Source organism: Eleutherodactylus coqui, chromosome 10, assembly GCF_035609145.1.
Source record: "Eleutherodactylus coqui strain aEleCoq1 chromosome 10, aEleCoq1.hap1, whole genome shotgun sequence".
Classification (NCBI taxonomy): domain Eukaryota; kingdom Metazoa; phylum Chordata; class Amphibia; order Anura; family Eleutherodactylidae; genus Eleutherodactylus; species Eleutherodactylus coqui.
Window position 1 is genome coordinate 47,157,689 of NC_089846.1, and position 72,089 is coordinate 47,229,777.

Below are 72,089 nucleotides of genomic sequence, written 5' to 3' on the forward strand. Positions count from 1 at the left end.
AGCGGGGAGGAACGGAGGGGAGATCTTTCTCTCCCTCTCTCCCGCCCGCTCTCCCCTGCTCCCCGCTGCGACTCACCTGTCAGCCGCAGCGGCACCCGAATCTTCAGGGACGAGCACAGCGATACTCGGATAAAGCAAATTACTCGAGTGAGTAGTGCTTTTCCGAGTATGCTCGCTCATCTCTAGCGAGCACCCAAATGCTCGGGTCCACGTTATTCGAGTCAAGCTTTTCGTAAAAATTCGAGAGCTCTCCATCTCTCTCTCTCTCCCCTGCCTGCCAGACAAAAAATTTGCCATTTACGCGCTCTGCGTCGCGGTGGGGAGGGGCCAAAACAGGCACGTCACAGTGGAGAGGAGCCAAAAACTGGGGCGGGGTCGAACACGGCTTGATGCTCGTTCGAGTAACGAGCACCATCGAGTATGCTAATACTCGAACGAGCATCAAACTCGGCAGAGTATGTTCGCTCAACTCTACTCAAAAGCCATCTTTTGAGCGATCATCTTTGCAGTGTAAATGCACTTTAAGTCATTACCACCTGGTAGTTGTCTCTGGTGAAGAGTGGGGGGCTTGTTAGACTCTGCACGTTGACACTGGCAGCAATAATGCTTATCTAGGGAAAATAATTGCTATATGTCAGGTCAGTTTTATGACACTAGACAACTGAAGGGCATGCAATGACGCCGGCTGAACACTAAAAAGCAGAACATGACTTCACTTTTAGCAGTTGCCTTTCCCGAGTACTAACCATGTCTACCAGTATGTTAGTGCAAGAACCGAACCGTTAGAAGAATAGATACAGTATGAAGCACATATTGACACAATACCACACACTGATACAGACTAGGAATGCACCATTAGATAACAAGGGCAGAACGTGATGATGAGGGTGAAGAAGATGGTAACAAAACTGATAGTGGAGACTGAAAAAGTTGGTAACAGAAATAATGACCACATAAATCCTATCCTTAATGCTAACTTTCCCTAATTTCTTTCTGACACTAACTCTAACACCAGACACCAATTTCCCTAAGTAACCCCTCACTTATCCCTACTGGTGACACCATTTGAAATACATCAACATGCCAATATCATGTAGGATCCCATCTGACCCGGCGATATGCAGCAACTCGACATGTTATTGATTCCACAAGTGGACAGAAGATGTCTGGAGAGATGTTGATCTATCTGGATAGCCACCCACAGCTGCATGGTAATTGTAGATTCAGAATCTCAGGTGCGAATGGACATCTCCACCACTTCCTATAAATGCTTGATAAGAGTTCCTGTTGAGTGAATAAACAAGCCATATCATTCATAGGAACTATCCAGAATGTTTTTGAATGAACAAGCCATACCATTCATAGGAACTATCCAGAATGCTTTTGAATGTGCAAGCTATACCATTCATAGGAACTATCCAGAATGTCTTTGATTCAGTTCTGGGAGACTTGGGCCCGATGACACAGTGTATTTTCCTGCTGAAATATTCCATAATTGTGGGGGTATATTAAGTCCATGAATGGCTGCAAATGGTCACCAAACTGTGAAACAGAGTGCGCACCAGTTAATGACATGTTTATGTGGACCACCCAAGCCCTGCCATGAAAGCACAGCCCACAACTGACAACACAGCTGACAACTGGGTCCATGGCATCATGGGGTCTGTGCCACACAGAAACCTGACCATCACCCTGAAACAATTGGTGCCATTACCCATTAGACCCCACTATTTGTTGTCAGTCCTCTGGAGTCTAGTTAGCAACCTTACGAGCCCAACTGAGGCTCTGCATCCGATCTTCTGTGTTAACATAGGTAACTTGAAGGGTCTTCTGCTGCTGTATCCCATGAAAGCTAAAGAATGCTTCACTGACCTGTGAGATATACATGTGGGGCATCCTGCATTTAATGTGGATGTGATTTCTGGCAGTTACTTGTCTATTTGCGACCAGTGGCATCTAGCTAGAATTATCCTTACAATCATTAAGCACCCGTGGGCGACCACTATGCTGCCCACTATGGGTGGTAATGCCTTACATTACTTATTTCCTTTACATAAATGAAACTATGAAATGAGGAATGTTAAATGCCCACACAACATTGAAAATGGAATGGCGCATCCATCTGGCACCCAATATTATGCCTGCTCGAACTGATCATTCACGTTGGCTTGTTATGAGATCACTGGCCAGTGTTCAACCTCATTCACAACATAACTCCTTACAACATACAGGTGTGGGTGTTCCCAAGTTGTCACCTAAGGTAACGTTACTTCATAATCAATTTACTTACAGCTATCCAATGACTTTCAAGCCCTACTCCCCCCTCCCCACCTCCACCCCACCCCCCCCCCCCCCCCGGCATTGGTCTAAGCTCTTACCTGAAAATCATCCCTTTTAGTGTTTAAATAAATAAATATATACTTACCTGTCCGCTGTTGCCGGGGATGAAGAACACATCTGCCACATTTAATGGCCGAGAGCTGCCTGTGATTGGCTGAGCGCCTCAGCCAATCAGAAGCAGCTCTTTCAGCAGGCAGAGATTCTAATTTCCTGCCTGCTGAAAGAACTTCAGTGCAGAGAAGGGGACAGCGAAGACTGAGCCTTGGCAGCTGAAGAAAGGTGAGTATGATTTACTTTTGTATTTTTTACACAAGTTTGAGTTGTTTTTTAGGGAATGGTTTATATTTGAAGCCCTTCCCTGAAAAAAAATTACCAGTGACAGCTGCGGTAGAGAATTCTTTATTTCCCGCAGGGATGAAGAACTCCTTTGCTGCATCTGTTACATCTGTGACAGGTGCAGTAGGGAATTCTTTATCCCCACGGGGAACACGGCAGCGAAGGACCTGTAATATAGATATTTTTTCTTTAACACTAAAAGGGATGTTTTTAAGGGAAGAGCTTATATGTAAAGGTCTTCCCTGAAAATCACTTCAGCCACGGCCCCATTGAAGGCAATGTACAGACCTTCACACATGCGTGTTTTTGCGCGTACATAGGTGCACCTATGTACGCACATGCTCGTGTGAAGCCACCCTTGAACGTATTTGTTTTTTGTTCTAAAATGCTCAAAGAAAGAAACATGTTGCACTACAAAAATTTGACAAGAAGACTTTATATTCAAAACCATTTTTTATGTAAAGACAAACACAAATGTATGGTAACATATAGCTATATGTTTAATGTACATGCTAAAAACAACCCATACAAGTTTGCTTAAAACTGCATGTTTGTATAAGTTGTTTCATATATGTTCTATGCATATACTAAACGTACATTAACAATGTGGTGAAAACAGCCCCTTAATTGAACCGTATGGCGAAGGGTGGAAAACAGATAACCTCCTGTTTTGTTTTGTTTTCTTGCGGGAAACCGAAAATAAACTTTCAATAATCCTTTAATAACTAATCGAAAAGAGGAGATTCAGTATATGACATATTTGAAACTGAGATCCAGCACAGTGACAATTCAACTTTTATTAAATTAAAGAACATATAAAACAAATATAACTAACATCTTATAATAATCATAAAAAATGACTACAGATAATTAAATAGAAAATAAAATCATCACAGATGAAACATTTTCTTGAATCCTAAAGGCCATGATGTTCATTTATAACACAACAAGCCGGTAGTCATGTGCCAAAAATCACCTTCTCACATTCTGGCAACCATTTCCACGGAGCTTTGTTATGATTCATTAGATGTCACATAGAGAATACAAATCCCTATTACTTGTTATTGCCCCCAATACTTTGATTCTGCCGGGGGCTCTGTGTTTGCTTGTAATCTGAAGTGGCAAATGATAGTGCATGTCTATAAGGGAATACAATATGTCCGCTTCCTGAATCAGATTTTGGGTTCCTTCACACGAGTGTATGCGCTTTTACGTTTTCTTGCCTGCGCCGTATGTTCACATGAATGGACTTTTTTCCGTGATTACGGCCAGCGTTTTCTTGCCCATTCATATGACCAGGAGTGTCGTTTTTAGCGAAAAAATACGCTGCACCCCGGAAAACTATCGCTCTGCAAAACTCCTCGGGATGACTTCCAATGCCTGGAGAGGCACCTGTAAGCTTTTTACAGCGTCGGACGCTGCTCAAATGACTCCCCCTCCCTTTCTTTTTCCAGCTCCCTTAGAAGTCTATGGGACCTGCCAGGATATATCGGTCAAAAGATAGAAGCAGAACTATCTTTTTACCCGTATTACGGTTGCGTATGTTCCATTTCTTACAGTGCGCCGTATATTCGAACAAATGCATTGAAAACCAATGCCTCGATGGTCGCGTATATTAGTCGTCCGTAAAAACGCGCATTATATGCGCTCGTGTGAATGAAGCCTTAACACGCCCATTTTTGATAGTTTTCTTACTTTGCAGCATTTTTCCCCACAAATGCCTAAAACTTTTGCACAGTGCTGTAAAAAAAAAATGGGGCAGAAACTAAGAAGTACAATATATCTTGTCAGATGCCTCCTACTCTCTGGCATCATGCAAGACAAATACAAAAAGAGGACTTCTAGAACTAGTAGAATGTGAATCAGTAAACATTGCAGAACACAATATAAATGTAGTGGTATCTGGACATGTAGCAAGGCTGAACTGGTCATCACAACCTGATTATTCACTGAGTTAAGACAGAATTTACCAATTCTATGGAAAACGTACTGACACAGTGATACAATGAAGAGATGCGACTCACCTATGCCACACAATACAATGTAAACTGATGTACAAAACGTTCTTGCGCTCGCTTTGGTCAACAACTGACTAATAGAAATAGAAAATTGACTGAATTAACATTTCGAGTGTCAATTTATTCAAATACCCAGAAATAATACTTGGCACAGTGCAATCCACTCGAAATCTAGAAAATGTCAAAAAAGGGATGAGCGCAATTTTTAGATCAATACTATAAAAAGGTTACAAAATGCCACATGCCATTTATGTAAAATAATTACAAACTGTGTTTAAAGTGGTGTAAAGGAGGATAGCAGTGACCGAAAGTACTTCAGCCGTAATAGCACACATTGTGCAGGGGTAGACTGCCATCTCCTGGCCAATGCCAGGCATTGCAAAATACTCATGTGAGAAGAACACTGTACTTTTTGGCATTTGGTTAAATGTTAGGGACCCAAAACAGCAATGAAGTCAACAGCTTCTTAGAGTTGTAAGAAAAAGTAAGTGAATCCTTTTAAAATTTATTGCATTTCTGCATTGATTACTAATTAATAATAAAGTGGTCTGATTGTTATCAAAGTCACAATGAGGCCTCGTTCAGACGAGCGCTATTTTCGCCATGTTAGCAGTGAACGTGCTTCTAATAGGAACCAATAGGTTACAAAAGAAGCGATCACATGAGCGCTTGTTAGACGCTCTGAATTAGCGTATCTAACAAAGGCATGCGAGTGCAAACTGACATGTCGGGTCCGAAGTGCGCGCAAAGATAGGACCTGCCCTATTGTTGCTGTGTGCTTTCCATAAACTCCTATGAAAGCACGCAGCACGCACTTCGGATCGTGTGAATAAGCTACTTCAAGTAGCGTGAAGTAGCCCATTCACACGATCTTTTCTCGCTGCTAACAGCGCTCGCCTGAACGAGGCCTTATAGACAGACCCATTCTAACTGATCTAATAATACACAGTCAGCGGTACCATTCATGTCTGTAAGGCTCGTTCACAGGGGTGTCAAAATCGTGCAGAAGTTAGCCGCACAAAAAAATTTAGGCGAACTCGCCAGAAAATCGCGTGAATTGACAATTTTCTGCGATCAAGTCCCAAGCCTCATTAGCGTTTAAATCGCCCATTAACATAATTGGGGGCTGCGTGTTAAGAAAAAAATGCGCTGCTGTTCGTAATTCCCTTGAACGGTAGCAATCCTCCTAATGACTTCTAATGTCTTAAATGCAGTGTTGGACGCAGCTTACCTCCCTCCTACTCCCTTTTTTCCATGCGCAAAATTGTCCATGCGAATGAGCACTTATGGAGCACATTGAGTAAGCATCCATAGTGCAGGAAAAAAGTGTGTTTGAAAGCGGCAGCCATTGGCTGTTGTGAGTGGGCAAAGTTTTGAATGCATATGGTTAATGCAGCGTGGAAGCTCAGCCTAACAGTATATGCACCATTAGAAAAACACCGAAGAAGAATAAATGGAAGGTCACCGCGAAGGAAGCTGCTGCCTAGAGAAGAACATGGCAGCCTAGTATAATGCATAACGCTATGTTTAGAGGAAAAAGAACACTGTATATCACCACAAAAACCTCATCCCAACTGTGAAGCATGGTGGAGGGAGCATCATGGTTTGGGGCTACTTGGCTGCCTCAGGGCCTGGCCGCCTTGTGATCATTGAGGGAATAAGGATTTCTAAGGTGCACAATAACATTTTAGAGGACAGCACTCCATGATCTTAAGCTGAAGTGCACAAGTAAATCAACTAAAGAATGGTTGAACAAGAAAATTTATTTATTGGAATGGCCAAGTCAGATACTGACTTTAGCCCTATCGAAATGCTGAGGGACAAGGCATCCCAGAAATACTGATGAACTGAAATACATTTGCAGGAAAAAATGATCCAAAATTCTACCTCGACATTCTGTAAATTGTATGTGCAGCTATAGGAAACTTTTGGTAGGAATGCTTGTTGTTAAGGGGAATCTAGAGGTTATTAAATTCAAGGTTTAACTTCTTTTCTTCCTTTTATAATGGATGCTTCCACTATGTGCTCAATAAAAGCCACAAACAAGACAGCTGTTTTTTGTATGTGTCAAAACATCGCGGCTGCGATAATAGGACATCGTGGCCACATACGCCAGACGATGTTTTGATACGGCCGGAAAAGAGAAGTCTTGCCCTATCTTTCAGCCGCGATCAGCTGGCGGCCCCCATAGGCTTCTATGGGAGCTGCCGGCAAAGGGAGGGAGTTTAGCAGCGGCTAGTGCTGCTACACTATCTCAGCTGTCTCTATTAAGTCATGCTGTGCATTCATGCCAGCGAAAGGAATTTCAGGCTGCGGCGTATACACTCCACTCCTGGCCGTGTGAATTGATGAGAAAATGTGAGATTTAGTCGCAACCTGGTCGCTGCTTTTTCTCATTCTTGCGTTTTTTGCCTGCGGTGCGGCCAGGCGAGTCGCATCGCCTGTGTGAATGAGGGCTAATTGTAACAGATAACAATTAGACAACATTTTATTAGTAATCAATGCAGTAATCCAGGTGATAACAAAGGGTTCACTTACTTTTACAATATACTGTACATTTGTGAGTGACGCTCTTACATGCCAGAATGTAATAATATCTGACAATGATCAGAACTCCCTTGTAGATGCAGCACCCAACAGAATAACATGAATTTGTATATTAACAGAAAAAACATTCAAAAACATTGACAGACAGCCTTTCGCTACAGAACTCAACTCCTGTTCTAGACTTGTTCCTTGTGGCTTTCTTACATACAGCAGTAGGCGCCAAACAATAAACTTCAGAAGTAATTACATACAAAGAGGTTCAGCATTGATCTAGACCAGCTCAGGACTAATACTCTCCGTCTTATTTACTGAGGAATGAAGGTCATCCAAGCAGTTGGCTGAAGTGTCAGCAGGTGCTCCTCAGCGGGACCTTATTGCTGCGTGGGCTTAGTTCCAGCACTAGATGGCCTCACGCAGAAGGAAGCAGCTAGTCTTATGGATATGCATCCAGAACAGCAGACCATTACTGGCTGAAATGGGAGCAAATTAAAGCCAAGGCATCACTACGCTGCAGTCTCTGAAGCGCCTGCACCAAGTGCAGGAGTGTACACGAAATGTTGGAGGACAGGTGATCATGCAAAGCCTTAAATCCTGCCATGTGATCTGCTAGAAGTGGCTGAACCCCCAGAGCAATTCCTATATCCCTGAAATCTTTTACTCCAGGGGCCGTTGTGTCCAGTTTTTGTGCAAGTAACACAAGCAAAGAATCTGGGATTTGAGAGATGGGAAGACCTGGTAGGAAAAAAAAACAAAGAAAAAGAAACATTTTTCACACAGGCAAACAAAAATGTTCTAAGCTGTTTTAAGCCTTGCAACGGCAACTTTGAACAAAAAAATTCAGTTTTTTACTGTACGTTTCCTATGAGGGCTCAGTCACACGGAGGCATCCAGGCGCCGATGCGCCTGTCTTCCTGCAGGATAAGATGGCCGCACTGCAGGTGCGGAGAAAGAACACATGACCGGCTCCATTACCAGTTATGCATTCTTTCTTCCGGCGCTGCAGAAAGTCGTCCGAACCTGCAGTGCGGCGTCTTCTTCATGCAGTAACATGAAGAACAGATGCTCCCGTGTGACTGAGCCCTGAGTAATATTCACGCGATTAAAAAAGGCAAGTGCACATCGTTTTAGCCATTCGTCAAGCGCATACATTTACAAAACGTTAATATTAACCCCTTTTTAGGTATTTAACCCATGTGGTGGTTTTAGGCCCTATTTTTTTTTTTCTTTAGATAGCAAAATTATTTTTGCAGTGTTTTTTCCCATAACATATAGGGCTATTTTTTTAATAGGTTTTTGCACCGATTTTTTGGGGGGGTTTCATTGGGGGGTAAAAAGTAAAAAAAATGATTCTTTAAAATTTATAGTTGTTTACTTTTAAAATTAGTTTATATTTATACTAAAATAAAGTTGGAATGGGTTCCTCATTTGTTTTGGACGTTTTGATATTTAATTTGTATAGTTCCGGACTACAGGGTGCATATGGCGACGGATTTGGTTAGCGTCGGTGGGGAGTCATTTTCTTTTTCATGTATATGTTTTTACTTTATTCTGTAATTTTTTTAAAGCTATTTTTGTAACTATTTTTTTTTAACATCTACATCCCCTATGATGTCATATAAGACCTCTGGAGGTCAGTCACATTATCTTTTTTTTCTTTTTATTTCATACTTTTCCATTGTAGCTGGGACATCCATAGAAGCCCAAGTTACAGAAGAAAACATTATTCTATAGTGACAATAGTCACTAAAGACCCATTTACATGCAACGATTATTGCTCAAAATTCGTTCAAACTATGGCTTTTGAGCGATAATTGTTTCGTGTCAATGCTTCCATCTTTTTCTCTTCGGCTGACTGATGATTTTTAGGTGAGCATAAAATCCATTGTTCAGACGGAGAGAAATAGCTGGGACTGCATGTTGTGTTCTTCACGGGAGCAGTTGATTACATTGTATTCAGCTGACAGCCCGTGCGAAGACAATGCAGCTGAATGCAAAGTACAGACCATGTGCTGGAATTTACAAACAGCTGCTGGAGGCTCATTTACATGCAAATGAAGTTGATAAAGTGCTAATGGGCATTAGTGCAAAATGATCGCTAGAACTGTCAATCTTTCAATCGTTTGAATGATTGTCTTTGTGGGTAAATGACCCTTAACAGAGCTGATCAGGGTCTGATAGGATCCTTCAGCTCTGCTGTGACAGAGGGCACCCAGCGGTCATATGATCATATAGTGGAAGTAATACTTTCACTTTCACTCTTCAGTACATAGCGCTCATTGAGCACTATCTTGTCTGGAAAGGAGAAGGCAAAAGCGATTAAAGGCTTTAATCCTGTGATGAACTTCTGCTATCGGCCCGGGACTTAAAAAGCCCAGGACCAAGCACCGTATGTTTACTGTCCTTGGTCTTTAAAGGGTTAAAAAGTATTGCTTGATGTACGTATACAATATAATGGGTCAAACGCAGTTCAAAACTGCATCATTTGGACTATGCTTCACCTTCCTTACTTTTGAATACATTTTTTGTAGGATAGACAAAAAACACATGCTAGACATATACAGTTTTATAATCAATAGTAATCCTATGGACATGTAAAGCTTTTAGTTTCTATATGTTTAATGTATGCATTTTTTGTTCTTAAATGCCTAAAAAAAGTTTTCAACTGCAAAACTTTATTTAAAAGGAAGTCTTTGCAATGAAAAACAAATACTTTTTAAAATGTAAAAATGGATACAAACATATGGAAAGATAAAACCATACATTTAATATATAGACTTAAAACCGCAGTGTAAACTTAAAATGACATATTTTTGTATACTTTATGTATGTTTAAAAATATATGATAAACGTACACTAAAATCATGATGTAAAAAGCCCTTAATATAGCTATAGCTTTGAGGTGCCCCAACACACTGCCAGCTACAGTGCCCCAGCACACTGCTAGGAAGAGGAGTGAGCCAAGCATGAACTAACACATAAATAGGGAATACATTTTTTGGGGATTGCCAAATTTTAATTAACAGTTTTAACACTTACCCAAAGTCTTACTATTCAAGCTGGACAAAAGATCATCACACGCCTAGAAGGAAGAAATGAGCTAGATGTTAATTTTTTGATGCTTGTATAAAAATGAAATTACTTTATGGTAACATTCTTGTGAAGCGAATATGAAAAAAGTTTCCACAAAGCCCCCGGCTTAAAACATTCTTCTAATTGTAAATACTTGTAATAAAAGTACTTGTAAGTTTACATTAATAACACATTTAGGCTTTATGTGAGGAAGTTTATCAAAACTGGATGCCACTTAGATGCCGTTATACAACGGTGCCATCTGCTGGCTAAAGCCAGTGTGTGTGTGCCAGAGAGGCCGGAGTGGCTGGCAATAGACGGTAAGAATACAGTGTCGGACAGTGGATTGGAAAGGGTTAACATATTTTGGGCTGTCTTCCCTACCCTTAAAATGTCCAATCCACATATCAGTTCTAATTCTCGTTAGTCTGACCTCTTAAAATGGTATTCTGGGACTCACTGGTCAACACTGAAATTGTTACTGACTTAAAAATGGTCCTAATCTGTAGTATCTTGGTGTGCTGAACACGAATATGACCATAAAAATGTTTTATTGGCTCTCGTTTTGAAGATATTTCATATAGTTCATTTTCTGTGTTTCACCATGTAAATTTATCCAGAACTGTTAACAACATCCTTACAGTTCGAGTTTGAGCCAGGCAGCAGCCGTGTGCCTACAGGACCTGTGATGTCACCATCATGTGATCAATCACTACATCTGAGCTCATTACCTCACACCTAACCCCAACATAACCAGTACACCATGTGAACTCCCACAGTACCAGTGTATCAACACCTAATCACTAGTATATTATATAAAGCCCAGTCGGAAAGGTTGAGCATATAAAATATTTCAGTCTTCGTGGGATACAGTTTAAGCTACTGTTACAAAAAATTGTTATTATTTTATCCATTTAGTTACAATACAGAACACTACTGCCTCAAAAGTGCGTTAATACTGAAGACAATTTTTGCTCTATTTGTGGGGAAGTGACATTTGCCAACCAGAAGAAAAGTACCACTTCTCAAGTGAAGAAGGCATATCATCTCAACTTCGGATGCAGGATTGGCGACGAAGACAAGCCTTGTGCCCCGCATATATGCTGTGCTACATGTACAACACAGCTTTCACAGTGGTTGAATGGCAAAGAGAGCCAAGCAACCACACAAATGACTGTTACTTCTGCTGGGTTCCTCCTCTTTCTGGCAGGATAATGAAGCAAAAGAAGTCAAGAATACTCTACCCCAACATTCCATCTGCATTGAGACCAGTTCCACATGCTGAGGGAATTCCTATTCCTGAACCTCCAACAGAATATTCTCTTGATTCAGCTGATGAGGATGAGTGAGAAGACCTGTTCTTCTCCTGGTCCGTCAGCAAGCATTGATCCAGATTTTCACTGTGGTGCATCATCAACCCCACACAGAATAACACAGGAAGAACTAAATGATCTGGTTCGTGATTTGGACTTATCCAAGAACAAGGCAGAATTGCTAGGTTCAAGACTCCAACAATGGAATCTTCTAGAAGATGCCACAATTACTTCATATTGAAAGCGGCACCAGCAGTTTGAGCCTTTCTTCAGAAAGGAAGGTAATCTCGTATTCTGTTCCGATATTGAGGGCCTTATGAATGACTTAGAAATCATTCATGGCCCACAATGATGGAGACTATTTATAGACTCTTCAAAACTGAGTCTTAAAGGGGTTGTCCCGCGAAACAAAGTGGGGGTATACACTTCTGTATGGCCATATTAATGCACTTTGTAATATACATCGTGCATTAAATATGAGCCATACAGAAGTTATTCACTTACCTGTTCCGTTGCTAGCGTCCTCGTCTCCATGGTGCCATCTAATTTTCAGCGTCTAATCGCCCGATTAGACGCGCTTGCGCAGTCCGGTCTTCTCCGTGTTGAATGGGGCTGCTCGTGCTGGAGAGCTGCTCCTCGTAGCTCCGCCCGGTCACGTGTGCCGATTCCAGCCAATCAGGAGGCTGGAATCGGCAATGGAACGCGCAGAAGACCTGCGGTTCACCGAGGGTGAAGATCCCGGCGGCCATCTTCGCAAGGTAAGTAAGAAGTCACCGGAGCGCGGGGATTCGGGTAAGTACTATCCGTTTTTTTTTTTCAACACATGCATCGGGTTTGTCTCGCGCCGAACAGGGGGGGCTATTGAAAAAAAAACAAAAAAACGTTTCGGCGCAGGACAACCCCTTTAAGGCTGTGTTTTTGCACAATGGAAAGGTCTTCCATCTATTCCAGTAGCACATGCTGTCCACATGAAAGATGTATGATAACTTAAAGCAGCTACTAAATTCCACTGAGTATAACAAGTACAGCTGGCACCTCTGTGGTGATTTGAAGGTAGTTGCCCTTTTAATGGGACTGCACGAGGGATATACAAAATACATGTGTTTCTTATGTGAGTGGGATAGCCGAGCAAGGGAATTAATCATAGAATGGTAAAGTTGGAAGGGACCTCCGGGGTCATCTGGTCCAACCCCCTACCCCCTGCTCAATGCAGGATTTACTAAATCATCCCAGAATTGCACTACTTGCAGAGGAAATGGACTCGCAGACAAAATGTAGCCGTTGGAGAGAAGAATATCCAGCACCCAGCTCTGGTCGGGGCTCACAAAATCCCGCTACCACTCCTTCATATCAAACTAGGTTTGATGAAGAACTTCGTGAAAGCAATGGACCGGACTTCAGCAGCTTTCCGATATCTTCATGAAAAATTCCCTCGACTCAGTGAGGCAAAGATTAAAGAGGGAGTTTTTGTGGGTCCTCAGATTCAAGAGTTCTTCAAAGATGACCGGTTCAATAACTTGCTGCAGGGTGATGCGAAACAAGCATGGGATGCTTTTCACCTAGTGTCTACAAACTTTCTCAGGAATGTTAGGGCAGAAAACTGCAAGGAACTAGTACAAGACATGCTGATGAAGTATCAGAAACTTGGTTGCAATATGTCTCTAAGAATCTACTTCCTTCATTCCCATGCGTATTTTTTTCCAGACAACTGTGGTATGGTTAGTGACGAACGTGGCAAACTTTTTCATCAAGATATCACAATAATGGAAAAAAGAAACCAAGGGAAATGGTCCAATACCATGCTGGCTAACAAATGCTGGGTACTCCACAGAGATCCTCCCGAACAGATGGACAAGAGACAGGCAAAGAAATCTAAGACCTAGTCTAGGATTTGATTTTTTACAGGTATTAAAGGGGTTGTCCCGCGCCGAAACGGGTTTTTTTTTATTCAATAGGCCCCCCGTTCGGCGCGAGACAAACCCAAGGGATGGGTTAAAAAAAAAAAAGGTTTAGTACTTACCCGAATCCCCGCACTGCGGCGACTTCTTACTTACCTTACCAAGATGGCCGCTGGGATCTTCACCCACGATGCACCGCGGGTCTTCTCCCATGGTGCACCGTGGACTCTGTGCGGTCCATTGCCGATTCCAGCCTCCTGATTGGCTGGAAACGGCACACGTGACGGGGCGGAGCTACGAGGACCAGCTCTCCGGCACGAGCGGCCCCATTCACCACGGAGAAGACCGGACTGCGCAAGCGCGTCTAATCGGGCGATTAGACGCTGAAATTAGACGGCACCATGGAGACGAGGACGCTAGCAACGGAACAGGTAAGTGAATAACTTCTGTATGGCTCATATTTAATGCACGATGTATATTACAAAGTGCATTAATATGGCCATACAGAAGTAAATAACCCCACTTGCTATCGCGGGACAACCCCTTTAACCATTGGCCTATTACTATTGGCATGCATTTCATGATGTAAACAATTATTGCAGAGTACAAAAAAAATTGAGCCAATTTTGCATTTTGACTGCCATATTCGTGTCGAGCACTTACAAAAATTGATAAGAAATGACTAATTATATTCCAGCAACATGACTTTTGTAAAAATCTGTTGACCTTATTGATGACATCCAACCTTAAAAGCAATGAGCCAGAAGTGTAATAGCATCCATTGCTCCTACTGATTTCAATCGGAATGAAGCAGACTATTAAGCTTCTAAATAGAATATAGTCCAGGCAGCATCAGATGTATCCAAGCAATATTTAGTTCTCAATAAAAAACTGACGACGTTTCGACCCGTGCAAGGGTCTTTATCAAGCTTGATAAAGACCCTTGCACGGGTCGAATCGTCGCCAGTTTTTTATGGAGGAATAAATATTGTTTGGATACATCTGATGCTGCCTGGACTATATTCTATTTAGGATTCCTTGGTGAGTCATGATCCGGACTCTACTGGGCTTTACATTTTTTCCCCTCCTCGCCTGTAATTTACGGCTTTTTGAAGACATCGGGGAGTTTGTGTTATCCCTGGAGTGCTGCCGTTGACAAACCTGTGACTGTGACTATTAAGCTTCTGGCGCTGACCATCGATGATGACATTCGGACCACTACACTGACAATAGGCCAAATGATCAGTTAATTGGTGGAGATCCCGAGAGGTAGATTCATGCCGATTAACTATTGTTGACCTATGCTGAGGATAGGTCATCAAGAGTTAAAAGTCCTGGAATCCACCTTTAATGACATCCGCCATAAATATACTGCAGATGTGCACAGGGTTTGTATGGAGCTGGCTCCACAACTGAGCTGAAACCAGGCTGTAGTGCCCAGGTTCGGAGATAACTCTGATCCTAGCTATTAACCCTTTAGATGTCGCGATCAGTGCCAGCTGCAGCATTTAAATAGCCTGACAGTCCCGACATGATTGCGGGAAACTGTCCGGTTGCCATGGCAATCTGAGATCTTGACAAAACTTCCAGGCTAGGTTTAGCTTACCTCATCCTGAGAGCCAGTGCTGGATCTAGCTGGCGGGGTGCAAGAACAGGTATGGAGCCTCGGTTCCTTATGGGGACTCTTGGTAAGTCTTTGATGTGCTTGGCTGGCATCTTCTGAGGACAAGTTCTCTAAATCCAGTTCTGTACACTCAACAGGCGCATGAGACCAATGCTGCTTCTCCGATGCACAGGAATGAGTTTGTGTCGGTGGTGGCTCCGCCACACCGTGGTTGGACTCAGAAGAAGGCCCACATCCCGAGAAGCAGTCGCTGCAACCCGAGTTTCGGATCAAGGGCTGAGTTTCTGATACGCTACGGGAATAATTAGGCTTCACGGGTGGAGGAGGTATGGCACAGAGCTCTATGGATGGTGGCAGGGAACATAGTGAAGTAGAAACTGTGCAGGAACTTGAGGGAACACTTTTTGAAATCACATGTACTTCCTCCAGTGCTCCTGCTGTTGAACAAAGTCAGAATGAAAATGTTTTTACTATTACATTACTATTACTTTCCATTATATCTCTTAGGCTACTTTCACATGGTGGAGAAAATCGCGCAAGATTTGTGCATTGCGAGATGCACAAATCTTGCATGAATATGAACACATGAGGGATTTGTTATTTCTTTGGGCGTTCTCTCAGAACGTATCGCCCTTTCTTTTCAATGGGGACGGCAAAAGCATCACACAGCATGTGAGATGCACGCGAATGTGATGTTTCTCATTGAAATCAAAAACACCTCGCATCCACAGGGAAATCGCACATTCTCAAGTGCTATATTGGGTCGAGCTTCACAGACTGATAACCCACTCACCCGTGTGAAATTAGCCATAGGTCTCTTTGACATGAGCGGCATTTTGACACAGAGTAGGCAAAAAATTTTTTTTTTTTTTTAAATGCATCTAAAAGAACCCATGGTTTCCTATGGGTTCTTTCAGACGAATGATTTTTTTGACATGCCTAAAAAAAAACAAAAAAAAAACGAGGGTCAAAAGATTTAACGCCGAGATTTCACTCTGTCAAAATATCTTTTGACAGCACCATGCCAACAGCTCCACAGTCTGCTATGGGAGACTATGGAGCCAGGGGGCAAAGGAGGAGGAGGTAGTTTAGCAGAGCCAAGCGCTGCTAAACAATGACAGGGTCCCTCCGTTGCTAAACCTCCTACCCACCGGTAGAAAAAGGGAGAGGGCGGAAATTTAGCAGCGAGGAGCACTAGAATAATGAGGGGAATCCCTGTGGTGATTCCCATTATTGTTCCTGTGGCCAGCAAAGGGATGGGGAGGGAGTTTAGATACTATGGGCATGAATGTAATTCCCGCAGAGATGAAGGGAGTCACCACAGTGTTAAACTCCCTCCCCCTCCCTTTGTCGGCCGCCAGAAAAATGAAGGGAATCCCATGAGGATTCCCTTCATTGTTTTGACGGCTGAGGGATTTCAATGCTCTGATAGTTTTGGCACTGCTATCGGAGTGTTAAACTGAGGCCTTATACTACTGGTACATGAGCACAAAATTGTTCTTCTGCATACTGAAATTATTTTCTAAGATGAACACTCAAATACATTTCATCTTCTCGATGAGATCTACACATACCTAAAGCAATCCACAGGTTTTGGGGAAGGGGGTACATTACCCGCAGTTAAAATCCTTGTGTTGGAAAATCATTGCCATGTGAACTAAAGAGCAGATTCCCGGTGAGCATAATGGGCTGCAGAAACCATGAGGATTTCGGTACGAAATACACACACATTCCACCATGTCAAGACCAAAAATAGAGCTCAGACATCTTCTGCATGCTATGATTGCCAGACAGGCCGGTGAATACACATTTGTCACTTCGAAGTCGAGTCCTGCCTTTCTCACTTTACCCCACTGTAGTAGGGATGTGAAGATCTCAGATATACTTGGAGTGACCAATGTAAAAAGAGAAGGTTCACCTTGCACTTGTCCGGAAATGCCAGTCGATCCAAAGCAGCACGGAGGGGATTGCTGCTGCCCACTGGGGCTCTGCGCAGACTCCCTTCTTCCTTCATTTAACCTACCAGGCTGCCCTGCAAATTCCTGTGACCTTCGGAAAGCTGCAAATAATATTTTGAAAAGTGTAAGTTTATTCAATTTAAGACTTTTTTTCTGGCAAGTTTACAATTATTCAATACAAAAATAATGCCAAAAAAGTGTATTTGCAAACTCCACATGACAAAGATGTCACTCAGAAGGGACATAGACTGCAGCCAAGAGCCACATTATAGTATTTCTCCCATATGCTTCCTGTGATGCCATGTGGCTGAGGTGCCATACTGTCCAACCACACAGTCCATATGTAAGAGGGCACAAATGGTGAGTTATTTAGTGCATCCGTATCCTCAATGTTAATAATGCCATGCACATTTTACAGTATTGCAGCTGAGCAATAACAGGTGCTTGAAAAGTCATTTCTCCAAGGTGGCCTATCTTACAAACAAGCCTATGGCCTATCGTAACCATAGTCAAGTGGGCATGGCTTGTTGGAGGAGGCATGGCCATTCCGTACCCAGCAGAGTTCAGTGCAAATCACACCAGAAATTGACTGGCATCAATTTCTGGGGTAGGGATGGCTGGAATGCTCCTAATGTATTAAAAGGAGTGTGCATCCCCTCCATATAAACTTATTGGATCACTCATCCCTCATCCAATTTAGATTGTAAGCTCTTATGACCAAGCACTTCTCTTACTTTATCTCACTGTTAGATCATTTTTTTGTTTACTTTTCAATTACTTGTTTGTGACTTCTAAAGTTGTAAATCAGTATGGAATATATTGACAATGTATAAAGATTATTAAATATAGACAAGAGAAGTTCTTGGTTATGTCTATCCCTTTTTTTCAGCTCCCACAGAAGCCTATGGGAGCCTCAAGTGCATCTCGGGAAAAGATAGGGCAAGACCTATCTCTTCCGGCAGCGTATAAAACTGGTTGTCGTTTTCGGTCCCCGATGTCCTATTTTTCCTGGCTCGATGTTTTTATGCGGCTAAAATTTGCTCATCTGAATGAATACATGGGAATCCAATGCTTGAGATGGTCGCAATTTTTGCCCAATGTATATACACGGCTAAACAGCGACATACATACGCTCGTACGAATAAGGCCTTAGTCTCACAGACAGCAAATGGAGCTATATTGCGCATGAGTGATCACCACTTCCTTCAAAGCAGAAACTTGGGACCTCCATTCAATATTGGTGATAAGCTGCTATGAAGGAATAAGCTCCTTTAACTACCAATCACAGGATGGGTTACAGGATGCTGCCTTATTTGAAATCATGGTCAATAATAACCCTTTCCAATCTAATTTTTCTGCCCCCCACACACTCTCCAGCTCTTATGTATTTCGGGTGGGAGAATGTGTTGTGGATGCCTTGAAATTACTCAACAGAAACCCATAAAAATAAACTGTCATGATGATTTTATTAGCAATTTTTTGAAAATTAAATGTGAGTTATGAGTATTTCCCATCTGGAAAATCATTTGTAATAATCCTGCAAATATATGTAAATTGATATAACATTAAAGATGAGCGAGCGTACTCGGTAAGGACAGATACTCGAGCGAGTATCGTCCTTACCAAGTACCTGCCTGCTCGCCCGCAAAGATTCGGGTGCCGGCGTAGGTGAGCACTGTGTTGCGGGAGTGAGCAGGAGGGAGCGGGGGGGGGGGGGGGGGGGGAAGAGATCTCCCTCCCGTTCTCCCCAACTCTCCCCGCCCCCCTCCGGCACCCGAAGCATTGCAGCCGAGTAGGCAGGTACTCGGTAGGGACGATACTCGCTCGCATCTCCATATAACATACATTTATATAAGAAGACTATTCATTTCCAATTTCGCTAATGATAGAGAGAGAGATATCCCATAGCATACTGTATACAATGTGTATAGCACATTTCCAACAGTATGCATGAAAGCGCTCTGATGTCAGTGTCTGTTTTGCATATGTATGTTACAATATGGAGGAAATCGGAGCACTGTCCTGCATACTGTAACATGCATATGTGGAACAGCCTCCGACATTGAAGCGCTGTCTCGTATACTGTAGCATACATATGCGAAACAACCTCCAACATCGGAGCGCTGTCCTGCATACTGTTAGAAACATGTTTCGAACCTTGCCTGACATCGGAGCTATGCATCGGACCTCGTCCGACACTGGATTGGAAAAGGTCAACCACTTCGTATTTAGAGTTAAAACATAGTATGAAAGAACTTTCTCAGTGCTAAACATTGCAGGGCCCATGACAGCCTCATACCAAACATGTAGGACTCAATGGGTATAGACAAAGTGCCTTTTTAGTGGTTATTGTGTCTGACTGCTACTTTATGTCCTACCACAGACTGGCTGGCACATGTACTACAATATACCAGTACAGCTTACATGTGAACAGTTAGTGGCAAGCAATACATATGGCAGCAGAAACACACTCCGCTATGAGTTTATACAATATGACTAGCATTTCTATTCCTTTACTCACCTCGCTGGAATTGGCTTTTCAAGAAGCGTCCGCAACAAATGACTGAGAAGGTAACTAAAGTAACCAACATTAGTGATAGTGCCACCATTATAACAGCCACTACCAGGACAGGATCCCGAGGAGGAGGGGTAGTACTGGTTGGCGGCCCAGGCTTGGAGTGACCTGCAAAATGATTAAATTATTCAGATGTCAGCCTTTGAACATAATCCCATCTTCAATCTATTCTGCATGGTTAGAGAACTTACACTGGCTCTCTGTACGAGGTGTGTGAAGTGTACACGGGAAGCACTCAAGCTCACGAAATCCTCCGATCCGAGTTTTACTGTAAAACCTGAAAAAAGACCTTGATGTTAGGACAATTGCATCTTCCATTCTCTGTAAAGTTAAAGAGGCTGTACCACCTTTGACTTTTATCACCTGTGCATAGGATAGGTGATAAGTCTGATTGGTGGGGGTCTCACCATCGACATGCCCTATGATCCCAAGAAATTCGATTTTGTGACCCCCCTTTTCTTCATCACTGCACCCACCCTCAGTGACGTGGAGACTAAATGGTGCGGCAGATGCACATGAGTAGTGCCGCTCCATTTATTTCAATGGGTTAGACTGAAATAGCTGAGCACAAACACTTAGCTTCCTCCAGCAGTCCTATGGAAGATGAATGGAGTAGCACCGTGCATGCACAACTGCCACTTCATTCAATCTCTTCAATGTAGGGTTGCAATGAGCTTGCAGTAAGGAGGGGAAGACGATACCCCTGTTCTTGAGATTGCTGGGGGTCTCTGGGTTTAGATCCCCACTGATCAGACTTTTATCATCTAGCCTATAGACAGGTGATAAAAGTTGATTGTGGTACAACTCCTTTAAAAGGATTCTGTCACCAGGTTCATACTGCCCGAACTAAGGGCAGCATGAGCCCGGGAGAGGTATACACAGTCACGGAGGTGGGGCATGCCGGCCTCTCCCCACCCACATAATGCATCCTATGGCCCTGGTTTGATACCTTCACTTTTGGTACTGGGTGAGAAGAGCGACTTTTATGCAAAAGATCTCTAGTGCCTCAACCAAGCGGAATCTTTGCAAAACTTCATACAGGTGGTGGATGAGCATCCGGTAAAAATTTCAGTAGAAGTGGTTGAGCAGGGAGTCTCTCCCAAATTAGGCCAGTTGACATGGAATGACCCTGTTGACAAACTGCAGCAGTGGCATGTCAGTATACACACGTGACTGCTGCAGCGGTCTGGAGTCACATACTAAGATTGGATGCAATGGTTACATGTGTATACAGAATGTCATCAAACACTGGTGGTCTGGATGGGAGCAGCAGAGCAAAAGAGCAGTGAGAAGAACATAGTTTTTGCTAGAGGGGACATGGGGATACTACGCTGGCCGCAATCAATGGCGGGAGGAAGTAGGGGACGCCATTAGTGTAAGCAGCTGCCATAGCATGTATTCCATCACGTTGACCTCCAACATAGTGAATACATGCTAGGTAATAACTAATAATGTCAGCACAGCACAACGCTCCAAAAATAATTGAATAATCAGAACAATAAGATGGAAATTTCTCCCTTAATTGATTAGGTAGACAACAAGCATTGGAAAATGGATTTCGGCGCAAAACCCCTTCATGTGGATTAAATACTAAAACAGTTGGAGACCTGAGCAGTGACAGGTCACAACTTCCAAAAATGACACTGGGATACTGGTGGAGGGTGCAGGGATCAGGGCTAAAGGAGAAATATCATTAGAATATATTGATCGTGGTATGAAAGGGGTCAAATAGTCAGGAACGAAGGTTTCTCCACTCCCAGCGCTTACAGTAGATGCTCAGCTGTCAGTAGACAGCCGAGTACTAGACCCGCTCCTGCTAGATTGCAGGAGCTTTAAACCCATGACATAAAAATTGCCTATGGCGCAGGTTTAAAGTCCAAGACCAAGCGCCATATATGTAATTGGTGGAATTAGAGCTCTGTATTAGAAAAAAATAAATTGCAGTTAAACAATTAACCAGCAGAGAACTTTGGGAAATTACAAAAATGGGAATTATTGTTGCAAAAACTGTCAATGAACTGTGATGTAAGCTAACCGTAAATAAAGTATGTTCACTACTAGAGATGAGCGAGCATACTCGCTAAGGACAATTACTTGATCGAGCATTGTCCTTAGCGAGTATCTCCCCGCTCGGAATGAGCAGGGGGGAGCGGGAAGGAGAGAGAGATCTCCCCTCCGTTCCCCCCTGCTCTCCCCCGCAGCTCCCTGCCCACCGGCGGCACCCGAATCTTTACTCCCAAGCAGGCAGGTACTCGCTAAAGGCAATGCTCGATCGAGCAATTGCCCTTAGCGAGTATGCTTGCTCATCTCTATTCACTACCTCTTTTTTTATTATAAGATAAGAAGGTCTACATAAAAGCTGCAAGAGAATTAAAACATATCAAAAATAATCTGAATTCTCACCCTGGCAGGCAATCTCCACAAATAGAATTAGAGGTTACAGAACAGTTTGCTTTTAGACTGCGGTTTATTACAGCACAATTGAGGCAACGAAGGCAGTGATGATGTCCTCTGTCTTCTTTGTATCTCCCAGGTCTACACGGCAGGCACTGAGCTTCTCTCCCACTGCCACAGTCCTGCGGGATTACAGAAATACATTCATACAATACATGGGATGGCACGTATGTTGGCACTGCTGTGGCAGGCCGAGTCTCAATAGAGTCAGGTATGGATTATTATATAATCAATCATATCTATCTATCTATCTATCTATCTATCTATCTAGACAGAGCTATAGATATATATAGTATCTTTTCTATGTTTATAAAGGTTGTAACATTTTTAGCCTGCTGTTTAAATATGTTTCAGTGATAATTTATGCCCAACCATCTGCTGATGTAAGAACATTTGCCATCAGCAATGATAAATGAAGACCGGTTCTAAAGACACGGGGATGTCCCTAACAATTTTACGATGTCATTGAATCTCTTATGTTCCTGCAAGAAGTATTTCTCTTAACTTGACAACTTACAGGACACATACAAGTATCACACTACTTGAGTCAATAAGTCTCCTACAGAAGAGACTATGGAAACCCTGCCGGCATTATGGCTGCTTTGAGAAAACCTTCAACACTGCAGAAGGAAGACCATGATGGTCAGCAGAAATTGGAACGAGTGGATGAGGACAGATTATTACATGATATACTGTAGCAGACTTACTTCAAAATGTATGTTTGTTTGAATGCCCTTCATATCAAACTTTTAAACCATTAAGGACCAAGTGGCCTAAATAAATGGCGCTTAGTCCTGTACTTTAATCCAATAGTAAATAGAGGGCTAAGTGAGGTTCTCTGCTGTCAGACACAGCCAAGGACCCAAAGGAGAAGCAGTTTTTAACCACTTCTACAGTCTCTTTTACAGAGAATACAGGAAGCGGCAGTGTGGTCTCCTGCACGGGACGCAGCGATCATAGGATCAACGGAGACCCCTGGCTTGTCAGAGCAGCAGGATCTTAGCATACCCCTGACCAGCTCTTAATGTGACTACTGTTACACTAGGGGGATGCTCCAATTACAGTGAAAAAATGTGAAATAAAAAAATAAATACATAATACAGTGTGTACGTCCCCCAGAAGTCTTATATGACAGGGAACGTAGATGTAGAAAAAAAAATTAAAAATACAAACATAAGTAAAAAAAAAATTACAGAGTAAAATAAAAATATGTATACATAAAAACGACCCACCGCAGACACCAACCTAAACCGTCGCCATATATGCCTTGTAATCCAAGATTATACATGTTATATATCAAAGCGTCCAAAACAAAATACCTAATCCATTCTTGTAGTTTATTTTAAAGTAAATATAGTAATTACAAACATAAAGAACTATTCATTTTAAAAAATCCCCTAATTAAATTTAAAAAAAGGAAAAATTTAAGTGAAAATGGGTATTACAAAGTAGCCGTATGACAAAAAAAAATAGCAAAATTAATTTTGCTAAGCCAGGAAGAAAATAGGAATATAAAACTGCCACATGGGTAAAAATCACTAAAAATTGTCCGGTCCTTTAGGAGCGAAACACTGTGGTTAGTAAGATGTTAATTTAACACAGCCTGCTACTTGAATGGCGGATAAATATGTTTCCATACGTTACGCATATATAGTCAGCAGAACCCAACAATTTTGGTTGATGTAATATGTATGGGTGCAGACTTCTTTCCTCTTGGAGATAGTCTATGTTGTTTTTCTATAATACATGCAGAATCTTTACCTCCGAAAGCTCAAAACCTGGTCCACACTGTTTACACGGGACGCAGTTTCCTTGTTCATCTTCAAATTCGCTTTCCAAACAGTCCGCAGTTTCTGAATGTACCACGTCTAGCTGTAATGACACAAGAACTAGGTTAGAACTTCAAAAGTTAATGAGACAATGCAGACACGACTAATGTCAACCTTGATCATATGTCCTCCCCACCCCATGTAAAGATCCTAAGTTCCAAGGAACCAGAGGAATAAGGAGGTTATTGCAGTGTATTATCTAAAGGGAACACAATGGTCACTTGAGATTGTCACACATTCCATCAGATTTGACAGGAAAAATAGTGCTGTTTTTTTCCTGTTCAATCTGTGTGGGACCCTGATGGACCCCAGTATAAGTTAAGGAAGTTGAATCTAGTCTAATGTTGTCCATTGTGTGACAGATCAGAATTGCATCATGGTCCCTAATATAAATGTACCTCGTGTGACACAGCACGTTAAGGCAGCAGAAAGTCAGTCCTAATCTCAAGACCTGAAAATTGTGAGTTCAATCCCCACATGATTCAGGTAGCCGGCTTAAGGTTGACTCAGCCTTCCATCCTTCTGAGGTTGGTAAAATGCGTACCCAGCTTGGTGGGGGGTAATAAGTAATAATTACCTGAAAGCGCTGTGGAATAAGTTGGCGCTATACAAAATGTATTTATTTTATTTAAATGGAAACCATTAGAATAAAAGTAACAAGAGCCCCATGTGAGGAATTGCTGAGAATAAGGTGTAAATGCAAGTACAAGGAGCTCTTGACCCGGAGCTCGTAGGAGTCAAGGCAGCAAGGGAGGTCACGTGTAACACAGCTGGCAGCAGCCCGTTCTTCTTTCCTCCGTGCAAGTGAAAGCCATAAATGGAATAGAATTGGGAATCTGTCAACGCGTTTCTCCTTCACGGACCATCAGGCCAATGAGGAAGCCGTCGATTCTTGGTTGAGAAAATGCGCTTCCAGATTCCCAAATGGATGTTTTAAACTTGCGTTGTGGAATAAAATGATTTCTATTGACTTTGTTGCATCCATGTCCTGGCGATCAGTTCCACAGTTCTATTCCATAAATGGAAACTACAACATTAGTATGAGCATAGCCTTTCATTAGCTCCTCTGTAGAGTTACTACTTTATAGGGTGTCCCTGGATACCACGGTGTTCCTATCATGTCACAAGTAAGCATATGGACAACTACAGAAACCCTTCAAAAGAAAGACTTCACCAAACAACTCCCCATCGAACTAATGCACAACCCCTCTGAGAATGCAGGGCTTGGGACAATTATTGCCCAGGGTCCTGCTTCTGGCATCCCCAGGAAACAGATTACTTTTTGAGGGAAAGTTGTGACAGTCCTGACACTTCCCCTGCAGCAACCTCTGTGGGGGAAATATTGTATTACAGGGCACTATTCACATGAAAGTGAGGGCTGGAGTGAGGCCGGCAGGGTCGTACTTGGAGGCCCGGGCATGGCGGGGTTAACCGGAAAGTGAAATGGAAGGTGTTGACCATAGCAGAAAAAGGTGGAGTTATTGCGAAAAAAGGGGGCGGAGCGAAAAAGTGCACAAAGAACCGTTGGTGACATCAGTCATAAGGAGATACCATCAAGAGAAAAAAGCAAGTCAGGAGCTGTGAGGAAAAATCTGATCGATGGACGTGGACGCGATGATTGAAGAGTTCCGCGCTGCTGCGATAGCTCGGGGCACCGGATTGCTGCAGAGGACGATCACTGAAGCCCTGGGTACGTCCGCAATTTCATCCGAAACATTGAGGGCCCGGGAGAGCAGACTGAGGAAAGCACGCGCTCCAATGTGGTTAAGTCAACATTTTCCAAGGGTTGACTGCCGTCTAGGGAGCCCCTTTGAGGACCCTCCAGGTCAGTTCTTTTCTGCACCACTCGCTAGGGAAGAGAGTGGGCCCAGGAGTAATCCTATGAGATGGTGGGGTTCAGCGCTAGGATCTACGCCCTACTCAAAAAAGAATGGTTGAGCCTGAGTTGCTGCTGACACCAGGGAGCCCTGGGGTATGCTCACCTGGCGATGAACCAGTCGGGGAGCATGCTAGTCGCAGTTGGAGATGTAGCTGATGCCAGGAGCCCAAGTGTAGAGGGACCTGGAGTTCAGTCAGTTGTGGAAGGCGAACGCCGATCAGCTGGTTCAGCTACGCAGAGGAAGGATCTGTCTCTGGGGAGATCAGGATCGGTGTCCAGAAGTAGAGAGAGGTCACAGACCGTCCGGAGGAATGAGACCACTCAAGGTTGCGGTGTGGAAGCAGAGGTGGTCCGACGGGAGGCAGAGTGCACAGCTGGTGGGTTCACAGCCCCTGCACAGCCTGGTGGGTGCACATCTATATAGTGTCCAATTAATGTAGACAGTGCGTTGGCGCGCGCAGGAAGTAGGATATTTAGGGGGTTGGGCAGTGAGGGGATTGGGGTTAGTGGTGAAGATGTTATTGACATTTTGGAGTGCATGAGGGAAATTTTAGCCAGGTGTGAGAGGGGAGCTGGATTGGGGTTGAAAAGTGACCCATCTCCGGTCGAAGCGTGGATGACGCAGTTGCCACAGACTACCAGTGGGAGTACGACAGGCAGGACTTCAATGGCGGGAACTGAGGGCTCGCTGAGAACAGGGGTGAGGACTGCTGTACAAACGGAAACAGATGGTGAAAGGATCTGTTTGGATGATAGGGCAAAAGAGGAGGTGTATCTGTGTTACGGAGGTCCGCTTAATGCACATTTAAAAAAGGAGTTAGGGAAAAAAATATGGTGGGACAAGTATGTTGATATTCTCGCTCCTCCCCTTGGAAAGGTTTAATTTGGACAAAGGAAAGAGGGCAGAATGAGGGCGCCTCATTCTGCAGACTTTTAGTGATTGGCTGCAGGCCTTTGCCATTTTAGCTAGCGTGATCAGGAAAAAAGGCGAAAATTGTTCCCAACTTTTTTGCTACGAGGATTCGATTGGGGAGGCATGTAGGGTGTATTGCAGGCAAACTTCGCTACGCTATGATGAGCAGTTCAGGCAGAAGAAAGCAGTGCGGCCTAGTATTAGGATCATAAGGACATAGGCCTTTGGTTGAGGGTCATGGCACCGGTGAGGTACGGGCAGCCCTTGCAGGGAGGTGTGAGCACCAGTGGAAGTTTGCAAACACCAGGCCAATATGGGCAGGCAGGAAGTAATAAGTTTGGAGTCTGCTGGTTGTTTAATGAGAGTGAGTGTAAATTCGGGAGAAATTGTAAATTCAAGCACATTTGTTCACAGTGCAATGTTGCATCGCACAGGGCAGCCAGATGCTTTAAGAGAAGTAAGGGAAAGAGACCAGCTAGTTCTAGAAAAAGGGAGAACGCCGGTGGGGCTGGGAGAGATGGTGCCGTACCTAAATAGGTACCAGGACGGTGTAAAACTGGAGTTGTTATTTTTGGGTTTCCGCAACGGTTTTAAAATTCCTCCTCCTGTTCCTTTTTTTAGAAAGAACTTGCAATTAGCAGACTGTTATGCTGAAATCATTATGGAGAAGTTATGGAAGGAGGTGTTGTTGGGCTGTATGGTGAGGCCGTTTCAGAAACACCTTGTGCGGATTTTAAAGTTTCACTTCTAGGACTAGTACCCAAAAAGAAACTGAACAAGTTTCGATTGATTCACCATTTGTCTTACCAAAAAGGCGCCACAGTTAATGATGGTATCAATTCAGAACTGTGTTCAGTGGTTTACACATCTTTTGATGGGGCCGTGAGTTGGGTTAGGAAGGATAACATAGGGGCATTGTTGGCAAAAATGGATATTGAGTCGGCGTTTCGCCTTCTCCAAGTACACCCTGAGAGCAGTGGTTCTTGCCGCGGTACAATAGGTGGCACATCGTTTCAGGGTGCTGTTGGCTCTGGATAAAAAGTGTTTGAATTTTTTGGGCATCACCAACGATATGGAGGTTATGGAATGTTGGCTGCCGTGGAAAAAGTTCAATCTCTGTGACAGGAATTGCGGAGGACTAGGCAGGTAAGCAAGGTTATGCTGCGGGAGTTGCAATCGCTTTTGGGTAAGCTGAAATTTGCATGTCGGGTATGCCCATGGGAAGGGGTTTTTTTGCAGACAATGGGCATCTGCAACGTCGGGAGTAAAATCGTCCCATCATTTTATTCGGCTGGGGAGAGAGCATAAGGACAACTTGGAGGTATGGTTGTCCTTTTTAGAGCACTAGAGCAAATTGGTGATGATTTCGTAGGTGATGGTAAATTTTGACTGCGAGCTGTTTACAGATATAGCAGGTAGTTCATGTTTTGGAGATTATTTTCAAAGACAATGCTTTGTGGGAGGTTGGCCGGAAGAATGGAAGGAAGCAGGTTTGGTCAGGAACTTGTTGGAACATGTGGGTGGTGGCGGTGCATGTACCAGGTATGAAAAATTCTATAGTGGATGCTTGGCTCAGCATTGGAAATTGGTCGGGGAGCAGTGGATCACCTGATCAGTGCTTCATAAGTCATACCCAGGGTTGTTTGTTGTATGGTTGGAAATTGTGCTGGAAGTCGTGGCATAATGCAAGATCAGTGGAAAGTTTGAACAAGGCACGAATAAAGTTAAATAGGGAGATTTCGAGTTTTATCGTTAGAAATGGTGGTGTGGCTGTTCGCCATATTGATTTGGAATCTGGACAGGGTGATGATTTTTGGAGGAGTGATGGAGGTCACTTGAAAGCGGGATGTGAGGTGGCCAGACCGCGCTTGCTGGGATGCGTGGGGTGGTCCTTGGAGTTGGTTAAAAAAATTGGTGGGGTGGGGGTGTTGGAAGGCAGGGGGTGGATAACTACCTCCCCCCATGTTATTCTTGGTTGGTATTGGGTTTGTCACCTCTTGGCTCTGAAAGGGGGTTATTCCGGCAGAGATGGTGGTGTGTCTAGCCTTGTAAAGGCTAGTAAGTCTCGGAGTCAGTTGGGAGTTGCTGGAGGCAATTGGTATATACTTCATGGAAAATGGTGAAGTGACAGATGTTGGGGCTTCAAGGACCTCTCCTTTGTGTTGGTTGGTTTAAATTGGATTAATTATGTTAATATATATATAAGTTTGTTTCTAATAAAATGGCTGCTGTTGCCAAATTATCTAAAATCAGAAGTGTATTGTCTTCTGTTGGGTGCGTTCCAATATGGGCTGGTAATGGATAAAGCTACAGCACAGGGTGACTCTGTTATACCCGTGTCATATCAATCCTGTAATAATAGGATAGCAGAAGGTCTGCCATGATGGCAGCAGCTCTTATGGAGAGGCTTTCCATTCTGCGATATAAAGAAGGAAGGTGGGTGGGTGGGGTTCATAAGCTTTAATAGGGTATATAAACAAGGGATGTCATATTGGCTAAACTCATTTAAAGGTGGATAGGATTTAGGTGCTACATCTAAATTAATTCGGTTTTAATCTCACACAGATTGGAGACTCTTCATTTATGTCCATACTTAACTACACTCCTACCTTAAAGATGAGAAGAATACAGATCATCTGATAGAAATGGGCCATCATCCCAGGAGATATAGCGATATGAAGAGCGAAGCAAAAACTTGGCAAAGAAAACGTGTGTTGATCTCGTTCTAAACCTGTAAATATCAGAAAATGCAAAGTTATGGCAGTGAATAAAGTTCCATTTGCAAAACGCAAACTTTACACATACAGCTGACTAAAAGCAGTGGGAAACGATAAAAAGGACTGCTCTAAGGAGCTCTAATTATTTTTCAGCTAATAACAATTCCTTCAAGCCCCAGGGCGTACATTTACATCCTGTGTGTGCCTTGTTTGACAGCTGACACCCAACCGCAAAAGCCTGTTAACTCTTTAAATACTGCTATCAATTCTGACAACATTTAAATACCTTGATCGAATCGCACCCTCCCCCACAATGAGATCCTGAGGTGCCATTCAGTTGTCATGGCCCCCAGTGTTTCCATGCATTTCTGCCCATTCAGACGGACCTGTGGCTTGTCTTATTAGGATGCCAGCAGAATTAAAGGGGTTGTCCCGCGATAGCAAGTGGGGTTAAGCACTTCTGTATGGCCATATTAATGCACTTTGTAATATACATCGTGCATTAAATATTGGCCATACAGAAGTTATACACTTACCCCCTCCGGTGCTGGCGTCCCCGTCTCCATGGCGCCGACCAAAGCCGCCTTCACCCTGGATTAGACGCGCTTGCCCAGTCTGCCCTCTTCTGTCCGGCTCCGGCGTGCTCGCGCCGCAGGGGACTTCTGCGCATGCGCAGAAGACCTGTGCGGCGCGAGCACGCCGGAGCGGCCCCTTCAGGGCAAGCGCGTCTAATCCAGGGAGAAGGCGGCTTTGGTCGGCGCCATGGAGACGGGGACGCCAACACCGGAGGGGGTAAGTATATAACTTCTGTATGGCCAATATTTAATGCACAATGTATATTACAAAGTGCAGTGATATGGCCATACAGAAGTGCTTAACCCCACTTGCTATCGCGGGACAACCCCTTTAAGATATGCTGCAATACTGAAGAATTGCAGTACATGGTATAAGCAATTAAACTATTGCAAGTTTGGATCTCCAATGGGACAAAAAGAAAGGAAAAATAAATGAAAAAATATATATTCCACTACTGAAAAAAAAGCATATTAAAAGTTTAAAAAGCCTCTTCCATAATTATAATAAAATATAAATAAATCAATTAAAATTATATATATATATATATATATATATATATATATATATATATATATATATATATATATATGACATCAACGCATTCGTAAAACTCTAATCCTTCAAAGTAACGCATTATTTATCTTGCATAGTGTGAAAAAACATCAGCCCAGAATTGTGCTTTTTTTGGTCACCCCTCCTCTAAGAAAAAAGATAACAAAAAGCACTCAAAAAGTTAAACACACTCCAAAATGGAACCTCTAAAAACTACAGGATGTCCCGCAACAAACGAGCTCTCACACATATCAACTGAAATATGAAAAAGTTATGGTGGTCATGTAGAAAATTTTCTCCAAAGCTATTTTATTTTTTTATAATTAGTACAGCAAAAAACTATACAGTAGTACCTCGGCTTGCCAGTGCCTCGGCTTGCGAGCTTCTTGACTTGCAAGGCAAGAAGCTCGCAAGTTGAGTCTCCGGAAGGGTGTGTGTGTGTGTCTAATACTCACCTACCGCCAGCGTTCCGGTCCTTGCGATGGTCTGCGGCGTTGCTGCAGGCTACCGCTTTCTCCTCCACGCCGACAGAGCATTTCTTCCTAGAAGCGGGGCTTGAACACCAGCAGGCTAATGCAGCGCCGCGTCAGCCAATGAAAGCCGGCGCTGGATTAACCAATCACAGCCATTCAATGACGGAGACAATTGCGAGGACCGGAACGCCGGTGGTAGGTGAGTATTGATGTTTGTTCTTTTACATATAACTGTACTGTAGTGTAGTTGCGGCTTATTTTTGGGGAGGTCCGGAACGCATTACTGGCGTTCCAATTCATTTCAATGGGGAAAAGTGACTTGACAAACGAGTGTTTTGGCTTAAGAGCTCCGTCACGGAATGGATTAAACTTGTAAACCAAGGCACTACTGTATAAATTTTGTATCGTGGTAATCGTACTGACCCACAGAACATCATGTCATTTTTGCTGCAGTGTCTACGCCATAAAAACAGCTTCACCCCACCCCCAAGATGACAGAATTGCATTACACTCCAATGGAAAAATAAAAAAAGAGTTAAGATTTTTTGAAAGCGTGGAGGAAAAACCAAAAATAATTAAAAAAAGGGGACACATCATTAATAATAGTGGTCATCTTAGTCCCTTTTCATATTAGTGTCATGACTTCCATTTTTATGGGCCCCATGATATCCGTATATCTGTTGTGATCCGTTTTTGCTTTCACTCCATAGACATATAATGAGGCTGTCAGGTTTCTGTCTTCTCTATGCTATTCTATCAAAATGTCATAGAAACCTGACAGAAAACAGCCCGAGCGTGAACAGCGCCAATTAGGCACATCAGATAACTGTTGGTTAACCTCTTTCTCTGGTTCATTACTATGGCTGGTCCAGTATACAGGCATTGGCGTACCTATAGGGGATGCGGTTGCTTCCGGGCCCAGGAGCCTTCGGGGGCCCATAAGGCTTCTCTTCTCCATATAGGGAGCCCAGTACTATAGTTGGGGGCCCCATTACAGATTATGTATTGGGGAACAGAAGTTTCAAGTTACCCCTCTGACCATGTTGGCGGTATTGTAGGAGATGGTCACTGTTCTCAAAGGAAAGGTAGTCATGTATGAAGGCCTAGAAACACTTCTCAAAATATTCCATCTTAAACCAACCCAGGGGTTGTACCTGTAACGGATCCTAATCCTCGGCACTCTGGTTGCTGGATCTCAATGTTCTGGCCTCACAACAGGTCAAGAGTAGGCAGCCGAAAGCCAAGAGAGAGGTGAAGGGATTGCAATGGATATGCTCTAGGGATTGTGTGGGCGACACCGGCTGGACGCACATTAACTCTACACCGCCAAGGGTTTTACAATGTTATTAGTAGATACCATCTAACAGTATTTACGGGCATCCAAGGGCATTCATAGCCAGCTGAAAGTAAATCACCCAAAATGATACTAAATACCATTTTTCATCCCAGAGTGTTAGTTTTCTCTCACACTAGTTTGGTGCACATAGTAACTGCGCCTTTCATACAAAGCGTGAGAAATATGCGCAAAAAAATCTGTGGCATGCGCAAACATAGTGCATGGGGATCGTCGGCAAGCAGAAAGTACGCATGTCACTGTGTACATGTTGCGTGCTCACATGTAGCACTCAGCAACTTACATCCGTGTGAGAGAGGACCTAGGCTAATTTCACATGGGTGAGCAAGATATTGGGCCGTGAAACTCGGCTCAATATCATGCTCGGGACCGTGTGATGTCCCCACGGATGTAAGTCATTTTTGTGTCAAAAACGCATCGCATCACTTCAGTAAAGTAGCGATTTTCAATGGGAAACTTCGCATCATTTTCCCGGCCAACAATGAGCGAGGCATTTCCGAGGAAACGTCCAAATATTGGATATATGACGATTTTTTTTCCCCATAGCACGATAAGATGCGGGGGAAAAAAATCTCGCTAATGTATGACCCCGTTCAAAAGAATAGGGTTCATAGTTGTGCGCCTCACAATGTACAAATCTTGGGCGATTCTCACGGCCGTGTGAAAGCGGCCTTAGTGTATGCACACACTTATCAAATTTTCCGTGGTGGAAAATAAGCTGCAGATTTTGGTGCAGATCCGTGTCATCCAGATTTTGAAGTACATTTTACTCTCTCATTTGAGGTGAAATCCGCAGAATAAATTGATGTGCAGTGGATTAAAAATATGCGCCATATATTAAGTCTGTGGAGATTTTTAGACCTTAGACCGCTTTCATACGGCCGAGAAAATCACTCAGGCCTTAGTCAGACGGGCGTTTTTTCGCGCGATTTGCGCATGCGCATGCGTCCGGCGATTTTTTAAAACCATTGCTTTGCAATGGTATCGGACACATGAGCGCTTTTTATGCGCTCGTCCGATAAATTATAGAACAGAAATCGCAGATCGCACCTATCTGCAATCTGCGATTCCTGTTCTCTTCTCTATATGCGCTCAATGGGGCCGGCGGCAGCAGCGCTGCCCCCATTGGGAACATATAGCAGACAAATCATTCTTCTCTGCCACAGCTGTAACAGCTGTGGCAGAGAAGAACGATGTTTGCCCATTGAATTCAATGGAGCCGGCAATACAGCCGGCTCCATTGAAAGCAATGGGCTGCCGGCGAGCGCGGGATGAATTGTCAGGAAGGGCTTAAATATATAAGCCCTTCCCTGCAATTCATCCAGAAATGTGTAAAAATACAAAAAAATATATATACTCACCTTGTCCCGGCAGACGGAGTTCAGTGCGGCCGGCCTGCAGTGGGTGTGAGTGAGAGCTGCCCCTGATTGGTCCCTGCGCTGAGCCAATCAGAGGCAGCACTCACTCACACCCATTCATGAATTCATGAGGCCTCAAGATGTATGCATTTGAGATGCACAAATCACGGATGAATATGGACCACATACTTTTGAATGGGGTCATATACATGAGCGATTTTCTCCCGCTTCAAGGAGCGGGAAAAACATTGCGGCGTGTCCCATCTCTGGGCGTTCTATTGGAACGCATTGTCCATTGTTTTCAATAGTGGCGGATACACATCGCACAATGTGCCATGTGCAAGCGAGTGCGATGCGAGGTTTCCCACTGAAAACAAGGAGAAACACTTAGCGATCACTACTTTACCAGAAGTGATGGGAGGCGTTTTTAAAGAAATACGCCTCACATCCGCAGTTAAATCGCGCGTTGACGAACACGATACTGAGTCGAGTTTCACAGCCCGATATCATGCTCACCCGTGTGTAAGACGCCTCAGGCACACGGGTGAAAGCCATGCTTTTTTTAAGAATACTCTTGCATCGCTGCCGCCCGCAATAAAATCAATAGGACTTTCTAATGTTAAAAATCGCATCGCAATGCATCTTTCGTGCGTTGCAATGTGATAAAAAGAAGGTAAAAATGGGAGATAAAAAATAAATAAATAAAATCGCACAAAGATGGAGCGTGCCGCGATTTTTTATTCTCTTAACATGACATCAGTAAAAACATCGCAAATTGGAAGGAAACCATTGAAAATCATTGGTTTCATAATCTGCTTTTTTACTGCGAAAATTGTGTGGTAAAAAAAAAAAAAATCGCACGTTTTTCTCGCCCGTGTGAAACCAGCCTGTCTTTTTTTTTTCGTGTTGTAGGAAAGCTCTAGAGAAGAAAGGATCCCTTCTTTTAGCTCGGGATGCCCTAATATGGACCGAGTATTTCTAGATCGCACAACCCCTGATTGTTTGTAAAATAAAATTTGGGAATTTTCAGAAAAGGATTTGTTTTCTATAAATTTCACAACAGAATCTACTGATGTGACTTCAGGCAGGATATGAAGTGACTACTTATGGATCAGACGGGTCCAGACATGCTTACCGCACAATCACCGTCTATATACATTGTCTGCTGCCTGCTATATACATTGGAAAGGTATCAAACTGTACGCCATGGGGGCCGGGCTGTCTCACTTGGCATCCGAGCCTCAGGAGACCTGCGCACGGCCCGGTGCGATATTTGCCCGTGAAACTTGGCCCGACATGGCACTTGTGAATGTGTGATGTCAAAAACGCCTCTCATTACTTCAGGTAAAGTAGCGTCCCTCGGCGCGGCTTTCATCGATTTTCTCAGCCGTGTGAAAGTGGCCTAAGAACACCATTTTTTAAGAAAGAAATCGCGACGTGCTCTATCTTTGTGCGTTTCTCGGAATGCATTATTCATTGTTTTCAATGGGACAGGAAAACACATCGCAGGGCATGTGAGGCGCACGCGAGGTAAACATCAGCTGATCCTCTGACGCAGTTAAAAGCCGCAACGGAGGATCGCAACTTCACAGAAGTGGCGAGAGGCGTTTTTGACAGTAAATGTACCCGCGGGTACATTGTACTCGTATCCGCGGGTACCTGGTATGTTCACAAGCACGATATAAGGCTGAGTGTCAGGGACCGCTGTCGCACTTAGGCCCAATGTCCACTTGCACGCACAGAATCCACTGGTGAATCCCGCAGCGGAATGGACAGGAAATGACAGTTTCTTACCTCTCCGGATCCAGCACAGTTCTCCTCAGTGCCGGCCGGATCTTCTTTTTTTCAGCACGGATGCACACGCAGCGCAATTTTTTTTTTTCTTCTGCTTTTCCATGGTTTCGCGGCACGTCCACAGTGACAGTGCGGGTGTGCAATGGATCGGATGGCTTCCATTGACTTCAATGGAAGCCGTCTTGCGGGATCTGCAGAAAAATGGAGCATGCTGCAATACGCACGTGGGGAAAAATTGCATGCTTTTTACGGTCCTGCGGACGCTAATGCATCGCTGTGGGCGACTTCATTTGCGGATCTTCCACGCAGGTTCTGCAAACGAATCTGCCCGTGGACATTGGGCCTTAACCGTGTGCAGGTAGCCTTATGCTATATTCACACCGGCGAGCACGATATAGGGGCTGAGAAACTCGACCTTATATCGCACGTGTGAACCTGCGGATATAAAGCATTTTTACTGTCATTTTTACGCCTCTCATCACTTCTGTGAAATTCTAAGGATCGCAAAAGTTTACCACTGATTTTAACGGGAAACATTGCAGAAACACAGGCGATGCCTTCCGACGAAAGTGACAATGTATGCTACCATTTATCTATAAGGGTGAAGTCAGACGAGCATTTTTTTGCATGCGGCTATGTGCGCAAAAAAAGCGTGGCTGATAGAACCATTGGTCCCCTATGTAGTGTTCACATGTCCGTCTTTTACAGGCACAAAATACTCGCACCAGCAAAAGATAGGACATGCGTGCACCAGAAAGGTCCGTGCTGTCGCAGTGTTCAGTGATGATGGAACTCACCGCGGGGACGAAAGAATCCCCTGCCACAGTTGTGCCAGAGGACCGCGTTGTTCTCCTATTGCTTTCAATGGGGCCGGCGCTGCGGCATGTTCTATTTTCCTTCACATTTGCGCCAGGAAATAGAACATATGAAACTAATTAGCGGAGGTTTTTTTGGCGTGTCCACGATTTGTGCATGCAAAGTGTACAGTAAAAACAGCACTATCTTACAAAAAAATTCAACTTCTGATTTACAAAAGCGTGGCGCAAAAACGCATATGCTCGTGTAAATTCAGCCTAAGCCTTAGGCCGCTCTCACACATACGTTCACCAAACGACACGTCCGATTTCACGTGGAATTTTCAAATACATTCTACAGCGTTTGACAGTGTTTTTTAATACACCCCATCATTGTGATGGGTGATGAGGTGCGTAAACAAGCGCTAAAACTCACGAAAATAAAGCAGACAGTGCTTGAAAATCAAGCGCTAGTCTGCAAGGTCCCATTAAAATCAATGAAGGCGTCGCACCGCGATTAGCGCTGCATTTGAAACAACGCTCTAATTATGGTAAAAAGCGGGCTGTGTGAGAGCGGCCTTAAGGCAATGTCACACGGGTGTAATTCACTGCGCGCCACGCAGCAAGTACGTCATGGCATTGTGTACTTGCTGCAAGCCGCCATGCACTACCTTGGCGTGTATAATACGTGCCAATTTGTAACACGGTGCGTTATTTATTGTGCGTGGATTTTGTGTCATATGTGTGAGCCGCAAAATGGGAGCCTATGGCAGATATGGCAAAACCCGCGCACATGATACGCGGTCGGCACACACCTGTGTGAAGGAGCCCTTAGATTAACTGTAGACCGTCATAACAGAAAAAAAGAGTGTTATGGAATAGTTTTTTTTTGTTCTTTAGCTAAAATTGAAAAATGTTTTTTTACGCTGCCTAAAGTCTGTCAGAATGTACAGCATTTATTACGCACCGATATAGAACAATAGGGCTCTATCACCTGTAATACGCGGTAATGGCTTCGTCTGACGAGCGTGTTTTACCATGATTTTGCCCATCAATCACGGCGAATAGAGCCAATTGATGTCAATGGGTTCATTTACCTTCTCTTTACGCCAATATCCCTCAATCTACCTAAAATTACCATGAATATACTCCTAACAAAGAACCCTTCTCTTCTCTATAGGCGGGGAGGGCGGGCAGGACTCTCCACAATACACTTTTCAAATATCACGCTCCCGCCGAAAATCCCCCTTTTAAAACTTCCTAATCACCACCCCTAATTCTCTACCTACCAATCAACGCCTATCCACCCCCACTAACACCCCCCTTCTATTTTTTTTTACTATACGTTAACCCCTTCCTCACCTTCCTTTGGTTCCCTAGCAACCATGAAATGCAGGGCCTCCCCTTATGGGCCCTTTTTGGGCCCCGATACGGCCCTGTGCTATCTTTCTGCATTTTGCTGTGTTTTTTCACCTATGTTTCCCTATGGAGCCTCTGATTTATCGCGTCGCAACGTACGAACCTGCCATGTACGAGTGATGTAATGCATTTTTAACATAGGCAACTCCTGTTATAGTCTATTGCGTGAATAAAATGTGCGAGAAAATCACAGGCGGCAGCGATGCAATATTATTATTATTCAGGAAAAAGTATCATTGACGCTCAAACATCGCATGAGCAAATATGCGTTATCGCTGCGAGTCTCTCACGGCGGTATTGCGCTCACCCATGTGACATAAGCCTAGTGTGCGGAGCAAGGACATACGGCAATCATACAGAGCCTATAATGTACCGTCTTACTGAAAAGCTTCAGCGGAGTCATGTACAACATGTAACGCAATCATGTCACGCTCTCTTGAGCGTTTATACGTCACGCTCCTGTGCGGGAGCCCTAACACGCAGACAGATAAGGCAGGACCAATCTTTGCAGGTACACAGGATTTGCGTGCGAGAAACACATTCATGAAAACAAAATCATTGAAATCTATGGGTTCGCTTTGTCACGTTTTGCGGGCGAGAGTTTCACATGCGCAAATATGTTCGTCTGTTTAAGCCCACGGGCTTTTTCACACAAGCAAATTTGCGCGTGTACTTGTGCGTGTAATACGCAGAGAAAAGAACCAATTGTTTTCATTCTTACTGCTCTATTTCAGTGCACATTTGCGCACCCAAGGATCCTTATGAGAGCCTATGGGGTACGCAAAAGTGCACATATGAACACATGGATATGCGCAAAACTCATATGCACATACCTGCGAACACTGGCACCTAATTCGGCTTTCAGGCACAGAGCTGATTTCTGTGAAAAACACACAGCTTCATTCGCACTGCAGTAACCCAGCCTGGTATTGCAGTCTAAGTTCCCAATGAAATGAATGGGAACTTAGACTGCAATACCAAGTCGGGCCACTGCAGTGGGATATGAAGTTGTCTGTTTTCAGCAAAAAAAAAAAACAGACTTCTATGGGAGTTTCACTACGTAAAACGCAGAAAGATAGAGCAGGTCCTACTTTCTTCCATGCGCGGGAAATGTGTGCCCAAACGCGGTTATGAGAACAAACCCATTAAAATCAATGGGTTCTATATCTGTGTTTAGCATGTGCAGATTTTATGTGCGCAAACACATTCGCGTGAGAAGCCCATAGCATCAGAAATTCTGTTCTAAACTCCGTTGCTGATTTCCGTGAAAAATAAATAGGACAAAAAAAGCGCAGTACGACGCGTTATTTTGTCTTATGAAATCCCGGAATGCCGAACAGAAACGAAGTGAGCCCTATCACAGTCAGGGCATTATTGACCGGCATATTCCGCATGCGAATCCATGACAAACAGTCGTGAATTTTGACATGGTTTCTAAAGGCGTAAAGTTCGCAATAATTCCGCCATAAGAACATACCCTAAGGCTAACCTCATCACAGCCTGATATCATGCCAACATGCGATTTTGCAGCAGATGCGAGGTGATTTTGTAACAAAACAGCCTTGCGTCACTTCGGTGAACTAGCGATCTTCAGCTGCAGCAGAAGGGGAACCAGTTATATCTTTTGATAGGCCAGATACACATGGACGTATTTGTGCGCCCAATACACACGTTCACATGCGCGTATTTCTTCTGCGCATTTCGGTCATGCAAAAAAAAAAACACCCCTGGAGCATGCTCTATTTTTCTGTGCATTTGCACACCAAAGGTCCCATGGAAGTCAATAGGGGGTATACAGATGCGCGTGCAATATGCTAGGGAGCGAGATACGATGCGGAATTCCGCTGGAAAAAGAATACATTCAGAACTCACTGGACTAGTTAGCCATTTAAGGGCTAAAGCCCATAGCCGGATTTCTGCCACGTTTCACGTGGTGGAAATCTGTGGCATTATGCTGCAGCTAATAGGTTCTATTGAACCTTATAGCTCAATGTTTACGCTGTGTAATTCTACCGCGGAGTTCCGCAGCATGCTCTAATACACGCGGCCAGCTTCCATTGTAGTCAATAGAAGCCGGCGGTCACACTAAACTGTGCTACAGCAGAAGTATCGCGTAATTGTGCATCCCGCCCACTGCCTGCTGCGTCATCCCGCACTGCTGGCGTGTCAAGTGCTGTACTGCGCATGCGCGCCGGCTCACCAGACGGGACGCGCCCAGCGGATCTGGAGAGGAGTGCATGGAGTCTTTGGGGGGGATATCCCGCTGGTGGAGTCCATCACAGCCGTGGGCATGAGGCCTAAATCGGTGCGTCTTTTGTTTGTTGCGTGCCAATGAACGTGTAAAAATACGCCGATGCACATGCAAAAAAGCATTGTTCGTTCCGCAAAAACAATGTGCAGAAATATGAATATACGCTCGTGTGAATCAGGCTGTAAAGCGCTAGATTCAGTCTTCTGTCTTTATGGAGAAGAACCTCTGGCATTCTTCAAACATATAGGAGAGAACAAAGAGGCCCACTGGGCTGGAAACTTTCACATAGCTGTAGTGGAAGTGGGGATGACTGTGGGTAAAGGAAGCGGAGGAAGATATATTAAGGTCGCACACACATCCCTTTGTGGTGTTACTTGTTTTATGTCTGTTGGCTTTGCTCCAAGTCCAAGAAGAGTTCTTTTTGGCACCAAAAAAAGTTAATTAAAATGAAGGTATGATCATTTTGTCTTGGAGCAGCACTGGCACAAGACTCCCAATCTTCTAAGCAAGAGGCTACATGAAGCTGTGGGCCCACAGGACCCTCTCCCACCAGTATTAGGCCTTAAACAGACCAACGTGCTTGAGCACGTTTTTACCTGCGTGAAAAATCACACCTGCAAAACGTGACAAATAGAACCCACTGATTGCAATAGGATAGTTCACAGGCGCACGTTTCTCGCGTGCAAGTTCTACATACGAGAAAAGATAGGGCAGGTCCTACCTTTTTGCGTTTCATGCAGAAATATGAGAAATATAAGCCCTCCCCAAAAAATAAGCCCTAGCTAAACTACATGAAAAAAAGAAGCAATACTCACCTAGCAGCCAGCGTTCGGGTCCCTTGCGCTGGGCTGCGGCGCTGCTGTAGGCTGTCGCTTCCTCCTGGACGCTGACAGAGCATTTCTTCCTGGTAGCGAAGCTTGAATACCCCGCCTCCAACAAGTGAATGCTCTGATTGGTTCGAACGTCAGCCAATCAGAGCCGGCGCTCGATTAACCAATCACAGCCATTCAATTATGTCATTCAGTCGTTCAGGACTACACGGAAGCCTCCAACAGCGTCACAGCCCAGCACAAGGGATCCGAACTCCGTCTACTAGGTCAGTATTACAAGATATCCCCAAAAATAAGACACTGTGCCTTTTGGGGGGCAAAAATTAATATAAGACAGTGTCTTCTTGTCAGAGAAACACGGTATGTTCTGACACAAGCGTATTTGTACATACGCTCGTCTGTCAAAGCCCTCAAAAATGGTGCATGATAGGCGGGTGCCTTGTTTCACAAATTTGGATGGATGCCCAAGAACCCCAAGTTGTGTCTTTAAGGCCGCTTTCACACGGGTGAAAAAATTGTTTGATTTCCTATGGGTTCCTTTCCATTAGTAATGTTTTGTAGGCTGCTACATTGCGAGAAAAAAAATAGTGGCATGCTGAATATTGCCGCGATTTGCTATGTTTTGTAGCCCATGTTTCTCTATGGAGCCTTCCTATGTGTTGCATCGCATGAAAATGCGGTTTTCGTGCGGTGTGATGCAACTTTTACAGTAGAAAGTCCTGTTGTTTGTCCCTAAAATAAGCCCCAGCCGCGTTATAACAAAAAAAAAAAACACCAATTCATCACCTAACAGGCGCTGTCCGCTCAGTCACACGTATCCTCCGAAGCTCCGGCTCACTTGTCTATAGTCTATAGCCATTCCGCAGCGTGAAATTACCTGCGGTATGTCCTATTTGCCGTGTTAATACGCGTGGACGGATTCCATTGTAGTCAATGGAAGCCACCAATCACGCTATACTTCCGCTGTAGCACAGCGGAAGTATAGCGTGAATACACGTCCCGCCCACCGCGTCATATGACACCGCCGGTGCGTCATGAGCTGTACTGCGCATGCACGCCAGTGCGTCATGTGGGAGCTATGCAGTGGATCTGGAGGTGAGTATGGGGTCTTTGGGGTGGCCGTGGTGACGGTCTCCGCTCCGGTATTCCACTTGCGGAGACCGTCACGGCCGTGGGCAGGACCCCTAAGTGTTAGGATTACAATACTCTATAACTACTTTCTGATTGGCCAGAGCAGCTTACGTGATCAGCACAGGCCAATCAGTGAGCAGTACGAAGTGGGCATTCACTAAATAGAAAACTAATGCAACCAGACAGTTGAATGCAAAACAAGTGGATTGCGGTGATCGTCACATCTGTCTGATAATTTGTGACTTTTCCATTTTTCACTTTTCTCGCCAACATTCAGTAATGGTGAGAAAAAGTGCAGGAAAGGTTTAGGAGCGGGGGCTTCCACAGACTAAGGCTGGCTTCACACAAATGTATGTGTGATTGCGTGCGCCTCAGCGCAACATATTTGCACATTTGACAAGGCTTATTTGTACGCGTATCGGCATATTCCTCCGTACTTTTTCTGCCCGCAGGGCGTGTTCATGGGTGCTGAAATGTGTAAGAAATTTCAGATGTGTTCGTTTCCAGCAGATCGGAAACACTATCTTTTCTCCTTAGGGAGAGCACCTAGATGGTGAGTGGGGTGACTTAAATGGCCATGCACGCTCCTCTGGGTAATATGCAAATACGTGAGATGGAATAAAACCTCTACAGTGCCACCTATAGGAATGCAGCATTCCTTCAAGCCAAAGTCAGACTTTTAATACAAGCCTTGTAACAATGCTTATTCCCAGCCATTGTTACAAGGTTTGTATAAAAAGTCTGATTTTGGCTTGAAGGAATGCTGCCTACCAATAGGTGGCGCTGTGAAGGTTTAATTCCATCTCCCTTATTTTCCAGCAGAATTCTGCAGTGTTTCACGCATTTCCTTGTGTATTGTGCAATCCCATATTGCCTTTTGTGAGGACGCAGAGAAACAGAATATGTTCCGTTTTTTTAAAAAATGCGTGCGCAAAATACGAAAATGTGTATGAGCTCATTGAAATCAATAGGTTCTATTCTCCACTCATACTTAGCTGGCCTAAGAGCTTTAACACACGGGCGCGCTTGAAAATCACAGCCACAAGACGGGACGACACAAAACCATTGTGTAAATAAATATTACGTGGTTCATGCGCTAATAAGCTCCGTAGCGGCGAGGGTAATAACGCATGCGCCCATCTGTTTAAGCTCTGAGCGCTCCTTCACACTGGCAATTGCCATTTTGCCGTGAGAAAATCGCAGCAAAATCGCATCATTGTTTCCACGATTTTTCAGCGTCAGCAATGCTTGTTCCTGAAAATAATTTTGCATTGCTGTCGCCCGCAATTTTCTGGCGCAATAAAATTGCGCAATTTTCTCGTGCAAAAGTCAATAGGAGTTTCTAATGTTAAAAACGTATCGCAAGTTTGTGCGTTGTGATGTGAAAAAAAGGAGGCTCAATAAGGAAACATGGGAGCTAAAGAAAAATGTAAAAATCGCAAAACGCAGAAAGATAGGACATGCCGCGATTTTTTTTCTCTCCATTCTGCATGAGTGAAAACCTCGCAAATGGGAATGAAACCATTGAAAATCATTGGTTTCATAATTCTGCGTTTTCACTCACTCTCTCATCGCGCAATTTTATTGCAAGTGTGAAGGCACCCCAAGGTCTATTCATACGGGATCCCACTCATAAACCTGTGATTTGGATGTTGCGAGAAAAGCGCGTCGCCGTTAGATCTTATTAACGTGACTGAGTTTGTGTGAGTATTCGAACACGCAAAATCTGTGCACGCTAAACACTGAGAGTAGAATCCATTGTGGGTTCCATCCAAATCATGATCGTACTGTGCGAAAACCGCTTGTGTGAGCGCCCCCTTCCATATTTACTATAACTCACGCCAAAGGACAGGTGATAAATATCGGATCGCGGGTGCCCACTACTAGAATGGCCCCTAAATCCCCTGTATGACTGCAGTAAGTAGTAGTTTGGCAAGAGTGGCGCTGACGCATCTGTTCCATTCATTGCCTATGAGGTCGATTCGAACAACTGTGATACATATTACTATATATCTGGAAGACCCCCATAGATCGCTGCCCCCCACATATTACAATATCCTGAAGACCCCCCAGTAGATCGCTGTCCCACCCATATTACTATATCCTGAAGACCCCCAGTAGATCGCTGCCCCCCCATATTACTATATCCTGAAGACCCCCAGTAGATCGCTGCCCCCACATATTACTATATCCTGAAGATGCCCAGTAGATCTCTGCCCCCACATATTACTATATCCTGAAGACCCCCAGTAGATCGCTGCTCCCACATATTACTATATCCTGAAACCCCCCAGATCGCTGCCCCCACATATTACTATATCCTGACGCCCCCCCTCCCCCGTAGATCGCTGCTCCCCCATATTACTATATCCTGAAGACCCCCCCCCCTCCCCCGTAGATCGCTGCTCCCCCATATTACTATATCCTGACGCCCCCCCCCTCAGCCGTAGATCGCTGCTCCCCCATATTACTATATCCTGGAGACCCCCAGTAGATCGCTGCCCCCACATATTACTATATCCTGAAGACCCCACAGTAGATTGCTGCCCCCACATATTACTATATCCTGAAGACCCCCAGTAGATCGCTGCCCCCACATATTACAATATCCCGTAGACCCGAAAGTAGATCACTGCCCCCACATATTACTATATCCTGATGCCCCCCCCCCCTCCCCCGTAGATCGCTGCTCCCCCATATTACTATATCCTGAAGACCCCCTAGTAGATGGGTGACCCCCCCCCCATATTACTATATCCTGAAGACCCCCAGTAGATCGCTGCCCCCACATATTACAATATCCCGAAGACCCCAAAGTAGATCACTGCCCCCACATATTACTATATCCTGACCCCCCCCCCCCCCCCGTAGATCGCTGCTCCCCCATATTACTATATCCTGAAGACCCCCTAGTAGATGGGTGACCCCCCCATATTACTATATCCTGAAGACCCCCCAGAAGATCACTGTCCCCCCCCCATATTACTATATCCTGAAGACCCCCTAGTAGATGGGTGACCCCCCCATATTACTATATCCTGAAGACCCCCCAGAAGATCACTGCCCCCCCCCCATATTACTATATCCTGAAGACCCCCCAGAAGATCAGTGTCCCGTCCCCCCCCTCCATATTACTATATCCTGAAGACCCCCTAGTAGATGGCTGGCCCCCCATATTACTACCCATGTATTTCTACATTGTAACAATATAAAGCCTGAAGTTACAGGTGGGAATCTAGCAGTTGCTTCCTTATAACGCCTCCCTGTTCACAGATCCCCCAATTACCCATCCGCAGTCCTCCCCAGGAAAAGCCGAAGGGCTTATTCACACAAATTCAATAGCGCAGCATACTTCCAAGGCAATACGCAGTGAAGTGAACCTATTGATTTGGGTTCGTTCACAATCATGCATGTTCTATTCTCATGCATATTGTACGTGAACATAGTGAATGTTTGTGTGTTTTGTGTGTGCATATATGCACGACAGGCGCGAAAAAAATACTGTAAAACACGCCCAGATGCGTGCCAATACGCGGAAGGATAGAGCAGGTCCTATTTTCTCGGGCGCGCAAAAAAAAGGGAATTAGAGCGAAATCATTGCAATAAGCGGGTTCTATTCTCTGCGCTTTTTACATACAGTTCTTACATGTGCAAAAACGTGTGCAAATCTGATGGCGCCCATAGGCCGCTGTCACACCGGCGTTGGGGTCGGTTCACGGTTTCCGTCTCTCTGCTCTTCTTTCGAAGGAGAGAAACTTAAATAAAATAAATCGATAAAAGTGAATGTTTTTCCCCATTGAGTCGCTGGGTCGCCTGGCATTAGTATTGCCCCTGATGCCACCTCCTACCTGTCACCTTTAGTGTCACCTGTCCTTTGCAGCACTGGGCAGCCCCCCAGGGTCACCTCTCGGCTCCTGATGTGCCCACATATGTGACATGTGTGCCCGTCGCCCACCACCTGCCGCCGGGTGAGAGTTATGCCGGCTGTGGGCTCAGTGCATGGGACCTGAGCCGCTGTCTACAAGCCCCGACTTGTCTGCAGCACATGTCCTGCAGCCTCCTCCTCCTCCTAAAAATACCCCATCAGCCTGGACCAGCGCGACCCCGCCAGCACCCAGGGGCAGCGGTACCCGGTGTATACCATTCTATTAACTGCAGCCCGGGGCATTATATACTGCGGGCACAGCTACCTACCGCCGAACAGCACTTTATATACCGACGGGGACACTAGTACCGCTAGTAGCACCAGCTGCACCCCACTGATGGCACACACCCGGGCATCTTCTACTCAGTATTGCACTGTCCGGCTACACCCCGCTATGCTGCCACTTACCTGGGATCCGGGCTCTCCGGTGACGGCTGCTTGATGAAATCACACGAAATCTTCATACATATCATTCATACATACGGACCGACACAGGCCCCGCCCCTTCTACTTGTGGTTGGAGCAGAGTTGGGAGGGGCGTGGTTATGTAAATAAGCCCACGCTCTGTGTAAACAGAGAAGCGTGGTTGTGTACGGAGGGGGCAGTGACAGCTGGCTCGGTGTAGGGGCGGGGCCGGCAGCGCAGACATAAAGTTTTCATTTTTGTGCACAACTTGTACAAAAGTTATGGCCAATATGTTTAACGGAAAACCGAAGATCCCTCCAGCCACGACTTGTCTCTGCAAAGTCTGCAACTTTGGTTGCTCACTTTTCCAGCACCTCACTAACCCTTTCCTTACCCACCCGAACTGTGCTGCGCCCCCGAATATGTGCCTGCTGCCGTCCTATCAGAATGCTGTGTTGCATGATGATGACTTTTTGTCACTTTATGGACCAGCGTTCTCCTTGCTTTCCTATCCTTGTCCGGCTGTGATCCATGAAGAGTTTTGGCAGTGGAGTAGTTTGCCATTGCTTTCTCCACCCCTCCCCATTTATCTTGCTAGCTAGCTACATGTCTGGGTTGTGCTGGTAGTACCTGCAAATAATGTAGTTCAGAAATAATGTTGTCATTAGTCTAATTAACCCCACAAATAGTGTCAAACAGACAACATCCCTAAAAAATAATAGTGCCGAACAGATAGCACTATTGTTCCACAGGCGGTACTAGTGCACCACTCAATAATAGTGCTGCTCTTAGTGCCCCACACGGTAATATTTTGCCCTTTGTGCTGTCACAACATAACAATACCCCTTTTGTGGCCCCACATAGTTAGAATGTTTACTGTTGATTAGTGATGAGCGAATTTTCAAAAGTTCAGTTACATTTGCATTAGTATGAACCAAACTGAAATTTTACCATAACCTGCAAAACGGGTGTATAACACAGTCTAAGGCCTCTCCCCCTCCATTGTGTAAGGGCTTGGTTTTTGGTACAATTTTGGGGTACAGACAAATTTCTGATCCCTTTTTATTGTGTTCTAGCAGCCGAGCCGTTCAAACAAATGTCCCTCTGATATTGTTTTATTTTTTCATATGCAGTTCACGGTGCAGTATAAATGATATGTTACCCTTTGGGGTCTTTCACGCGGCTGTAGGCATTTTTACGTGCAGCCGCTGGTGCCGCAAAAACGTGTGAACGGGCTCACAAATCTAATGTTTGTGCGCCTGTTCAGATGGCATGGGCTCAGCGCATATATGCCGAGCCTGCAATGCTGTTGGGTGGTGAAGACAGTTTAACTCTGCTAAGCTGTTCTCCCCCTTCCTTCTCTACTTTTCTCCTCCCCTCCAGCTGTCTGCAATGGCAGGGGCGGACTCAGGCTCCCTTCTCCTCTCTGCTCCTTGTCCCCAGCCAGCAATGGGAGGGGGCAGAATTAACCCCACCCCTCTCCCTCTCATTGCAAACAGCCAGAGGGGAGAAGGGGGAGGGAGTTTAGCCGTCACGCTGCTAAACTCCCTCCCACCTCCCTTCTCCGGCAGTTGTCATTGGCTCCCATAGCAGCCCATGCAGTGGCCGATGTATTCCGGCTGGAAAGATAGTTCTAGAACTATCTTTTCTGCTTGGCGTAAAAGCGCCAGGTGCTATATTGGCCGGCCGGGCACTTTTACACCTTGGGAGTACGTCTGTGTGATCTCAGGCATTGGAATCCAATGCATCAGATGGTGAAAACAGCGGGCGATATACGCTTCGTGTGAAGAAGCCCTTATTCTGTGGGTAAGTACAATTGCAGTAATATCAAATTAAGGGCTTATTCACAAGAGTGTATGTCAGCCGGCCCTTCCCTCCCCCTCGCCAGCTTTCTGCAAGGGAAGGGAGCGGAATGGGGCGAGAGCTAGTGTGCTGAGCTCCCGCCCCTTGCCACAGTTTTTTTCTATGGGAGTGGCAGGGCGGGACTTAGCTCCGCCCCTGTCCCACCCCTCCTATTGCAAACAGCAGCAAGGGGCGAAGAGGAGAAGAGAATGGGGACAGAGTTTAGCAGTCACGCTGCTAAACTCCCTCCCATCTCCCTTCTCCGGCAGTTGTCATTGGCTCCCATAGGAGTCAATGCAGCTGCAGCCGATAACGTAAAAGCCCCTGACTAGAGACATGCCCCTGTGCACTTATGCATTGTAAACCAATGCATCAGAGGGGCAGCGTATATCTGCCAAGGCGTGAAAACCCAGCCGATATACGCCTGTGTCAATAATCCCTAATACATATTTTTTATTTTTCACTATTTTTTCACAATAAACACATTTATCATAGGATTTATTTTCCTTGCATCGCCATTTTCAGAGAGACATAAATGAATTCCTAAATGGCTGAGCGCTGCCTGTGATTGTCTGAGTGCTGTGACCAATCACAGGCAGTGCTCAGCTGTCTTTCATTGGCTGAGCACTGCCTCCGATTGGCTAAGCGTTCAGCCAATGACTCTAGCGCTTTATGGGGGCGGGGATTTTTCAATTTGCGGCCTCCAGAACACAGACGAAGACTGCCGTGCCGGAGAGGAGCCATACGGCTCTTCTAGGTGAGTATATATATTTTTATATTTCAAGCCCTTTCCTGAAAATCATCGCTGTGGGGGTCGCCTGCAATCCCCTGCTTTCAATGGGGCCGCAGCAGTGCCAACCCAATTGAAAGCAATAGGATAGCATCACAGACTTCTGCCACAGCAGTGGCAGAGGATTCCTTCATCCCCGTGGTCCCCGCTGTCCGCGATGTACTCCCTATGTTTTCAATGGGGCTGGTGCTGCTGCTGCCCGCCCCATTGAAAGCAATGAGCGATATCACAGAGTTTTCTCTGAGCTGTGAGGCACTCACTCTTGCATCGCTAGAAAAAATATTGTTAGTGGGTAGACAGACACCCTAACACCCCTCTAGGCCTTTATAAAGATGTTTAAAACAACATGTTTATAGCAACTTTCTTGCAAATTCTGTAACCTTCCTGATGTAAGTCACAAAAACTATTCTTAAGAAAGGTCATGAAGCTCTACAGGCGTATACAAAATTCCTGTTCCTATTGACAGCTCTAACATCTGACAGTGGGCAACCAGCAAGTTAGGACTACTTTTACAACACAAGTATAGACAACTGCTTCTGTCTTTAACAAAATGAAGGGCAGAACGGAATTCAGGAATTGGCTTGATTTGATGGAAAATGAAATTGCTTAAGTTACAGTATATTAAATTTACAGGTTCATCCATCGCATGACTCATACATGTAGATACACGCATATAAAAGTACTTCCTTAATAACCGCAAGGGAACTTTTTGACCCAAAGATAACATTATTAAAAATGCTGACACTAGATCTTGATTTAATAGGCCAAGAGCAAGTTTTATTAACTTTAGGGGGGTGTTCTGGAAGTTTTTTTGCTGCAGTTTCTATGGTAGTTTTTCGTGCAGCTTTTTGATCCAAAGCCAGAGGTGAATCTAGCAGGTAGGAGAAGTACAAATGCAGCTGCACCATCTTTGATTTTTTTTTTTTTTAAGTCAGCTGTAATATTTTACTGGATATAAAACCCTATCTTATATTAATTGTTGCCCCAAAAGAGGCATTAAGTCTTATTTTCGGGGAATGTCTTATTTAACTTACCTAGCCAGCGCTGTCCGGGCCCCTCCTGCTGGTCTCCTTAGTTCCGTAGCTCCTCTGCACGTCTTGCACTCCTGGCCGCCAAAAGATCATCACTTCCTGCTTGCGGGGTTCATAAATCCCACCTCCAGGAAATTATGGCTCTGATTGGTTTAGCAAAGTGCTGCTCTCAGCCAATCACAGCCGTTACGTTGGTTCAGCAAGCGCTGCATTGATTGGCTTAGACCAGTCAGAGCCATTGGTTCCTGAAGGTAGGATTTATGAATCCTGAAACTAGGAAGTAATGATCTGTCGGCAGCTGAGGAGTGCAGGACATGCGGCGGAGCTACGGAACTTCAGAGACCAGCGGGAGGGACCGGGAAAATCCCGGCTAGGTAATGTATTCATTTTTTATGTAGTCTGCCTAGCCTCCCTGAAAATAGCCAAAAATCAGGGTAGGGTTTATTTTCAGGCTAGGTCTTATTTTTCGAGAAACATGGAATGTTGTGTGCTAACTGTGAGTAGCTAAGGAGCTTCCACACAACCATGGTAGAAGGAAGCTGGATGTAGCGATTTCAGGCACTAAGGTGGAGATTCAGGTGTAGCAGCCACAGGTCTGGAGAGTAGTCAAGGAAGAGCCAGGAGTCAGCAACGAGAGGACTCGGCTTGTAGTGCAGAGGGATGAGGCGGGTAAAGAAGTCGTATGGGAAGCCAGAAGTCAGTATCAGGAGGTTTTGCAGAAACAGCAGAGGAACAGGCAGGTGGAGCTTGCTCAAACAGTGCTGTGGAGGGAACAGAATAGAGACTGGATAGCAGGATTCGGGAACAAGGCTAAAGTATGCAAGGAAACTGTCCAAAAACCAGATAGCTCAACAGGGAGAGCCGCTGGCTGGAGTACAGGAGGTCTGTACACTGGATGTGGAATCCAAGCAGCTGCCAGTTTGAGTAAGAATACCCAAAGTATGGTTGTAGTGCTGTGTATATACACAGAACAGAACCATTTAGAAGAGAGTTGACAAATTTCAGATAGATCGGGCATATGTGGAAAAAGCTGAAATGACATGAGCCTTGCTGCTGTCACAGTGAAGAAATTAGGAATTACGGTACCGACTGATGAGTAATATTTTGGTTTCCAATGAAAGTGTAGTTGTCATCACCCTAAGAAGTTACTACTGACGTGATGTTATGATGTAACGGTCAAGAACCCAACCGTCCTATGGAGTGTTTAGTAAACGCTGTTAATATTTAGCAACATTTACTAAACAGCTTGATCAATATAAAAATAAAATTTTCTGCTTACTACAGATTGTGGTGCTTTCAGTATATTTGTTCCACTGATACCAGTCAGTGACTAGTGTTATATATACACTAGTTCACATGGTTATATTGGTTTCTATGACTTATTGTGCATATGCCATTGTGCTAGAGCCACTGGAGTGAGAGCTAGCTCCACCATTCCTAATAAAGTAGATGCAAATAAGGGAGATGCAACAGTACCTCTGCAGTGCCACCTATTAGAAAGCAGCATTCCTGCAAGTCAATGTTAGACTCTTTATACAAGCCTTGTAATAATGACTGGGAATTGAAAGCCAAGCCAGAACCCATACACAGACAACTGTTTCGGGGTGTTTGCCCCTCATCAGTGTGCAGTAGGTTTCTGGATTGGCTAGCAGAGGCCTGTGACGGGGGTCAAAAATGCTATCTTTTCTCTTTAGGGCGAGCACCTAGAAGGTGAGCAAGTATATATAAAGTATATATACAGCTAATGTATTTAATGAGGCAGGTAATTTATATCTTCAGACTCTTTGAGTCTGTATAATCATTTTTTCTACTGCTACAGCATATCTGTTTTTTGAAACTTAGTATGTGATTAATAAAAGTTTACTTTAAGAGGATCCTCTCAGGGTTGTTGCTTTTGGCAAATATATTGGTTGTGGTATTGATTGCAGTAGGTCCCTGCTGGACCATGAGCCTTTTTTTTTCTCTTTCCATGTTAACTTAAGAGCTTGGTCAGAACAGCCTAGATGGTGAGCAATTCGACAAAATGACCATCCTGGTTCTTCCATTCCAATGGTGCGCCCCCTCTCAAAGGCTGTTAACTGGACAAAATGTGTTCAAGTACATCGTAGAGGCATGTCTAGCAGTTGGCTATCTCCCAACAAGAGGTGCACGACACAAAAGTAGCCTCTGAGTGTCTTTTTATAGAGCAACGGGGGAAGCACTTTTATGGCCTCTGGTGGCAAAACCCAGTGTCTAATCCTACCACAACTGTAACCATTTACATATATGTCTGAGACATAGCTGCATGTCGAGTTTTGCAGCAATCCGACATTTCCATCTGTGTGCATTATTTTATTTTTTTTGTCATTGAGAGTATTTCTGCCGTCTGTCCTCAACTCATTAAGTATATGTTGTACTGTACTTGAACTGCACACACTTGGGCTTATAAAATCATGGGCTTCCCATGATCTGAGAGACGTCTGCATGCTCAACATAAACAGTAACTATATGGGCAGCTGGGAGGAAGTGATAGTAATGTGTGGGCCTATTCTACATTTCCTTCCATAATCCCTGTAATACCTTCTCACCCACCCAGCCCTCTTCCTGCAGGCATGCCGCTGGAAACAATCCAAAATATTTCCCTGATATAGTTACTGTGCCCACACACTGCTGTCTTATTACACTTCAGTGGTGGATATCACGTTACAAGTCTATGAGTCAGGTACTCAAATCCATATCCCTGTGAAGTCTACTGCAAATGAGATAATTCAGAAAAATCACAGCAAAACTTGTAATGTCACATGTCTAGTATCCCACAACTTCAGCTATGCTCAAAATGGATAATTTTATACATATTACATAGGGAGAAAATATTTCGGCAGCGAACTAGGAATGAATATCAGTCCTGACAAATGATAGCAGCCCACACATCTTTCTGAATATGTGGCCACGTAGTGTGAATGCTGCAAGTGGTCTGCTTGGAAACTCCGCAGCATTAACAGTACAAGCCATGTGGAAAAGACCTTTCAAATCTCATGCACAGGGTGCAGAAAAAAAACGGTACAGAATCCGCAATGGAAGTAACTTACGCTGTGGATTTTGAATCTGTAGCATTTCAGTTGCTTGCATTTCTGAACTCAAAATCATGACACTAGAGTGACCCGATGTTCACCACACAAACATAAAATGTTTCAAAAGAAGTGGTTGTGAACTTCTAAATCTGCTTGGTTAGGTGATTATTCAGAGTGTCACTTTGTATTTGGAGGAGATATCTAATATAAAAAAGCCTACAGATCTCTCTCCTTTTTATCTGTCTTTCTCTTTGTTTGTCTGTCTTTCTCTCTATCCGTCTGACTCTCTCTGTTTGCCTCTTTCTGTCTGTCTCTCTCTGTTTGCCTCTTTCTGTCTGTCTCTTTCTCTCTGTCTCTCTGATTGTCTGTCTCTCTCTGTTTGTCTCTCTCTCTGTCTGCCTCTTTCTCTCTATCTGTCTCTTTCATTGTATGTTTCTCATCCTCTCTGTTTCTGTCTCTCTTTCTTTCTGTCTCGCTCTGTCTGTCTGTCCCTCTATCGCTCTCTATGTCTCTCTATCACTTTCTCCAGGTCTCTCTATCACTCTCTCTGTCTTTCTATTGCTCTCTCTATCTATCACTCTCGTTCTGTCTGTCTATTGCTCTCGTTCTGTCTGTCTATCACTTTCGTTTTGTCTATCTATCACTCTCTGTTTTTCTATTGATCTTTCTCTGTCTGTTTCTTTCTGTCTCTCTTGCTATCTCTCTCTATTTATCTCTCTATAGATCTCTTTGTCTGTCTATCGCTCTCTGTCTCTCTACACTCTCTGTTTGTCTCTCCATCGCTCTCTCTCTCTGTCTGTTTCTCTTTGTCTCTCTATCGTTCTCTCTTTCTGGCTGTCTCTCTATTGTTCTCTCTCTGTTTATCACTCTCTGTCTGTTTCTCTATCGCTCTCTCCCTTCTGTCTGTTTCTCTATTGCTCTCTTTCTGTCTGTCTCTCTATTGCTCTCTGTATCTGTCTGTCTCTCTATCGCTCTCTGTCTGTCTCTCTATCACTCTGTCTGTCTCACTATCTATCTCTCTCTTTCTGTCTATCATTCTCTCTATCGCTTTTTCTTTCACTGTCTCTCTTTCTATCTCTATCGCTCTCTCACTCTGTCTTTCTATTGCTCTCTCTCTGTGTCTTTCTATCACTGTCTCTCTATTGCTGTCTCAATATAACTCATTCTCTCACTGTCTCTGTCTCTATTGCTCTCTCACTCTGTCTCTCTATTGCTCTCTCTCACTGTCTCTCTCTGTCACTCTATCGCTTTCTCTCACTATCTCTCTCTCTATTGCTCTTTCTCTCACTATATCTCTCTCTCTATTGCTCTTTCTCTCTCTGTCTCTCTATAGCTCTTTCTCTCTCTAACTCTCTCTGTCTCTCTATCACTCTTGGTTGGGCAGTGTATAGTACAGCTTAGCAGTGTATGCTGTGTTGCTTAGCAATGCTTCACTCATTCCAGCGCATGCCTGAAGCACAGCAGCGCCGCCCATAGACTTAACATTGTAACTTTCAACCCACCTGACAGTCCCTGAATGTATTAAACTCACATTTGATGATTTTACTGCATCGGTGAGCATGTGTGTCATCTAATGACACCAACATCATACACCAAAGTTACAGCAAAGGGGTCAAACTGTGGGGCAAGAAAAAGCATGTAGGCTTATTTATATTAGATTTGGTGCAGTTTTACATTTGGTGGAGTTTTTGCCATTGTGGATTTTTAGCGGATTCTCTGCGGATTGCAGTGGATTTGCCCTGTGGGTAAATACCCAGAGGCACCACATCTATGAGGTGAGTTGAGTTCTCTGCCTCAGGCAGCATACCCTTCCTTACTGCAGGAGGAGTCCCCTGAGGAGACCAGTTGTGTCTGAGATAGGTTGCCATGTCGGACTGGATGGAGCAGAAAATGACAACGCTAGTTAGAAATGGCGTTATGTGGGAGTCACACTGCCATTATTTATTCTATCACTGGCTGCCTCTGATCAGTCCTGTAGTCATTGTATGGTCTGTAGAGAGATGATGGGTAGTAGCACTGGCATAACTATAGAGGATGCAGGGTATGCAGTTGCACTCGGGCCCAGGAGCCTTAGGGGGCTCATAAGGCCTCTCTTCTCCATATAGGGAGCCCAGTACTATGAATAAAGCATTATAGTTGGGGGCCCTGTTACAGGTTTTACATTAGGGCCCAGGAGCTTCAAGTTACACCTCTGCATTAAGAGGTTATGAGACGTTGTGGGGCCCCAAGATAAACTTTTGCACTCGGGCCCATGAGCCTTTAGCTACGTCCCTGGGTAGTAGCATTCTTGTTTGTGAACTAACAACTCCCATCATACTTTACCATTGTGCAGGTTGTATTAGGAAGTACAAGATTGAATAGCAGGGCTGACCTAACTATGCAGTTTATCCCTTTATTGATCTTGGTTCTGGTGCTGTATTAGAGAGAGAGAGAGTTTGCTATATCTTCTTTTTCTTTGTCAGCAATAAAGTATTGCTTTTTTATGGTGGAGATGAGGGAGCAGGAAGAGGGTGCCATTTTGCTATTTGCCTCAGGGAGCAGAATGGCTTGGGGCACCCCCAACTTGGGGGTTGTTAGCTCATCGGATCGCTATCTTTCCCAAACCAGATGGATGATCGCACACCAGTGAACTATGTCCAGACGGTACAAACTCAGGCCTCCCTCACACAGGTGTTTGCAGAAGCGCACCGTTTTTTAACGCTGCGTTTACTGCGGTTTCAGCAGCGTTATCATGCTGAAAAAAAAATCAATACTCACCTAGCTCCCGCCGTCTGGGACTCTCCAGCTGTTCTCTGGAGCTCCAGGCAAGCTGCCAGGCACTTGTCAAGCCAACAGAGGATCTTCTGCCAGTGGCAGGGATTGAAATCCCCGCCTCCAGCAAGAGATTGCTCTGATTAGTTGAGACCGCTGAGTGTCAGCTGGCTCCGCCAATCACAGCCAGCGCTGAATAAATGGCTGTAATTGGTACAGAAGATCCTCTGTCAGCTTGACAAGTGGCCGGGAGCCCGCACGGACCCCTGGAGAGTCCCGGACGGCAGCAGCTAGGTGAGTATTCCTTTTTTTTTTACGTAGTGCAGCTAGTGCTGGCGTTTAGCGCTGCCAAAAACGCAGTACCAAGTTGTGCCACGTTTTCAGCAGCGCTGAAACTGCTGCCCATTTACTTCAATGGGCAACGCAGGGCTGAAAACGGCCCAAGATAGAACATGCATCGCTGTCAAAGCGCAGTGTTGAAGACACTTGTATGAACAGCCCCATTGGGAGCATTGTAAATAACATTGGTTTTACCCTTTATACAATACATCCTTAGTGCGTCAAACACATAGCATAAAGTCTGTTACCTTCTACCCAATCAGGGTGCCAGTCTAAGGGCCGTCCATCCTTGTCAGACTCCTGGTTCTCACAGGTAGCAGCGGGTGGTCCACACCAGATCAATGCTTGGTCTCCATTGGACCAGAAAGGACATCACCCAGGGAGCCTCTTGTGAACCCAAAGTTCAGAAATTCTGCCCCTGCCAAAAACTTCCTGCACCCAAGCCCCCTGGTGTCCACTTTATGTACTGGACTCCTACAACAAGCACACAAATTCACTTCTTTACACTTATACACACAGTACATATGTATGGGCAAGCAAAGATGCTCACTAAATACAACAGCAAACTCTCAAATACACAAATTCCTGTAGAAACGTTCACTGACACACAGATATATACTTACTAAGCAATGTAGCTATAAGGGTACGAAGGTAACCGTTACACCACGGTCCTGGTGCCTGTGGGGGCTCAATGGCCCTTCTACCAGATAAGACGACATGTGCAGGATAATTAGCGCATGGTACAGTATATTTTGGGATCTGTTACAGGTTTTGCATTGGAGCCCAGGAACTACTAGTTATGCCTCTCACTCTCTATATAAGACAGTCAGAGGAGCAGAATTCGGGCAACTCACGATCTGTTGAACCCCCAATATTAGGCCTCCTTACTAGAGATGAGCGAGTATACTCACTAAGGCTAACTACTCGAGCGAGTAGTGCCTTAGCCGAGTATCCTCGTCAAAATTTATGTTCTAAAAGCCACCGACTGCTCCTTTCATTTTGGGCCCTGTTGTGCATCCAGACATAAGATTAGGACCACAATGGGTATATTTCTGAAAACAGCACAAACAGGGGTATCCATTTCGGGGTGCAAGTCTTCATTTACATGTGTGCTGTACAAAAAAAGCTGTTTTTAAAGTGACAGAATTACGAAAAAAATAAAAATCACAATTTTTTTCTTTTGCTCTGCTTGAATTCATGCAAAAACTGTGGCATCAAAATATGCAGTACACCCCTAGATAAATTTGTTAAGGGGTCTAGTTTTCAAAATGGGGTCATTTGTGGGGGTTCTCTATTGTTTGGGGCGCTCAAGAACTCTACATGTGTGCTATGGGGCCTAATAGGACTTCAAGCAAAATTTCTGTTCTAAAAGACACTGACTACTCCTTTCATTTTGGGCCCCGTTGTGCACTCAGATATAAGATTAGAGCCACATTGGGTATATTTTTGAACACAGGACAAACAGGGGTATCCATTTTGGGGTGTAAATCCTCATTTTCATGTAAACTATAGAAAAAAAAATATGTCTTTAAAATGACATATTTGCAAAAATATGAAATTTTACTTTTTCGCCTCTAAAATGCATTAATTCCTGAAAAAAAAACTGTGGGGTCAAAATACTCCTGACAACCCTCAGTCAATACATTAAGGGGTGGAGTTTTTAAAATAGGGTCATTTGTAGGGGTATCTATCATTCTGACACCTATGAGCCTTTGCTATCTTGGCTTGGTGCAGGAAAATAAAGTGTTCCTCAAAATGCTGAAAAGTAATGTTAAATTTGTACGTCTCCTAAATGGTTAAAAAAAACATAAAAGTTTTTCAAATGTGCATTCAGAATAAAGTAAATAGATGGAAGTATATATCTTAGCAAATGTTTGTACAGTATGTTTGCACATATTTGATATATTACAATTGAAAATGTGAAAAAACTATATTTTTTTCAAAATTTTCCCAATATTGGCACTTTTAATAAATATGCACAAAATGTATCCGACTATTTTCACCACCTGAATGAAGTACAACATGTGGCGAAAAAACAATGTCAGAATCACTTGGATATGCGAAACCTTTACGGAGCTATTCTATGTTAAAGTACACATGTCAGATTTCCAAAATTTGGCCTGGTCATTAAGGCGCAAGCAGGCTTGGTCACTAAGGGGTTAAGGCCCCTCATGCACTTTAGAGTTTAATTGTCCAAACCCACTAATAAGGGTGTGTTGGACAACTTTCTAATGTGTATGAGGGCAGCCCAACTCAGTTCAAAAAGAAAGATTAGGAATATTGAATTTCAATGCCCGATCTTTTTGTTCCCCGAAAGATAAACTATCACCACAGCTGTCTGGCTGCAACTTACCTCCCTAAACACGCAAATGTTCAGCCAAGCTAAATGTTCACGTGTATTAGGGAGCCAGTAAAAGCAAATGTCAGATGAACAATTGTTCGCCCAACAGTTGTTGAGGGTGTACTTGACAATTAGATGTTTTAATTCCTCTTGTCAAGAGCATGTGCCTCTACTGTAGCATTTCGAGCACTGGGTTGAAGCAGTGGGTGTTGTAGCCATGCAGATCTAGAGAGTAGTCAGGGGAGAGCCAGGAATCAGCACGGTCGGTCTCCGTTTGCAGTACAAGGGAGGAAGCGGGTAGCGTTGTCAGGAGGAATACCCAAGATTATTAACAGGAGATTTCAGTTTGTTTGTAGTAGAGCAGGCTTGTAATTGAGCGTTACTATGAGGGAGTGGCATGGCTAGGCTTTTATAGTGAGCTAGAACAGGAACTGGGTTTGTAGGATCTAGGAACAAAGCAGTGTCATGCAGGGGAACTGTCCACAGGATGGATGGATCAACAGGGAGAGCTACTGACTGGAGTACAGGAGGTCCTGGGTGCGATCCCTGACAGGTACTCTCCCTTCTAGGATGGCCTCTGGCCATCCCAGGGGCTGGCTTACCCGGGTGCATCTTGTGAAATCCCCCCCCCTGAGCTTTGGAGAATGCAGACTTTGGTCAGGCTCCCAGGAGTTCTCCTTTGGCCTGTATTCCTGTCACTGCACTAGATACTAGGGTGGTCCAAAAAACTCAACTTTCAACTACAAAGCAGGAAACCCTCTATTTTTTTTCTTTCAAAACAAGCATTTATTGGGGGCAGACTTTCAGGTTCTTATGTTTACGACAAGGTTGTGCTCATGAATTTTTAGACTTTTTACGAATGACAAATAAAAAAAAACAACTGTTGCTTAAAGTAGTGGAAGCAAATCGCAAGGCAGTTCCAACACAGATTACCAAGAAGTCTGCTGTCCGGCCCTTAAGCACTGACTGACAAGTATTTGTTGTAATTTTAACTATATTTAGAGGTATTTTTGTAGGAACAGCACAAATGTGTAGATTGTCAGCACAAATGCCATTGTCAATACTTAATGTTTTAAAGTATAGTAGTTCTTTTGCAAAAGCAAATTGTTAATATTAATGCAGCAGCTTGTGCAATTGGAAATCTTGAGCATAAGCGTAATTTCTCATAATATACATCAGTTTTGAGCACCATCTTACATTTGGAATTTAAAATTAAAACGTTACCCTGACATTACTATTAGCAGATGTAACAAATTAGGAACGTGTTTTGCTGTATAGCTGCCACTTTATTTTTCGGCATATCTCTATGGGCCACCCTACTAGATACTGTAAACTTCCTCTGTGCCTTCTGGAATCAAGGATTTTTCCACCACAAACTCGTCTTGACCTTGCACTTTTACTGGAGCAAAGGTGGTTGCTGTCTTCTGACAAAGGTGTTCTCCTGAAAAGGTTTTATTATGGATATATGGAAGACAGGATGAACCCTCAGGCTGCCCGGGAGCTTTAAATGGAAAGCCACCTGTTTGATCCTCGCTGTGGTTTGGAGGGGTCTGATTAATCTTTGCCCCAGTTTGGGAGAGGGCAGATGAGCCTTAAGATTCTTGCTTGATAACCATACCTTTTTTTTATCCGCCATAAGAAAGGGGCCGCTTGGCAGTGTCTTTCTGCTGCTTTCCTATAAGCATCTCGGGCTTCCTGTAAGCCTTCCTTCAACTTCTTTTGTGTTTCAGACAATGCTGTTAGTCTGTGATTGACAGTCGGGATAGGAGTATTGATAGGAAGGCCGGGAATGAAGATAGAATGTGTCCTGTAATTGGTGTAGAATGGACTCTGGGCGGTTGAGCTGTGTTTGGCATTATTGTACTTCGCTGTTGGTAAATAATCCACCCTGTCATTCTGGAGATGGAAAATGAAGCACCGGAGATACTGCTCCAGAGTCTGGTTCGTCCTCTCGGTTTGGCCGTTAGACTGGGGATCAAAGGTTGAAGATAGATTTACGGTGGTTCCCAGGGCTGTATAGAAGTGTTTCCAAAACTTGGATGTGAACTGAACTCCTCTGTCAGAGACCACATCATCAGGAATTCCATGTAGTCTGAAAATCTCCCAGATCATCAACTCTGCAGTGTGATCTGCGGTGGGAATTCCTTTGATGGGGATCAAGTGGGCCATCTTCATAAGTCAAAAAATCACAGAGGTGAGGAAAAAGAAAAAAAAAAAGCTGCTCCTCCACACATTATTGTCTGGCTTACTACATATCTTCAGGGCTTAAGGCCATTGTGCCTGCCCTACGGCGATTGTGCCGGTGGCGATTGTGCCTGCCTTATGGCGATCGTGCCTATGGCGACCGTGTCTGCTTTGCAGACTTTCAGGTATTTTTGGCTTTTTCAGTGAATATGTGTTTTTTTCTTTTTCCTCACCTCTGTGATTTTATGTAATTTATTGTGAGTTAGCGTAGGTACTGACGGAAGCGGTGTGACCTCGACGCGGTCCGTCAGCCTATGCGTTTTGGCCAAAATGCAGTACTAACACCCGCATTTTATTAGTATGCATTAGTATCTTTGTATGTAGTTTGCTAGTTGGTGGGGGAGCCCAAGATGTCAGCCAGTGTGGCCCACCTTGGAGATACAGGGCAACCCGCTGTCATATCAGCCAGGGTTGATATCCTGTATGGTGGGTCACCACCCATCTATGGCTGACATCTTTGGTATCGTTCACATGTGCAGGCTATTAATATATGCAGTCACTCCTCCCCATTCTGGGCTGGGTTGAGTGGGTGACTGCATATTAGCCTGCCAGGAACAAGCTGCTCCTCCACACATTATTGTCTGGCTTACTACATATCTTCAGGGCTTAAGGCCATTGTGCCTGCCCTACGGCGATTGTGCCGGTGGCGATTGTGCCTGCCTTATGGCGATCGTGCCCATGGCGACCGTGTCTGCTTTGCAGACTTTCAGGTATTTTTGGCTTTTTCAGTGAATATGTGTTTTTTTCTTTTTCCTCACCTCTGTGATTTTATGTAATTTATTGTGAGTTAGCGTAGGTACTGACGGAAGCGGTGTGACCTCGACGCGGTCCGTCAGCCTATGCGTTTTGGCCAAAATGCAGTACTAACACCCGCATTTTATTAGTATGCATTAGTATCTTTGTATGTAGTTTGCTAGTTGGTGGGGGAGCCCAAGATGTCAGCCAGTGTGGCCCACCTTGGAGATACAGGGCAACCCGCTGTCATATCAGCCAGGGTTGATATCCTGTATGGTGGGTCACCACCCATCTATGGCTGACATCTTTGGTATCGTTCACATGTGCAGGCTATTAATATATGCAGTCACTCCTCCCCATTCTGGGCTGGGTTGAGTGGGTGACTGCATATTAGCCTGCCAGGAACAAGCTGCTCCTCCACACATTATTGTCTGGCTTACTACATATCTTCAGGGCTTAAGGCCATTGTGCCTGCCCTACGGCGATTGTGCCGGTGGCGATTGTGCCTGCCTTATGGCGATCGTGCCTATGGCGACCGTGTCTGCTTTGCAGACTTTCAGGTATTTTTGGCTTTTTCAGTGAATATGCATCTTCATAAGTCGGTCCATGACGACAAGAATAGTAGTCATTTGCTTTGAAAGGGGCAGATCCACAATGATGTCCATAGATATAGATCCCCATGGCCTGGATGGAACTGGGAGGGGCTGTAGAAAACCCCGAGGGCAAGCCCGTGGCATCTTATTTCAAGCACATGCATCGCAAAAGGTGACATACCTCTTCACATCCCTCCTGCAGTAAGGCCACCAGAAGGAATGAAGCAAGACTTCCAAAGTTTTCATAACCCTCAGGTGAATGTCAAGCTTGGAGTCATGGACCAGTCTAAGGACTTCAAGTCGACCAGCCTCAAGAACATATAGTTGGTCTTTTCGCATCCACAGTCCACTCCTTAAAACAAGCTCCACATCCTTAGAGGGACAACTCAGGAAAGGGTAATTTTTGTAAGCCTCTTTAAACCTTTCTAGTAGGTTTTCCGAGTGCTGTATACCCCCAAAATTTTGGGGGGACAGAATTGTGCAGTCTTTATTTAACCTCCCACCACCTCCCTCCATTCAGGCTCAAAAAAAATTCTGGACAGAGTGTCCACCTTGCCATTTCTGGAACCGGGTCGGTAGGACACAAAAAACCTGGAGAAAAACAGGGCCCATTGTGCTTGTCTGGACGATAACCTCTTGGCTGTATAAAGAAATTCTAAGTTCTTATGGTCAGTAAAAACTGTTACTGGATGGTGGGCTTCTTCTAGGAGGTGTTTCCATTCTGTGAAAGTGACCTTGATGGCCAGAAGCTCCTTGTTCCCGATGTCATAGTTTTTCTCTCCATGATGGCTTTAATCTTGCTGGGGTCCATACTCAGGGCATCTGGAGAGATAATGTATCCCAAAAATCACATCTGGGTTTATTCAAATTTGCACTTCTCTAGTTATATGTAGAGATGATTCTTTTGGAGTTGTTCTAAGACCATCTGGATGTGCCATCGATGGTTCTTTAAATTATCAGAGAAGAAAAGAATATCATCGAGATATGCCACCACGAATTGGTCCAACAGGTCTCCAAATACGTTGTTAATAAAGTGCTGGAATGTAGCAGGAGCATTTCAAAGACCAAACAGCAATACCGGGTATTCGAAGTGACAACACTTTGTTCTAAATGCAGTCTTCCACTCATCCCCTGGGCAAATCTGTACAAGGTTATAAGCCCCTCTTAGATCTTGTTTGGTGATCTAAGAGGGGCGCAGAGCGGCGTTTCTCTAGCAATTCCGGAATCAAGTGGAGGGAGTAGCGATTTTAATCGTAAGCTTATTTAACTCACTGTAATTAATACATGGTCGCAAGGTTGAGTCACTCTTTTCCACAAAAAATATGGGCGCCCTAGCTGGGGAAGAAGGTTGAATGAACCCCTTTTTTAAGTTTTCACCCAGGTATTCCCAGAACATCTGCAATTCTGGTTCTGAAAGGCAGTAGATCCGCCCGAACAGAATAGAAGGCCCGGGGAGCAACTTCACTCGGCAGTCATATACCAGAAGAGGTGGTAATTGGTCAGCTGTCTTCTTGCTGCAGACATCCCTGAAAATTTGGTACTGAGCCGGTAACTTCTCAAAGTTCTGCGGGCAGTCCTAGAGGTCTTCGCTGATTTGAGAGTGGGTGGTGCCATCCTGCTGTTCTCCTTACAGTACTCTTAAGGGAAGGCAATGGTCCTTGACTTCCACTTGATAGAGGAATTATGGGGAGAAAACTCACCAGAATCACCAGAAATTTACGGGGACAGATGAGCTGGAAGCTGATTGTTTCTTAACCGTCATGTTTCATGTGGAGCTCCAGTTCGATTGGTTCCTGTGTGACTGGTCCCGAGGACAAGTGTGACCCATCCACAGTTTCTATATTAACAGGTATGAGCTTAGGTCTGCTTGTAATTTTTTTGTTAAGAGTGAATCTTAAGTCCAAGAATATTCCTCCTGCTCCACAAAGGCACAGGTTTTCAGCACAGCAACTTTCTTTTTCAGTGGTGGAAAGGGGTTTATGGATGACATCAACCTGCATTGATTCTGGTGCAGCTTCAGTTCTTGGCTGGGGACTCAACATGGATTGACTGAAGGAGTAGGTAGGGTTGTTGCCCAAAACCCACAGTCTGTCCTTTTGCTGCTCGAAAAGACTCTGATCAATTCATAGCTGAATAAAATCTTCCAGGTTACCAGAGGTCTTCCACTCAGATAATCCCCAATGAAACTTGCTCTGTTGTGCAGCTTAGTTCCACATGGTATCATTCAACCAGCGACAAAATCCTGTCATATATTCTGCAACGGAGCGTCACCCTTATCATAGGTTGTGTAACCTACCTTTGGCTGTGGCACAGCGATTCAGATATCCATAGTGGTCATGAAGGCAGAGAGGCTATCGAGAAGATTACTGTTGGTCTCTTCATATGGTTAGGCCCATGCAAGCACCTTATCAGTAAGGAGATTGATGACAAAGAATACCTTCTTCCTGTCACTGGTAAACAAGGTGGGCTGCATCTGAAAATAGATTCGGCATTGGTTAAGGAAACCTCAATATTGATGATGATCCCCACCAAGCTTTGCTGGCAGTGGTATGCGGACATCTGAGTCTGAATGGTACGAATCCAGAAGTTGCCTCTGCAAGTTAGTATTCTCTTTCTGTTGATCTAGCACCAGTGTCTGTAACCCAGAAAACTTTTCATGGTAGGAGGCACAAAAATCTTGGAGCTCTTTAACTTGTTTCCTGAGGGTGAACACCATGGACTCCATTTTGGGCATGATTATTTTATAGCATTTCAGGCACTGGATTAGTGCCATGGAAGTAGTAGCCGTGCAGATCTAGAGTAGTCAGGGGAGAGCCAGAAGTCGACAATGGTAGGTCTCAGTTCTCAGTTTTGGTATCTGGTCTGGTTTGTGAATTTATGTGTCTGGTCATTGCATGAGTGGATTGGAAACCCAAATTGGCCTTGAAAAATAAATTACAAAGTGGTCTTATGTTGTTGCTCATTGGTATGAAATAATTTGTGTTGCTATAGAGGCTGGCCAAATATCTTGGCAGCAAACTCTGCAGTTGTCAAGAGATGTCATTATGGTAGCATGGGTGGGTTAGAAACCCAAAGTGGCCCAGGAAAAAAAAAAATGGTCTCATGTTGTAGATGGGCACAAACTAGCAGCAAGTGGGGCAGAAATAAGTATGCAAGAGTTGACAAACCGCTAACCGAAGCCACTTTGGCAGTTGGAGGGAAAACCCCCTTCAGTGGCAGGTTTAGTATTACTATGTTATGCCTCACAGGGCAGGTTTTTTAAATGAGTCAACAATGCACGTAAAAACCCTGGAAGATTTTAGATGACAGCTCAGTGCTCAGCACATTTCAGCACTAGAGCTGTCCACGGAAATCTTCTGGGGTTTAACTACATGGTCAGTGCGGCAAGCCCCGGAGGGGTTAATAGTGCCCTTCAGTGACCACTTTACAGTAATAATCATAATAATGCCCCTCATGCCCAATTTAATTAAAAAATTCCCCCTTAGTAACCAAGAAACTAAAAAATAACTATACGCACCTACATCATTCTTGTTAATTCTGGCCTCTGCAGTCCACGCCTCTGGTCTAAGTGTGCTTCCCAGTACACAGATAATGCGACAAACATGTTATCACATGATCGCTACAGCCAGTACCCAGCCTCACTAGCAAAACTAGCAAATGAATACAGATGTAGCAATCGCTAACATTTGCTACATCTGTATATAAGTTTGATATTGTCGTATTTGCACTGCCCCCCAGAATAAATTTAGTGCGTCATTTTGCCACAGTGTGTATGCCATATAAACAAGACCCCTACAAATAATGATGCTATTGCGTTTTTTTCCCCATTGCACTCCGCTTAGAAGTTTTTCAGCACGTTTTATCTATCTATCTATCTATCTATCTATCTATCTATCTATCTATCTATCTATCTATCTATCTATCTATTTATCTATCTGTATGTATGTATATATGTATATATATATATATATATATATATATATATATATATATATATTACATTAAATAGTAACATTTAAAAATACAATTCTTCCTGTAAAAAAATACAAGCCCTCAGACAGCTCGGCTGACGAAAAATAAAAATAAAAAATGGCCATGTGTGCAAGGGGTTAAAGAAGTATGCATCTGTACTTTTATACAAGATTGCTCCATGTCTACTGTACCTAGTTGTTTTTTTGGTCTTCTTCCAGGCAGTATGTTGTAAAGTGAGGACAATGTTAGTGTCCCCATGAGAGGGATTGACACTTGCAATGTGACTTGAGACAGGAGCTGACCTTACGACATCTCTGTAGGTGCAGTTATGTGTTCTCTGCTCTCTATATATGGGCTGCCCTAAAGTTCCGGCCTCGCAGCAGCTGCTGCCATGCATTTAGGGGATGATATACCATAGTACAGAATCAGCAGCAGCGATCACTCTCATCATGGTAACTGTGTAAGGAGAAATCCAATCAAAAAACAAACACTACAATTTAGGTTTTATTACATTTTAAAAAATTGAAACAGCAATAAACAACATTGTAATTGAAATAATACTGTCCTTATAATAAATTAACCCCTTCGTGACCAAGCCTGTTTGCGCCTTAATGACCAGGCCAAATTTTGGAAATCTGACATGTGTCACTTTAACATAGAATAGCTCCGTAAAGGTTTTGCATATCCAAGTGATTCTGATATTGTTTTTTCGCCACATGTTGTACTTCATTTAGGTGGTGAAAATAGTTCGATATAATTTGTGTATATTTATTGAAAGTGCCAATATTGGGAAAATTTTGAAAAAATTCTAATTTTTTCACATTTTCAATTGTAATATTTCAAATACGCGCAAACATACTGTGCACATTTTTGCTATGATATATATTTCTATCTGTTTACTTTATTCTAGGTGCACATTTGAAAAACTTTTGTGTTTTTTTAACCATTTAAGAGACGTACAAATTTAACATTACTTTTCAACATTTTGAGGAACACTTTGTTTTCCTACACCAGGCCAAGATTGTTAAGGCTCATAGGTGTCAGAATGATAGATATCCCACAAATGACCCTATTTTAAAAACTACACCCCTTAATGTATTCACTGAGGGATGTCATGAGTATTTTGACCCCACCAGTTTTTTCAGGAATTAATTCAATTTAGAGAAGAAAAAGTAAAATTTCATATTTTTGCAAATATTTCATTTTAAAGACATATTTTTTCCAATAGTGCACATGAAAATAAGAATTGACACCCCAAAATGGATCCCCCTGTTGTTCTGTGTTCATAAATATACCCATTGTGGCCCTAATATTATATCTGAGTGCACAACGGGGCCCAAAATGAAAGGAGTAGTCAGTGTCTTTCAGAACAGACATTTTGCTTGAAGGCGTTTTATGCCCCATTGCCCACTTATAGAGCTCTTCAGCGGCCAAAACCATAGAAAACCTACACAAATGAACCCATTTTGAAAACTAGACTCCTTTAACAAATGTAGCTAGGGGTCTACTGCATATTGGAATGAATTCAAGCAAAGCAAAAGGAAAAAATTGCAATTTTCATTTTTTTTGGCAATTCTGTCATTTTAAAAACAGCTTTTTTTGTACAGCACACATATGAATGAAGACTTGCACCCCAAAATGGATACCCCTGTTTGTCCTGTTTTCAGAAATGTACCCATTGTGGCCCTAATCTTATGTCTGGATGCACATCTGGGCCCAAAATGAAAGGAGTAATCTGTGGCTTTCATAACATAGATTTTGCTTGAAGATCTTTTAGGCCCCATTGCCCACTTGTAGAGTTCTTGAGCTGCCAAACCATAGAAAACCCCCACAAATGACCCCATTTTGAAAACCAGACTCCTTAACAAATTAATCTGGGGGTGTACTGTGTATTTTAACCCTACAATTTCTGAATAAATCTAAGCAAAGCAGTAGGAAAAAAATTACGATTTTTATTTTTTGGGCAATTGTGTCAATTTAAAAAAGGAACCCCCTCAAATGACCCTATTTTGAAAACTAGACCCCTTAACGAATTCCTACAGGGGTGTACTGTATATTTTGACCCCACACTATTTGAATGAATCTAAGTAAAGCAGAAGGAAAAAATTACGATTTTAATTTTTTTGGCAATTGTGTCAATTTAAAACATTTTTCTTGTACAGCGTACATAGAAATGAAGATGTTCACCCCAAAATGGATACCCCTGTTTGACCAGTGTTCAGAAGCATACCCATTGTGGCCCTAATCTACTTACAGGACCCATGGCAAGGCCTATAATGGAGGAAATACCCGTTGAATTGCAAAGCCCAACTGAATACATTCTAGGCCCCATTGCTCACTTGTGCAGAAAAAAAAATAACTCCCTAAAAATATCCCCCCCCCCCCCCCCCGCGCGCCTTTTTTGGCATTCCACAAATCTTAGATAAAAGTAATAATGTGAACTGCGTGGAATTTCCGAAGACGGGGGTAATTACGGGGGCCTGGTTGGGATGGGTACACTGAGCAATAAAACCAGGTATCCCCCCTTCTCTCATGCTTTTTGGGGGGTATTTACCTCAGTGCAGGGTATGGAGAGTAAAAAGTGGCACTCTGTGAGTCTCCGTAAGCATGCAGAGGTGCGGCGGTCGCACACAGAAGGCGCTCAACAAGCTGTTCCTGGAACAGCAGGAGGGCGAGCATTCCCGAAGCTTCTTGTAAAATATATATTACAGGTAGCGGTCTGAATAACTCCGGGCTCACACAGCCGTAGGTGGAATCTGCTTGCGGAGGCCCGCAGTGGATGCCAGCTGTGAGCCGGCCGTGGCACTGTATACTGCGTACTTATGCAGGCAGTCAGGCGCAGTACACCTTGTTTTTGTTTGTATTTCCTGTGCTGTCGCTTAGCGATAACACGGGTACCAGCAGGCGGTACACAATACAATGTACTTGCGTATAGGCTGTGGGTATATCCACGACCATGGAGCACAATGGGCTCTATGTTGTGGATATCCGCGGTAAAATAGAACCTGCTGCGTTCTCTTTTCTGCGAGTGGATTACGTAATTCCGACCCATTAATGTGAGCGGAATTGTGTAATCCAATGCATTTGATTGATTCACGTATTACGGCAGATCAGCCGCATGCGGAATCCGTAATTCCTATCTGGTCATATGAGACCGACCTAAGGTAGATCGCTACCTTATTATCATGTGACCAGGGACCACTCAATGAGGTCACTGCTCTCAGCGACCGTCGGTCGCCGAAAGCAAGGAGATTTTAAATTTCCTGGGCTCCCCGGCTCCTGCGCATGTGTCCGGTATTTTGCCGGTGGTCGCATGTGCAGAATCCGTGAAGGCTCACAAAGGAGGATCACGTCAGGGTTCAAATACGGAGGCCCTTCGGTAAAAAGTTTTATCTCCTCTCACCGATCACATCGGTGAGGGGAGATGAAACTTCAATTTTTGTCTTTTACATTTTCGTGATTGCCCTTACTCACTGCGGCCCCCGTGAAATCTCCAGGCTCTTGGCTACGTTTTATAGCCAGGAGCAGAGAAAATTTAGATTACTCTGGCAATCTAAGGCTTTTGCACATGCGTTTGCCATTTTGGCGACGGGCGCATGTGCAGAAGCTGGGGTAAGGTCCACGGAAAAATCCAGGGGCCTTAGCTACGTAATTTCATCCTACCTCACGGATATGATCCGTTAGGGGAGATGAATCGTAAGCTTCTTAAACTTTTTAAAAACTTTTAAAACTTTTTTTTCCATGGCGTCATCATGACGGCAGTACATGGAGGTTGCCCTCTGACCTTGTAGGGACAGGAAGAAAGAGACTTGAAAAGGCTCCTCCTTCCTCCCATTCTCCAGTGCTTCCTGTCCCTACAGGGACGAGCAAGAGGGCTCCCTCCATGGAGCCGAAAGATCGAAAGGGGGGGGAGGGAAGCGCGGACCACAGGTTCGCCTCTTCTCCTACCTCCTCTTCATCCGCGGTCCGGGAAAACGGCAGGCTACAGGTCTTGCCTCCCCACTTCATCACCGCGGCGCCAGGGTGAGCGGCGGGCCAGAGGCTCCTAGGACCTCTCTTCCACCGGCAGCAGGTTCCAGCGCATCAGCGCGCGACGCGGGGGGCGGGGGTAGTGACGCGTCACGACGCGGTGACGTCACACGCCGAGAACCTGGAAGTAGAGCCCGGGAAATTTTAAAAGAAACCCCCCAGCAAGCCTCCACTACAGGACACCTTCACAGAAGCGTGCACCCCAGGACTCAGGTCTGTCTTGCATTCCCATTTGACAGCACGACCAGCAGAGAGACTGACATGGAGGCCCTGCAAACCGTGAGTGTTCCACTTAAACCAAAAAAGGTGCAATATGTACAAAGTTCGGTTTGACGGGTGGGCATTGTATGTGTGTTTATACGCCCTATGCATGTATCGTTGCGAGACAGGGAATCTATTAAAGCGAAGCAGGATCCCAAAAAGAGGTGCAGGAAGTGCTCCATGCGTTTTAAAAAAACTAAAAGAGGCATATAAAAAAAAGTTATGCCCAGAATGCACGGCAAAAATCCTCAAAGAGGAACAGTCGGCATTCATGGAGGACATAAGGTCCCTTGTCAGAGAAGAGGTACAAGCATCCATCTCTAGCCTTCCATCGGCCCAGTGAAAAAAAAAAAATGCCAAAAGGCCCAGTTATGCGCCATTGACAAGCTCAGACTCAGAGCAGTCACTAGGCAAGCTCTGAGAGGCAAATTATTTGACCATCCCCCCAAGGCTAAGGACGAAAGCAAGAAGTACTATTTCGCGTCAGGTGATCTTGACGAGCTCTTAAAAGCGGTGAGAGACGCCATGAAAATAGAAGATACGGTCGAGCCAAGATCCGTTCAGGATGACATGTTCGGCGGACTTAGAGCAAGAAACAAGACCGTGCTTCCAGTGAATACCACCTCAAAGAAAGTGATCTCCGATGAATGAGCCGGCGCAGACAAACACCTGTATCCGCCCCGAGTATATAAGGAGAGGCTCCAGTTCTCGGAGGAAGATGTGCGGGACTACGAGGACATACCAAAGGTAAATGCACAGGTGGCCAGGATGGCCAGGAAGACAGCGCTTCCCTTTGAGGACGCCTCCCACCCGAAGGACCCCATGGACAATAAAGTTCAGCCTATACCCTGGAGTCGAACATCACGCCCACGTCCGTGGCAAGGTCTATGTTCCTTTGGCTGGGGGAGTTGGATGACCAAGTCAAGCAGAGAGCGTCCAGAGAAGAGATAAGGTTAGCAACAGCCCATGAGGGGAGGTGAAACTTGCACTTTTTTTTACTTTTTAAAACTTTTTCGTGATCGCCACTATCCATTGGATACCGGCGATCATGGGCCCGGGGACAGCTCACCAATTTTAAATTCGCCGGGGCTCACAGCTTTCTGCACATGCGCGTGACGTCATTCATCTGGCGCGCATGCGCAGAAGAGCAACGACGGGTCCCGGAAGACCAGATCAGCGGGGGACAGCGTGGAGGACGGGAGTGACTAATCTTAGCTGCCCCCATGGATCCAATCCATGAGGGCAGCTGAATCTTTAATCGAGATGAGCGAGCACCAAAATGCTCGGGTGTTCATTACTCGAGTCGAACTTTCAGTGATGCTCGAGAGTTTGTTTCGAGTAACGAACCCCATTGAAGTCAATGGGTGACCCGAGCATTTTTGTATATCGCCGATGCTCGCTAAGGTTTTCATTTGTGAAAACCTGGGAAATTCAAGAAAGTGATGGGAACGACACAGAAACGGATAGGGCAGGCGAGGGGCTACATGTTGGGCTGCATCTCAAGCTCCCAGGTCCCACTATTAAGCCACAATAGCGGCAAGAGTGAGACCCCCCCCCCCCCCGCACTGTCAGCATAAAGATCGTTCTCCTCTGCCACAGCTGTAACAGCTGTGGCAGGGAAGAATGATGTTAGCCCATTGAATTCAATGGAGCCGGCAATACAATCAGATTGGTCCCTACGCTGAGCCAATGAGAGGCAGCAGTCACTCACCCATTCATGAATGGGTGTGTGAGTGAGATCTGCCTCTGATTGGTCAGGCTGTGACCAATTAGAGGCAA

The 72,089-nt window shown here is 44.4% G+C and overlaps 1 protein-coding gene across 2 annotated transcripts; it reads right to left on the reverse strand.

Moving 5' to 3' along the window:
* Positions 1-3,255: 3,255 nt before the first annotated feature.
* Positions 3,256-46,423, reverse strand: EDA2R (ectodysplasin A2 receptor). 2 transcript variants are annotated; one of them, XM_066580975.1, is made up of 10 exons: positions 46,336-46,423; positions 29,363-29,484; positions 23,894-24,004; positions 22,082-22,254; positions 19,870-19,955; positions 19,625-19,786; positions 17,064-17,204; positions 15,128-15,582; positions 10,278-10,320; positions 3,256-7,973 (listed from the first exon to the last, which is right to left on the reverse strand). In XM_066580975.1, the coding sequence occupies exons 2-10, from the start codon at positions 29,408-29,410 to the stop codon at positions 7,705-7,707; spliced, it is 1,488 nt and encodes a 495-aa protein (XP_066437072.1). In that variant the 5' UTR covers positions 29,411-29,484; positions 46,336-46,423; the 3' UTR covers positions 3,256-7,704. The 2 variants fall into 2 exon arrangements, with proteins under 2 accessions (XP_066437072.1, XP_066437074.1); XM_066580977.1 differs by lacking the exon at positions 46,336-46,423 and adding an exon at positions 45,851-46,028.
* Between the last annotated feature and the right edge of the window lie 25,666 nt (positions 46,424-72,089).

Excerpts from the sequence above, each read along its gene's own strand:
- EDA2R (XM_066580975.1), bottom strand. The coding sequence starts at position 29,410 with ATGATGGCCCATTTCTATCAGATGATCTGTATTCTTCTCATCTTTAAG. Across the intron at positions 19,956-22,081 it reads TGTGGAGATTGCCTGCCAGG|GTTTTACAGTAAAACTCGGA; the intron begins GTGAGAATTCAG and ends GTCTTTTTTCAG. Across the intron at positions 19,787-19,869 it reads ACCTCGTACAGAGAGCCAGT|GTCACTCCAAGCCTGGGCCG; the intron begins GTAAGTTCTCTA and ends ATCATTTTGCAG.